The following is a 72,089-nucleotide window of genomic DNA, read 5'->3' on the forward strand; positions in this document are numbered from 1 at the left end:
GTCCCTCTTAGCTATGAGGGCCATAGAATTGGTACCAAATTTAGAAATAGGGCAAGGTTTTTATTCAAGACTTTTCCTGGTTCCCAGGAAGGAAAATTCATGGAGACCAATCCTGGACCTTTCCGTACTAAACACCTTCCTAGATGTACCAAAATTCAAGATGCTCACTCTGCAGCAGCTGCTGCCTATGTTGGGCAAGAATGCTTAGATGGTGACTCTGGACTTAAAGGAAGCTTACCTGCATATTCCTATAAGGTGAGAGTGCAGAAGGTATCTGAGATTCAAAGCGGGCTTGAAGCATTACCAGTTCTCTGTGCTGCCCTTTGGCTTATCTACTGCACCCAGGGTCTTTACAAAGTGCCTGGCACCAGTAATGGTGTTTTGCAGACAGAAGGGGATTCAAATATACCCTTATCTGGATGACTGTCTTATTCAAGCGGACGACAAAGACACTACTTCAGCATCTAGCTTTTGTGCAGCATCTTCTACAGTACCTCGGATTCACAGTGAATCTAAAGAAGTCAAATCTGGTGCCCACACAACAAATTACTTTCCTGGGTGCTCTTCTGAGTATTACAACCCAAATGGCTTCCTTGACAACAGACAAAAAAGTGCAACCGGCTTCTTCTTTCCAACACCTGGCTTCAATGAAACAGCTGACTGCAAGAAAGGCTCTGCAGGTTTTAGGTTACATGGCTTCCTGCATTCTCCTAATACCATATGCAAGACTGCATATGAGGAAACTACAGTGGTACCTCAAGAGTGTGTGGTCTCAGCATTACCACAGTTTGGAAATAGTGATCATGATTTTGCCTTGTCTACAGCAAGAGTTTCTTTGGTGGGCCGAAGCCTGTCTCCAGAACAAGGGGAGGCCTTTTTGTCCTCCACCAACCAACCAAGTTCTGACAATGGATGCCTCAGATTATACCTGGGGAGCCCACATGCATGGAAGATGTCTTCAGGGTGTTTAGACAAAGGAGAAAATTCACTTGCACATAAATTTGAAGGAGATGCTCACTGTACAGAATGCTCTAATAGCCTTCAGGGACTTTCTTCTACCAGGGCAATTGTTGATAAAGGCAGACAACACTACAGTGATGTGGTACGTAAACAAGCAGGGGGGCTCTCACTCTTACCCCCTGTGCAGGTTAGCCATGGCTCTGTGGTACACTGTACTGACCTCCAGAGTCCACTTACAGGCACAATTCCTGCCAGGAAAAGACAACACTCTGGCAGACACATTGAACAGGACACTTTCGGATCCACACGAATGGATGTTGGATGTTCGGATATTCAGGATAATAGTACAGGCATGGGGTTGTCTGGACATAGATCTTTTTGCATCCCCTCAGAATCATCAACTTCCAACATTCTGCACCAGGACCTACCGCAAACTAGCATGGCAAGTGGATGCCCTCTCATTCAGTTGGAAACACCTCTCAGTATATGCTTTTTCCCCTTTTCCTCTTCTACCTCGGGTACTTCTGAAGATAAAACAAGACAGACCACAAATGATTTTACTGGCTCCCAATTGGCCTGGACAATTCTGGTATTCCACTCTGATGAACCTAGCTCAGGAGCCTCCCTGGATTCTGCCTCAAATCCCTCATCTGTCTCAACAGGATGGCCGGATCCTGCACAGTCATGTCAGAACTTTGAATCTAGCTGCCTGGCGGATCCAGGGTCTGTAAACACCTCTACTCTTTCCAAACAGGTAATGGATGTAATCTTTGAAGCTAGATGGCCCAGCACTAGGAAATCTTATGCAGGTAAATGGAAAAGATTTTGCTCCTGGAATCAAGTCCAAGGTGGTGATTCTACTGTTCTGAACATTCCTCTGATTTTAAAGTATCTGGCAGAGTTGTTACATACGGGCCTATCTTTTTCATATATTAAGCTTCATGCTTCTGCTATTTCTGCACATTACAATACACATCCTCCGATTTTTTCTCATCCATTACTTAAACAATTTCTTTGAGGGGCTAAGATTGTTCAGCCTCCTATGAGAGCACCTGTTCCCACTTGGGATCTTAACTATGTTTTGGAAAAATTAACCTTGTCTCCTTTTAAACCTGCAGTTTCCACAGATTTAAAATTGTTGTCTTGGAAAACTGCTTTTCTTTTAGCTATAACCTCTGCTAGAAGAATTTCGGAATTGCAAGCACTCATGGCTGTGGAACCCTTCTTTATTTTTCATCAGGACAGGGTATCCCTAAGGACTAATCCCATCTTTATGCCTAAGGTGGTTTCGGCAGTGGCCTTGAATCAGACTATTCATTTGCCTACTTTTTATGCTAATCCTCAAAGTGAGGAAGAAAGTCTTTTGCACTCTTTGGACATGCACAGGCAGCTTCGTTTTTACCCGGACAGGACCAAGATATTCAGGAAATCTGATCAATTGTTTGTCGCTTATGCTCCTACTGTTCTAGGAAAAGCAATCACTAAGCAAACTATTTCTAAGTGGATTGCCCACTGCATCAAGCTCTGTTACTCTTTTCATGGCAATCCAGTTCCTGTTAATATTAGGACTCATTCTACCTGGGCTACTGCTACTTCAGCAGCCTTTCTTTGTGGGGTTCCTACCAAGGATATTTTAGAGGCTGCTACTTGGAGTTCTGTGCATACTTTTTCTAAGCATTACAACTTCCCTCTTTATTCTAAATCTAGGGCCAGTTTTGCTTCTGCGGTTTTGCAAGGTTTGTGGCCGCTCCTGTTTCTCCTCCAGCCACCCTTTCTTAGCTTTGGGACTCAACACTACAGTCATGACTGCAACAGTGAACCACGAAGGACATAGTACAGTTGTGTACTCTTACCATAAATGTAGATGTTCGAGTGTGTTCACTGTTGCAGTCTGAGTTACCCTCCCTCCTACCCCCTCTTTTGTTTTTTCTTTGAGTATTGTCTGTTATGAGGTATTTTGGCTGCTGAGGTTTTGGACACCTGACATCTGGGGCAAGAAAAACTGGGGTAATGGTGTCAGCTGAGGTCTTTATACTTCCTGGCGCATTGACATCAGGATAAAAGCGACCTCAGCTGACGCCCAATCCAGACTTTGGAATTCTGGCCGATCAAGAGCTGCTGCTAGCAGGAAGAACCCTACAGTCATGACTGCAACAGTGAACAAACTCGAGCATCTACATTTATGGTAAGAGTACACAACTGTACTTTTCTCTGGTCACTGTGAGAGAGGGAGATTTGAGCAGCCTATCTGTCCCTGGAGGAGTGGTTTCAGCCCAGAAATTAGTAGTTTATTGGCCATTTTGGGCTAATTTCTCTTTCATTTCCCTGCTATAAAACCCACATTTGCAAGGTTTCTGTGCAAGTATACAGCTCAGCAAGCTTCTGCCTGGTGTCCTGTAGAGTTCTACTGCAGCAGAGAGACAAAAGAGAGACTTTGGATTGATTAAGTATCATTTTTCTGCATTTTTTGCTGCCTTTAGCTAATTCTGCCTAAAATGCTGATTTTCTAGAGTTTCTGTGATTTAAAAAGCTTGTTGCAGCTACATATTCTACTTATTTTACTGCCTGCACTTTAACAGTCATTTTTGTGTTTAAGTTACCTGTTTAACTGTTGTAGGTTACACACTCAAGTGTGATAGCCATTTCTGTGCATTTAAAGTGTTTTTTTGATTGTATCTGCTTTATTTTCAGAAAAAAAAAAAATATATATATATATATATATATATATATATATATATATATATATATATATATATATATATACACACACACTTGTTTTCCCGCCTTTCTAAGCTAGTATAGTTCAGTTTTCAGGTTAGTGCTGAATTCAGGGCTGTGTTGCAAGTTTCTGTGTTTGCCCATACCTTACTTGGATAGAAAGAATTTTATCTGTTCACTGTGAGAGAGGGAGCTTTAAGCAGCCTATCTGTCTCTGGAGGAGTGGCTTCAGCCCAGAAATTAGTAGTTTATTGGCCATTTTGGGCTAATTTCTATCTCTTTCATTCCCCTACTATAAATCCCACATTTGCAAGGTTTTTGTGCTAGTATACAGATCATCAAGCTCCTGTCTGGTGCCCTGCAGAGTTCTACAGCAGCAGAGAGACAAAAGAGAGACTTTGGATTGATTAAGTATAATTTTTCTGCATTTTCTTGCTGCCTTTAGCTAATTCCACCTAAAATGCTGATTTTCTAGAGTTTCTGTGATTTAAAAAGCTTGTTTTAGCTACATATTGTACTTATTTTACTGCCTGCACTTTAACAAAGTCATTTTTGTGTTTAAATTACCTGTTTAACTGTTGTAGGCTACACACTCAAGTGTGATAGCAATTTATGTGCATTAAAGTGTTAATTTGATTGTATCTGCTTTATTTTCTGAGAAAAAAAAAATATTTGTTTTCCCACCTTTCTAAGCTAGTATAGTCCAGTTTGCAGGTTAGTGCTGAATTCAGGGCTGTATTACAAGTTTCTGTGTTTGTCCATACCTTACTTGGATAGAAGGAAGTTTCTCTGTTTACTGTGAGAGAGGGAGCTTTGAGCAGCCTATGTGTCCCTGGAGGAGTGGTTTCAGCCCAGACATTAGTAGTTTATTGGCCATTTTGGGCTAATTTCTATCTCTTTCATTTCCCTGCTATAAAACCAGCATTTGCATGGTTTTGCGCACCGGGCAGCACTGGTTAGCTAGGGTATAACTATTCCTGGCTCAACAAAGTCTACTCTTCAATTTTTCCTTTGGAACTAGACCAAATTTCAACTTAAGCACTCGAACCATTCACTTCGCATACCGGCACATACTCAAAACTCATAGCAAGCACTAATAAACCTTAGCACTAGACTCCCCCCTATACTGTAGAGAAGGACAAGTCTCTCTATTTGACCTTACCAGCCAATCAGTAAAACAGTTCAGTGTACCTATCCAGGCATGTCCAAAGGGCAGATTCAGGTATACTCTCTGGTCCAACTAGTGAATCTGGGCATTTTGAGGCAATGTTACAATTGCCTCATGTACACAGACAACTCTCTCCTCCTTCCACCAAACACTAATACATGCGAGAGATGCAGTTATACAGCCAAACTGGAGGCTAAGCTCTCTCAAGCCAACACTGGACCAGGCAGTCAAGAGGAGAAGGGAATTACTTGCATCACACCACCAGTCTTACATAGACCTATAAAACCATCACTGGCAAAAAACACACATAAATACACAAAAACATACTTGGAGGCTCTAAATAAAAATCTGCAGAAACAACAGAGACCTCCAAAGCAGACATCCAAGCAACCTCCACACCCCCAACACAAACCATGAAATGCATACTTCACAAAACCAGTGTGCCACACAATCACAGCCCTTAAGGCAAAATAACATACCCAACACATCAGTAATACGTGACTCTATAGTCAGGCACACTGACATTCCTCTCACTAGGCTGAACAAGGAGAAGGTTACTGTTAGCTGCCTGTCAGGTGTCAGGATCTGCCACATAACACAAGCACTCAGGTCACTCCAGAACAAGTACAAATATGACACTGTCATTGTCCATGTTGGTGTGAATGACCTGAGCTGTACCTCCCTGGACTACATGAAAAGAGACATGGAGGAGCTCTCTGATCATGTAGCCCAGGCCGGTATGACCCTGACCCTGAGTAGCATCCTTCCTCACCAAGAATGATACCATGGTATAGAGAAAAAATTATCAATTTCAACAATTGGCTAAGCTTCTGGTGTCATTCAAAGGGGATCTTGTGTCTGACAGTCTGGGATGACATGCTCAACAAGCCATGCTGCTTCGCTAGAGATGGCTTGCACCTGTCACCCTTAGACTTTTGAATACTGGCCAAGGCTCTTGCCACCCCCATAGTGCCTTTTTAGGCAAGGTTAAAAAGACAAACCCACTGCCATAAATAGCACAAGTAACAAAAAACTGAGGGTAATGCTACTCAGTGCCAGAAGTCTAAACCTCAAGATGCACGCACTCGAGGCACTCCTCAGTATGGAGAATATATATGTGCAGTAACAGAAACCTGGTTTAAGGCTCCAGAGAGCACCCCAGCACTACCAGGCTACAACTCATACCATACATTTCGGCCACAAAACCCGGACCAAAATACAAAAGGTGGGGGAGTATCCATATTCATCAAGGATACCAACACCTCCAGATTAGTGGCACAGCACGATGCTTCAGAGATCATCCACGTGCAGCTAACAATGGGCAAAACTGCTATTCAAATTATAACTTGCTACAGATCACACACCATGTCCCAGGACCCCCACTCCGCATTCCTGGAAACACTGGGAAACATAAAGGTCCTACCAAGCACCCTGATATTGGGTGATTTCAATTACCCAAACATTAACTGGGAAAACTACTCAAGTACAAACTCCCTTGCCCAGCATTTCCTAGAATTTATAAACTCAAATGCCCTGGTTCAACTGGTCAACACCCCCACCAGAGGTGACAAAATATTGGACCTGGTCATCACCAACATGAGTGACCGGTGTTCCACACCGGAGGTCAACACCTTGCTGGTTTGATCTGACCATAAACTAATCACTTCACTTTGGATATCCACATTCCGCCACCACCCCTGGTCAAAGAAACCACTGTGAAAAACTTTTCAAAAGCAAACTTCACGTTACTTAAGACCGAGGTGGGAAGTTTGAAAGCCCCCATGCTAAAGGATAATGCTGTCCAAGCTGCAAAATCCTTTACTAATGCACTTTACAGGCACCTATAAGAATGCATGGATCATGCTATCCCAAACAAAACCAAGACTCACTCCTCCAAGAAAAGGAAACCAGCCTGGTAGACCCCTGCCATAAACAAGCTATACAATAGAAGGAGGAAATTAGTACAGAAAGGAGTAAAATCCCAAGAAGGGAAGACATCCCTGATCAGTATCAGCAAGAAACTACGTTCCCTCATAAAATCATCCAAGGCTAGCTTCGAAAGAAAAATTGCCATGGACTCCAAAGATAACCACAAGGCATTCTTTAGCTATGTCAAGAATCTAAGTGGCAATTCTCAGATCTGCTCGGAGTTAGTGCAGAATGGCACAAAATACAGTGAACTGACCAATATAGCCAACATCCTGGCAGACAGGTTCAGTGCAAACTTCACCCCCCTCTCACCCCCAAAAGGGCCCATAACTATACCAGAAGAATGTAGTGCCCCTGAATCACAGACACTCAGGTTAAAACAGCCCTCTCCAAAGCCAAAATACAGCATCAATGGGACCAGAAGGTGTCCCGGGCTGTGTCCTACATGAGCTCAAAGATAAACTAACCTTTCACCTAAACACACTGCTTAAACTCAGCCTCTCCACAGGCTACATGCCTACAGAGTGGAGCACAGCAACGGTTATTCCAGTCCACAAAGGTGGAGCCACAATGGACCCCGGTAACTATCACCCTATAAGCCTGACTAGCTTGGCCTGCAAAGCTATGGAGTGCATCATCATGGATCTCATTAACAGAGACATTGGAAACCTCCAAACACTGGACCCTACCCAGTTCGGCTTTGTTAAGGGCAGACCATGCCTCCTAAACCTGGACAACTTATTTGAGACAGTTACCAAGGCTATAGACAAGGGGAAGGTGGTCCACACAGCCTACCTAGACCTTGCAAAGGCCTTCAACACCATTCCACACTCAGGTATTATAGACAAGCTCACCAGCCTGAACATAAACCCCTACATCATGATATGGGTTGCCAACTGGCTCACGGACAGAACCCACATGTTAAGAGTTGCTAGGTCTGACTCTAAACCGGCTACAAGTGGCGTTCCCCAGGGCTCAGTGCTAGGACCCCTCCTGTTCGGCATATACTTCTCAGAGGTACAGGCAAGCACAGGAGGACTGCGGCTGACCAAGTTCGTAGACGACTGCAAACTAGCAGCTATAACTGACTCTCCGGCTGACACAGACATCCTACAAAAGGGTCTCACTGAGACAGATATCTGTTGTCAAAACCATGGCCTTAAGCTAAATGCCAAAAAGTGCATAGTCATCCCCATTTGGAAAAAACAAAGTACCCACAAACTACCACATAGGTGGTAGCCCCTTAAATATGGAAGACGTAATAAGGAATCTGGGGACCCAAGTAGATAGTAACCTCTCCTTTAATAATCACATTGCCAAAGTGGTTAGAAAATCCTTCTATGTGGCCCACCTAATCACAAAAGGGTTTGCATTCAGATCGAAAGAGGTCATTGGGCCCTCTGTGCATCACTCATCAGACCCATCATAGAGTACAATTTGGGATGTACCTTACAAGACACCTGCAACAACTGGAAAGAAAACAGAAGTACCTCACCAAGAGGATCACTGGCCTCAAGCAGATGCCCTATGCAGCTCGACTGAAGAAACTCTAGCTGTACTCGGTTGCATACCGCCTACTCAGAGGTGATCTCTGCCTGACAAACAAGGCCATGTCCAACCCAGAATTGATGGACATGCTCCACCAAAAGAAAACCATATCCCCTCGAATCATACGCTCCATGGATCTAAACCTAACCACAACAATAAATAGGATGTGTTGGAGGGATAGATTCCTGTCCCAGAGACTTTCCATGCTCTGGAACAAGATTCTAATCTACATTAGGCAGAGCTCCTCGCTAACCTTCTTCAAGAGAAACCTTGACAAGAAGATGGGAAACAGAAAGTTTACCCCAGGGATCACTTCAATGGTTCTGCTGGACAGAGGCACAGGGAACTAATCTAAGGGGTGGTGAAAGCCAACACATTCTGGCTAGGCTTATAAATGCATTTGGGCAGATAGCCTAGTACCTACCTATGAACCTATGAACCTATGATACGACTGTACACACATCCCATAAACTTCCCATCTCTCCATGGACAGTAGTCAGGTACACACCTATGACCACCTGCAGTGATGCACCCCAGTACTGACAAATGTGTATGCGTGCATTGCTGAGGAAATCAGTGTCTGTGTGTTAGTATACCTGTAGTTGGGAATACCCTGAGGCCCATCACACCCACCGTAACACCCATTGCCATAGTCAGATGTGGCTGCTGCTGTACTGGACATTACATGTATCTTGCAATGCTCCTCTCCCTACAGGATACCTGAGCCATGCAGTACCAGCACAACACTGTTATACAAATGGGTTGATAGGCATGGGATACACACTGAGTTATGGCAAGTGTGTGAATGTATGCATGTGTGTATATATGTAGGGTACAGCATTCTGAGGCTACATACTCCTACTACAATATGCATTGCCACACAGTATTAGGGATAGTGATGTTGCTGCCCATAGGAGAGGCATGACAATGCATCACCCTACTATGCCTGTGGCATGTGCATTAGATGCATATCCCTGTAGTAGCACTCTTGGGATGGACAAGGGGTTGAATTGCAGTCCTGGTCAATGTGTGATGGTGGGTATGTCAGAGTGTCATCATGGATTCTAGTGCGTACAATATCCACAGTGGGGTGTGGGTGCTGGGTATACTGTTATTACACCATGGTACCCCTGGTACATGTCCCATGTACCACTGTTTGGTGACCACTATCAACATCAACCATACAGGTAATTGATAACACTATCCAGCCCAGTTATGCATGTGCTGTGTGTATCCTACGTGTAACACATTGGACACACTGACAAGTTAGTTAGCAGTGATAGGCCCAGGTCTCCTGGATGTGTGTCTGCCTATTATGTGTTTGTTAATGTGTATATGATGGTATGTCACACTATGTATTTTCCATATACAATCATTACATCCACCATTTCCATACTGTACATGCCTGGGTATGTTCTGCATGTAACATATAACTGGAACACACCTCATCCTAAATGCTGTGTGGTGTGTGCAATTAAAGCCACACACATCAGTAGCACTACATACCTTGGTAGGGTCTAGTCCCAGTGTTGTCAAGTAAGTGTGTGTGTGTGTGTGTGTATGTGGAGGGATTTACTTCAGGTTCCTGAATATACATGCCCCAGGGATCATCTGTCCATGTGGCATAGGCAGTAACTGTTATACAGACCTGTGACATGTGTTCAACTGTACCCAGGATATAGCACAGCCATGGTGTTACCACAGTGCCATACCCCTTGTGAGATATGACAGCAGACCATCCTCCTGCTGACACATGTACAACTACAACACAAACGGATAACATTATGGAGACCACAATCACTCAGTGTTATTAGCAGCTATAATGCATCATGACTGGACAGCTACACTACCTGACATGTAAGCATTAAACATTACTGCTAACAACATGTTACACAACAGTACATTGGTACACTGTAGTACAGTCACTGTGTGCATCAGAACCATATTAGCCTGTCCCTGCATCAATGTTATGGATGATAGGGATGTGGCACAGGTATCAACATATGCACAGGGTGTGTTGCTGGTTTGCTAGAGACCTAGGGTGGGCCATACATTTGACACCATGTGTGTGAGTGATAGGTGTAAGTTTCTGATATGGGCATGGTGATGTGGTGTGTGTAGGTATGTGGTTGCCCTAGGTGTGTTTGTATAGTGTGTGTGTATGCATACAGTTCTGCCATGTGGCTGCCCAATACAGGTGTTTCTTGGACAGCTGCAGACCATACCTAGCAGGGTATGCAGTTTATCTCCTCCAGCCATGGACAAGTGGACTGTGCCTGCTAGGGGTTCCATGGGCATGTCCAGGTAGAGTCCTCAATATGCTCCTCTCCCCTGATAATGACATATGTCCGCTGGAACCAGATCCCTCCTGGGACTGGCCAGGGGCACGTGCATGTAGCCTGCTGTGGTGTGGTGTGGACAGCGTCCCCCTTGCAGTTCTGGGGCTGGTACTGCCACTAAAAGAGTGGCTTGGTGTCCTTGCACATCCATGTTGACCGCCAGATGTTTATGTTGCTTGCCTACATCCATGCAGCCATCCCCTCACTCCCACCACATGCTCTAGCACAGACAACTCATGGTCGATGAAGCCCACCATCTCACCCAATCGTCTATCCATGACCTCTGCACAATCACAGAAGGCACCTGCAAGATCATGGATGCTACCACTTACAGATGAAAAAGCAGTCCTCTGCAGCCTCAGACCCTGTCTGGTGTACAGTTCCATACATGCCTGTGCCCTCATGACAGCCTGAAACATGTGTCTGGTGGTACTAGATGTGGCACTTTTACCAGGGGCATGATGACCAGTGGCCCTCCCAAGAGCACCGTTGTACATCTGCCTATATTGTACACTGCTGGACATCTGGCTATGCCTGCTATGTCCAGACACAGCAGCCATAGATACCATGGTATCCAGTGCACTGCCACCAACTGCTAACTGTCCCTCTGCTATGGCCACTGGTGATGGGGTATCTATAGGTATGATGATGGGGTTGATAAAAGGCGGATGTGAAACGTTGGTGCAGTTTCAGCCTCTGAAAACTCCGCCTGTGTTTCAGCACACCTATCATCATTTTCAGTGTCTGCATGGACACCAACATCAGATTGCATGCAGGTGGGACCCTGACCTACCTTGCCACCTGTTAGGGGAAAACAAGAAACACACTTTAAGACCTGTGCGGCATTGCTTAACAGTACACACATATGCACACACATACAGACACATATATGCTCACACACACACACACACACACACACACACACACACACACACACACACACACACACATGCACACACACACTGACATTCCACCATAATACCTACCTGTCCCTAAGTTTACAGACTGCCCCAAGTTTTTTCACGTATGTTCCACATCCTGCATCACACTTGGAAATATGCACTCATTAATACTAATCATTAACGTATCATTCTTCTAATTGCATAGACAACTAATCACAAATCATGACCTGTTACTTCATTACCTTTTTGACTTGATTGGATTAGGTTTTGCAAGGACTCACTGCTGTCATCCAGTGTTCACCCTGGGTATGTCCGTACATTGTGGGCATGGCCCCCATATGTTAGGGGCTACTACGGTCACTCAATAATGTCATGCACTGCAGTGTCATACATAACTATTGCTCAGTAGATGCAAGATCTGTTGCTCAATCAACTTATTATGTGGACAACAATAATATATGGCTACATTACCTGGTGTTGTCTAGTAATTCCCCAATGCATCTGTAGTGCTGCATACATGGGTAGTTTTTCACCTTTCTGCTGATTGCAATTTTAACAGTATACCTGGTGTCTAGTTTCCCTCCCAATGCATGTTCCATGCTACAGACCTTATTATACTATTAACTGTCCTGAGATTACATATCAGACAAGTATAACTGCTGTTTCATGTGTCAGTCCATGTCCATGTAACGCACAATTCCAAAGGGAAGTACTGACGTATGAACAACCCCACAATCACACATGTGCATACATGGACACCCACACAAACACACACACATGCACATACATCCTACATGCATCAACACCCCTCCACTCCAGCAGATTGCACTTACAGACAAAATAACCCCCAACACACACCTACAGATGAGGTTGCACAGAGTACACACAGACCTCCCATTACTCATCTGTCAACATGCATAACATATAGTACTTAGCAGCATGCAGTGCAGCTATAGTCAATCCATGCTAGCAACAGTATACATGTGTGTGATGCATGGGCTGTGTTAGTAGATGATACCCCTTCCCCTGGAAAACACTGCACCCATGTACACATAATTGCTGTCCACCTGTTCTGCACCCTGCCATGTACTGTGCACCATACCTCACAGGTGTACACTCCATTGCTGAATGTGTATTACTGTGTCAGTTATGTCTGCTGTAATGCTCAGAGCCCCTATGCTTTTGTCCGATGCATACCTGGGATGATATGTGGACAGATGTAATTTGTGAATGCCTGATGTCTGATTTACAGATATCATTAGTAGTGCATGTATGACCAATACGATACTCTTACACTGACAACCATCAAACCTTATCATGGCTATGGGGAGTGTACACACCCACACCCTTATTGATATGATGCCCTCTTCCTTGATATGCTATGGTACAACATTACTGCATATGTTAACATTACATGAGCCTGATATGTTACATACGTCCTGTACAATCAAATGCAGTGTCTAACAAATTAGTTAGTTGTTATGATGTTGACTGAGATGCATACATTTCCTGGGTCCATGTGTGTGCATGCTCTTATCATGACGGTTTGTTGCATCTACTGTTATGTGTGCTACAGTAGTCACTATTCCTGGCAGGGGTATACTAGCATGGGCCATCTGCATTTGCCATTATATGGTCAGTCTGCCCTACACATGCCTACCAACTCTGCATGATTGCAAGGTCAACTCATGTTAACATCCCTTGGAGTTCACACACTGCCGTCACTATTCCTGTGGAGTCAGGGTTACATCTGCCACAGTTCCTTACCCTGATTGTGTGCAGATACAGCCATTCATAGCATCCTGTGGATCCCTGCTGCAGTGCACTGATATATCATGATGACACCCCCTCCCACCTTCAGCCTTGTTTCAGATGCTTGACAACTATGGCCTACACATGTGTGTCAGTTTGCAGTGTCCCAAACACTGAACACCATGTGTAACAGCCTAGCCCAGCTAATGAATGGCAAACATACAGGTGTACACTGGCACCGGCATGGTACAGATGAGGATGGTGGGCCTGAGGTGGGGTGAGGTGTTGGTTGTCCAGCACATGTATCTTACGTTATACTGTCTGTAGGTTTCCAATGTGGTCATAGTACACCAGTACACATTGCAATGCATGACTTTTGGGGACCTCTTCTGTTATGCATACACTACCTGTAGAGAGGTCTGGCTGATGTTTCCTGTGGTACAATTGTCACATCTAATTACCCTAACCCATAGGCCACACATTTGCAGAGTCCAGGCAATTGCTGACATGGGTACTGCACAGCCAGTACTTGCTAAACATTCCTGCATCCCCCAGTGCTGTGGCATGTTACTAGGCAGCCCACATGACCAGTTTGCTACATGTGACATCATCTGTCTTGGATGGCCATCTGTTTATTTCCTACATCATTCCTGTCCCATACATCCTTGCCACATAAATGACTGTTTGCACTGCTTGCCATGGTATATGCAATAGTGAGGTATGGCTACATGACCAGCTCATGGGTGCTACCTGTTGGGTATGGGGCCCTGCCATGTCATGTAAGATGTGTGCAAGCCACAGCTGCCTCTGTTGCAGGTAAGTGTGCACATTTGATGGCGAAATGTATTGGACAGCAGACCAATACTTGGTGTGACATTGGGGACATGTACTTGCTGGAAGGTACATTTCCATGACAAATGCATGCAGTCAGTACCTCAACAGTGGTTCCACTATATTTTATCTGGAGTGTGTGCATACATATGCTTCCAGTGTTTGTGAAGGCATGTATTCCCCGTATTTGCTGCCCTTACATATGATTCCAGATTACACACTCATTGCTCATGTTGGGACCACATTGCAGGTTTTAAGGGTTGTGGACCGCAGTATTATGATATGCCATACTGTAGATCTGTAACAGTTGCCATTGTAATACTGGTATATACACTGTTGTAGCACTGTATAAGGGTGATGTTTCATACATGCCTCTATTGTAGGCCATTTGTCCCACCATTATGTTCATCTCTGTGGACACATTTTGCAATGACAGGATGTTAGTTATATTGCAGGAGTCTGACATACCCTTCAGATACAATCATCATAGTCACCACTGTGATGCAGTGCAGTTATCAGCAATAATACGTGAACATGTATGACATGCATTTTGAGTAGGTGTGTTAAATGTGTGCATGGAATATACCATAGCCATAACATGACCGGTGTATTGGCAAGCCTGAACAAAAAACATACTCACCAGCTACAGGCTGCTGCCTTGGTGGTATACCAGAGGGACCTACATAAGTGTGTGAGAGATGTGATGTCAGTAACCACAGCTCCGGCATTGGTACAGGGTGGGTGCAGCATTACAGTGCATCAACAGTACAAATCCACAATACTACAGGTTATGCACATCTGTTTATTACTACTACACAGCAATAGACTATATATATGTCATCTCACATATACATGATCTACCTGTACAGATGTGGATGGATACACAACAGAGGTCTACTGATATGCCCTGTGGCCTTACCTGCATGCTCCTCTGCCAGTGTGTGGGTAGCACCCACCTCCCCTATGCTCTCCTCTAGTTGTGTGTGTGGGTGGGCAGGTGCCATGAGGCTGGCAAGGAGCTGCTCAACACATGTGAGGGGGGTGGATGGCATGACCCCCCTGTTGCAAAGTTATCTCCCGAGACTGTAGCAGCATGCCGATGGGCATTGCGAAGTAGGTCACTGCAATGATGCCTGAGCTGCTCATAACTGCGGTTATGTTGGCTGACATCATTGACCCTGTGGACAAGATATTTCCATAGGGAAGTCCACTCTTGCTGCTCATGTGCTGTTCTGCTGAACAACACCTGGTAGTGCTGTACCAGGTGTGTGATGATGACCTCATTTTCATCCGCCGAATAGACAGGGACTCTGCCATGCGACATCTTGCCTGAAAGACATAAAGATGGAAATAGGTCTGGGCAACTGATACAGCAAGGTTACCATAGTTCTTAATACCCATCTCTGTCTCACCCCCACCATATCTGCAACAATAATCTGATCATACAACTCAGTAGGTATGGCTACAGCATACCTACTATTGAGACATATATCGTATTGTACCACACTTTGTGCTATGTGTTTGTAGCCATGTTCCTTGTGGGGACACTATCAATGCTGGCCTATTACAAACAATGTCACCAGCATGCCATTGTAAGGGCCACTATAGTTCCATATATGCATGTGGTCTGTTTGCTATGTGATTGCTGCACATCTGTTGTTATGTGTTATTGGGAATATCTATGCATGTTGTTGGACATGATCAGGGAATGTGTGGACTATTACTACCCACCTATGTTCTATAACAGTGACACAATAGCATGTTTAGGAAACAGTTGCCAGCAGAACCACCTCTCCCACCCCATCTGGCTATGTTACCAGGCAACATCACATGTGGGACCCACCCTGGGGCCTCCTCAACCACTGGTCCTGCACTACCTTCAGGTGGAACCACCTCAGGGGATGGTGTCACCCCCATCTGGGGACACATACAGAAATGATCCAGTCACCCGAGGTCAGGTCCAGAGTCTGGTGCATAGGGAGCTCCAAGGAGACCTGGGGATGTGCTGCAGCACCTTGAGGCCCTCAGTACACACTCATAGGGTTCACATGCTCCCCTGCTCATCCTCCAGCCCAGGCACCTTCAGGGCCATGAAACTGATGTTGTGACTGGCAAAGGGTGGGGGCCTTGTTCCCATTGTTTCCATATGGGGACTAATGGGGGTTCCATGTGGTGGATGGCACTCACCATCCAGGGTGTTTACCCACCACATGTTTCATATACCGACCCCTGTAAGCTGTCTTCACTATCTACCAACCCAACCCACCTCCACAGATATACCTGCTATCCTTCCCCAAATTCCCAATCCCACCTTCACAAACAAGGGGAATATGGTCCCAAAAAGAGGTTCACACATGACATAACCATCCATGTTACACACACTTACTGCTGTATATATATATATATATATATATATATATATATATATATATATATATATATATATGTGTGTGTGTGTGTGTGTGTGTGTGTGTGTGTGTGTGTGTGTGTGTGTCCAATCCACCTACAGCATGTCTTTGGGATGTTGGAAGAAACCGAAGCACCCAGAGGAAACCCACGTGACCACATGCAGACTCTGCACAGAAGGCACCCCAGCCGGGAATCGAACGGGAGAACCTCTTGCAGTGAGGTGGCAATGCTAACCACTGCACCACCGTGGCCACCCTCTCATAAAAACATTCAGTAAAATATATATATATTTTATTTATTACAGTGGACTGGATTATTAGACTAAAGGCTAATATGACAAGTGGTTTAAATGAAAACATTTCTATTAAACCCACTTTGATAAATAGACCACTTAGGAAATAAATAAATACAATATGTATATTTTACTGAATGTTTTTATGAAATGCCCTTTTAAATGTTAATTTGTATTTAGTGGAGAAGCATGCTGAAATGATAGTTTGTATTTAAATAGTTTGAATGAGTTTTATGCATTGTCTGATGAAGTGGCCTTTTGGCTGCGAAAGCGCTCACCTTTTACTGAATAAATTTTAATGCTTGGATTTGCTGTTGTCCGGAGCCTCCTTTGTCTGTTTGTTGCTGTTTTATATGTATATATATATATATATATATATATATATATATATATAGAGAGAGAGAGAGAGAGAGAGTAACGTCAGACATCAGGTCCACACTCTCTAACTCTACTTCCTGCACAGCTGCACTGCTCTGCCTTGCTACAACACAGACAGGTGCCACATATGGACACAGCCTAACATTAGGGGGTATATATAGGGACAGATTACAGGTAAGCCTATTACACACCTATGACATTTTTGCATGTTACATTACATGTTAACCTGAGTGTCCTGCAAGTGGTGGGTTCTGGAACCCACGTGTCCATCATAATGGCATTACTTCCACCACCAGCTATTGGCCACAGTAATATACATGTTTTCCATTTCACAACACACACAATGATGGCTTACATCTTGACAGTCAGTGCTGCTCTGCACAGTTGACGGGTATGGCCCACTACCCACAGGGACAGACACTATTGTCCATAGCAATTGTTCAGCTGGACATCATTACAACAACAGCTGATGGTACATATAAATCATTCCACATCATCTATCCCATTATTATTGACCACATACTACAGTCAGTTACATGCATATATACTTCACATACCTGTTGTGGGAATGAAGTCTGTTCTGCATAGTTTGTTGGATTTTTTTTTTTTTTTTTTTTGTGCTGTTTTTTTTTTTTTTTTGCTTTGCCTTTGGCTTTGCCTTTAGCTTTCTTTCACTGTCTCTCTCTCTCTCTCTCTCTCTCTCTGTCTATCTTGTTCTCTCTCCAGTAAATGGATTGAGCTGCTTTGAATAGATTGCAGCTTGAATTTAGGAGGTGATGCACATGATCAAATGATGGCCTCTGCACCAATCAGTGTCCTCCACTTGCTATCTGCATGCAGCATGCTGTGTAGTACTTCCAATTACCACTGTCATGGCAACCCAGTACTATAAATCCCTACACAATGTGGGCGTGGTCCATTTACCTTTCCTGTATGGTGGACATCCTTCCTGTGTGTGAGCAGCAGTGTTACAGACAGTAGGTAGCAATATGTCCTACAAGAGGACTTGCAGACTCAGGCCAGCTACGTATTTGGATAAGGTTCCAGAACTACAGACAGAGCGTGAGTAGAGTTGTTATATGCATTGTATAGCACCAGTGTTACAAGGTTTGTGCGTACATACTAATTTAACATGGAATGCAGTCTGTCTGCATAGCTCTCAACAGTGGGCCTCTCCACATGATGGCCAGAGGTGTGCCTGTTATGTTTTGTCTGTCCACCACACAAGTCATGTGCCAGCTATATCACTGGCAGTGTGTGTGTGTGTGTGTGTGTGTGTGTGTGTGTGTGTGTGTGTGTGTGTGTGTGTGTGTGTGTGTGTGTGTGTGTGTGTGTTGAGTGCTATAAATACATGGCTACATCCATTTGTGTTTCTGACTTCATATTCCAGACTAATGGTATGTTGCAGGCTATCCTGTAACACCAGCAACTTACTCAGTGTATGACAACACTATTTTATATATGGGCCTGTGTTCCGGCCTCTGTCCTCCACCTACATACTAGGCTTTATCCACATGACATGCAGTAAGGGGTTGTTATGTAGTTGCCTGTGATTATGTCATGCTGCCATTCCTGCCATCATTCCATTGCTGTTGTGGCCCCCACACATATTGTGGGGTAGGGTCCATATATGTGGGCATCAGCTGCACAAAACATGTGTGCCTTTCTGCAGTCCAGAGGTCAGTGTATGTAACAGTGTTATACGCCCCTGTAAGTCAACCTATGATGGGTATGCACCATAAATAACCTGGGCTGTTACAATGTGTGAGGGATAGAAGTAAACTGCTTTAAGGTATATGGCTGTACATTACCATACATTTCACCTTGGGAACATTGCTGGCCTACTGCTTACTGCCATACAGACTGTTCTGTTTGTCACTGTGATTGTGATATTTTCAGTTATGCATTGTTATGTAACAGATACATCCCATTGTGTCAACTTAAGTCATTTCCCTCTAGGGATTTGAGTACAGAGTGTAGTTAGAGGCTGCTGGACTATACATATGCATTACTTACTGATGATTGATTGTTATACTGCGGCCCAGTCTGTCTTTACTATTGTACTACTTAAAGGCCTTGGCCTGGACAGCAACATATGTTATGCTTTTGGATTACTGTATTAAAAGATCTGCTTGAGAGTTGCATGGATCTATTTGTATGTATTTCAAAGTCTAAACAGCTATATGACATGGCATATACAACTGTAATAGTACACAAAGCAAACTTTTTTATGTATGCAAACCTGTGTGTGGTGTCATATCCTTTGACTTCTTTGTGGGTACATATTTCAGGCAACAATGGTCTTTTGTATGGGTGACTCAAACACTGTCCATTTGATAAGGTGGCAACTGTAGGAATACTAGCTGTTCAGTATGGTGTGCACCCTCTTAATATGTATTTTCCTATACATATCTCTGTGTGTGTATGTGTAGTTACACATATATCTATATATATGTGTGTGTGTGTGTGTGTGTGTGTGTGTGTGTGTGTGTGTGTGTATATATATATATATATATATATATCCACACAAACCACACACCATACACAACACGAAACACACATAACCGCAACACCCACTAACACAAACACCAAAAAACACAAAACCACATACCACACAACCAACTACAAAAAATAAAAACAAACCACACACACACACCACAAACCAGCACAACAACACAAACACACACCCCACACAACACAAACCACACACCCAACCCACACACACAACAAACACCTACACACTCCCGCCTACCTAACCCTAAACGGCCCCCCCTAACCCTCCCCTAACCCTAACTCACTTAAACCCACCCCCTAACGCACCCCCTCCACCCCCCCTAGCCCCCGCCCCCGCCCTATCGCCACTTAACCCTCCTAACCTCCCTCCCTAACCCCTCCCTAACCCCCCCCCTACCCCCCCCCTAACCGCCCCCCCCGCCCTCTAACCCCACTCCCACCCCACACACAATCCACCATCCTCACACTCACCGACCGCGAGCGTCCGTCACATTACGCCATACTCACGCCTTTCCCCCACCCATGGGCATCGGCGCGGGTGTTGTTGGTGTCACGTCGTGTCAGGTCTCTTCTGCATTGTCGCATGGCTGGCCGCAAGGTCGGTCTTCTTCTTCGTTCTGAGCTCCTCAATGGTTCTTTGTCGGTCTTCTGCGCTGTCGACGAAGTCAGGTAGAACCATATTTATATATATATATATATATATATATATATATATATATATATATATATATATATAGATATCTATATGCATATATGTGTGTGTGTATTTGCATCTTTGGAATGTTTATTGCTTCCACATTGTACATTCTTTATGGTAGCCAGACTGTACTGCATGATATATTATTGATACCATCCTGACATTATATAGGTTGGATGGATTACTGTTAACATCTTGTGCCCATGTTGTGTCGGGTCCAGGTTATGGGACTTGCAACAGTTGGTATTGTATTGCAGGGCAGATCTTTTCACTGTGGGGGAGGGGGTGATATCAATACTTACAAGACATATTTAGCTTGGGGTCTTCACCCCATTAGTGGTTCCTTGGTCATATATGTATTTGTTATGTTCTCTTTTATTTCTATAGATATATATCTGTATATATAAAATCCTGACCCCCCAAGCTGACCCTAACACCACAGGGCTAACAATAGCAAAGCCAATATATATATATATATATATATATATATATATATATATATATATATATATATATATATCTGCTTATATATATATATATATATATATATATATATATATATATATATATAGACATATTGTTGAGTTGTACAATGACAACTTTGTTTTCATTGACATTTTCCAATTATGTATCAGTTATATGACATGAAATACTACCTACATGTCAGAGATTAGCACACTGATATGCCAGGGGGACAGGGTGACCGCCAGCATATATGGGCCAATTAACTGGACATTCTGGACAATTCTGTACACTTGTGGGAGATGATTTTGTTTACAGCTTACTACCACTCCCAGGTTTCAAACCATGGCTGTGTCTGCTAAAAATAAAACAATGTCCATCACAGTTGAGTGTGCTATATAGATATTGCTGTGTATCCCTTCTCTGATTTATGTCTATAAGTCTCCTGTGGTTTTACAATCTGACCTTGTAATTACAACACTCTTATACAGGATTTCATAGACAGTTTTATTATGTAGCACAGTGTGGGTGACAGTGATGAGTAATACCTTATTATTCAGAGCAACTGCAACACTAACAATGTCATACAATACCAGAGTAAACAGTACCAGTCCAGGATTTCAATCTTTTATTTCTAGGCACAGTTTTGTATCTGACAGACCTGTAGGAGCAATGTTTGTTAGCACTACTTGAATGTTGCCACACATATTACCAGATTCCAGATTAGTATTATGCACATACACCTCACTCTGTTACTGCACACACTCTCGTCACAGCTTCACTACATGGGGGTGGTGATGGGACATACTTGGCTTATTACTCTCATAACATTTTGGGGATTTGCTCGAGTGACAGGTTTGCTCTTATAGATGTCTGACAATCAGTTGTATTAAATTATTTGCTTCCTAAACGTCTGGGATCATCCCACTGATTTGTCAGGGCGACAGGGTGACAGGCAGCGGATATGGGTCAATTAACTGGACATTCTGGACATATCTGTACAGTTGTGGGGTACGATTCTGCATACAGCTTACTACCACTCCCAGGATTTGAATCATGGCTGTGTCTGCCAAAAATACAACAGTTCACATCTCAGTTGAGTGTGCTATTTGGATTATGTTGTCTATCTTTTTACTGTTTTCTGTCTGAGTCTCTCTGAGTTGTACAGTATGAGCTCTTGTGATTACAACAGTCATATACAGACATTCCTACACATTTTATTTATGTAGCACAGTGTGGGTAACAGTGCTTAATACAACAATACTATTAAGAGATTGCAACTCTACATTACCATATGATACCAGAGTAAACACATGCAGTCCAGCAGTTAGGACTTTATTGTCAGGCTGTTATCCTTTTATTTATATACAACATATATGAGACTCTTCCTGCCATATTCTCTGGTGTATGCAGTACATGTCTTAAACAATACAGGTTTTATACAGGCAATTAACTTACTAATACTTTTAGATTTATTTCCTATGACAGTACATTCAAGGGTATTAGTAACCTTCCTCATGAAGCAACAGCTGAAATCTACAGAAATGGGTTTCCTGGTTTGCAGCCCATTTATCTGCCACTGTCAAAGACATAAGAGGAATATTTAGCCATACCTATCCATAATATACATGAGCTGGACATTATTAAACAGGTAGTGGACTGATACACATGGCTGGGACATCCCCCGTCCTTCTAGCCTCTTGGATCCACTGATCCAAGAGATTCCTCTTTCTTCGCTTCAGGTCTGCATAGTGATGCCTGACCTGCTCACCAGTTTGAGGTATGCCAGTGACACTGATGAGGTCATGGGCAAGATGGTCCCAGGCTTCCACATTATATTAGGACACCTGGTACTGGCCCTGCAGCAGTCTCTGGACATGGTCTTTAATAAGGAGTCCTGCCATGACTTTGGATTCCTGGATGCTCCAGCACTGTGTCTGAAATCACACTCCCCCTCCCATACTAGTCATAGTGCCTACAGGAGGAAGCTGCAACCATTTATGAGATGTATTCCCACCTGTTGGGTTTAAATAGTGATGATTTCCTGCACTTTGCCATGATTGGACGTTTTTGAAAATGCTAAGTTATGGGTAAACCTGCTTACCTAAGGTTGGCATTGCTTAAAAGGGTATACCAATGGGCAACCTGATTTAGCTGGCCTACACATTGCTTACATCTAGTAAGCTGGGCTGTGCAATGCTCAGCGTTGCTTAATTTTTAATTTGAATACTATTTGCTGTTTAGCATTGATTTATTATTCATTATGTTATATATGTGTTGGTATCCATGATTCATGTGTATGTACACTGTATGGGGTCCTTTTTTTATTAGGGGATTTCAACACTTTATTACAATGACACCTCACATCTGGACTTAATGCAGTACTCCAGTTCACATATTTATGTTATATAGTAGGTTATAAAACATAAAACTGTATACAGATTCCTTTCATATGTTAAGTTTGATTTTCCTATAGTGAAGATCGGTTTGGTGATACCTCAAATAAGCTAATTTTTTTATCAAACAGATACTATTTAACCTTAGGTGCTCAGGTTTGCCCATTGCTTAGCTACGTATATTGCAGCTTACATGGCACACTGCTGTGATGGCTTAGTGCTTAATTACTGTGACTATAGGGTGCAGGATGCTGGGTTCAAGACCTGCAAGAGCTGTTTATTTTGTTTCTGGCCAGATTAGCGACTGTTGTATACAGAGTGATTAAGGCACTTTTAAGCAATTGTAAGTGGGTTTGCATGGGATTGCGCAAAGGTAAGCAATGCTAACCTCCGGTTAAATATGCTTACAGAGAGTTAACTTCAGTATTGATTAACCTGTATGCACATTGCTTATCTCTGTGCAAACAGACTTAAACTTGTTTACTACTACTTAAATATGTTTACTCCCACTTACTATTGCTTAATAGTGCTTACTTCTGCTTACTAAATTAGATAGAAATGCAAAATGGTTCTTGGGAAGGTGGTGGATTTGGACAATATGGATTTATCATTCATTACACATTGTACCTTTGATTTATATCCCTGATTCATGTCCACATATACTGTATGGGGCACTTGTGTTTATCTGTGGATTTTACAAAATTATGACAATGACACCTCACATCTGCATTCAATGCAGTATGCCATTTCACAAATATATGTTATTTAGTAGGTTATGAAACAAAAAATATTGTTCATAAAGTGATTAGACATGGAAAATGCAATATACTGGAGTGAAACTCGAACCAGGAATGACTGCTCGCAAGTCAAATGCTCTGCCCACTACACTATTGCAGTAATGCTTCATTTGCATATATCTTGATATTTATCCTCTTGTGCCATTTAAACTGCAGTATATGTAGCTAAGCAATGGGCAAACATGAGCACCTAAGGTTAAATTGTATCTGTTTGATAAAAAAAAATAGCTTGTTTATATTTTATATTTTAGCTATTGCTCTTATAAACTTGGGGGATGTTGCTGGGGGTATGCAAACACCGATGAGTAGTCTCGCTCATTCTTATTGCTAAACTGCTGTTCTTGATTGCAGGGGCATGCATATTCTGAGAGCTGTTCTCTCAGACATGCCCCCTGCACTTGTACATGCTCCATGTCTATTTAGGAGGTCAGGCAGTGCACCTTCATTAATATGCATGGTGCTCTGCCATGCTGCTCCTAAATGACCACTTACGTGCAGGACTAAGCTAGTTCTGCATGGAAGAATAGTGAATCTGTGGTTATGTGTACACAATCTGTATTCAGAAACATCCCAACCACATTTTTGTCCCTTCCATTTACTCAGAAACATTAAACTATGTTTACATGCTGTCTGCACTTAGTGGTAACCATTATAAATCCCCCTCAATATTTAAGGCTGCAAGAAAATCAATAAGAAAACTAATATTAGGTGGAAGATGATGCGAGTTATTCTTGTGTCTGTATACGCAGAATGGTGTACACTTAGTGTACACTTACTGTAGACATTAATAAATTCCAGGGTGTCACTTTTTAATACACAGAAATACAAAACAAGGAATCCAGAAATCTATTGCAGAACATTAACTCTTCCATCTGTACTAGATTATCAGTACACTCTATGTTTCCTAAAAATGTTGCTAAAAAATCTTGAAAAACCATCACCTACATTTTCATTTTATGTCTTAAAAAGGAATATTTCCTCCTTCTTGTTAGAATACAGCTTTTTCCCTCCTACAAGTTTACTCCCGCAAGGATTTAGAATATTACAGAGCTATCTTTAACCTCTGCCATCCAGCAAAAATCTTTGAAAAGCTAATTTATAAACAAACATTCAAACACATTACAGCTATGTCCAACCATCTGACAGTCAGCAAGGCTTTTAGTATGCTTTAACATCACTACAGCCCTGCTCACTGTCACCAGTAGTAATCTGCTCCAACATTCATAATGGGTTCATAAGTGCAGCACTATTCACCAGAAACTTTGGAATTGTCAATCACAGTTTACTGCTATACTAACTAATAAGACTAAACTTCAGAGATAATACAATAGTTTAAAAGTTACTTAACAGAACCTTTCAATGGTTTTGTCATAACCATTAATCTGACAAAGGAACCACCAGTACTGGTGCACTACAAGTCTCAGTTCTTGGATCCCTTCTGTTTTCCCTATTTATAAATGACCTTACCGAAGATCTTCCAAGACTTAAGGTTACACAATCCCTGGGATTCGTTAACACTCATGTAGGCTTTGTGTGAAGCCTACACAATTATAGTGCAATAGCACAATGACCAGCAGTGCTCATTGAATGTGCATGCTGCTCATCAAGCTTACATGTTTCCAAGTACTGTTTTACAACCAGCAACAGTATTGGTGGCCATGAAATGGTGCTGGAGGCATGAGCACATAATGCAAACAAAAATAACTTGCCTGTAGGCAAATACACGCATGCATGGACAGTTTATATGAAGTAATGGCAAGTGACTTAAACACTTAGATACAAGAGACCTGAAACCTTTATAATCTATACAAAATACAATGGAACAGTGCAAGGATAATTACGAGGGAAGGGTAAATGGAAAAAATATACTCACTGATACATGTCTTAAAAATGGGTCTATATTATAACATTAAAGTCTAAAAACTTTGAATGTTATAATATCAAACCCATTCAATCGAAACATCAGAAAACCGAAGAGTCAGAATAGTGAATTTTTCCACAGGGAAAAAATTTGCTGTTCCGACAAACATACAAACAACTCAAGCACACCAAAATAAATAATCCACACACATGCACTTCACGAAACCCTACACTAAACCAGACATACACCACTAGCTACCAACTTAACTTAACCCAACCCTAACCCTAAGGTCCCTAACTATTGCACACTCACCTTACCCACTCCCTAATCCTAACTCACCTACCCCACCCTAATCCTCACGTCCACACAATCGCACATTTACCTGACCCGCGCCCTAACACTAACTCACCTAACCCATGCCCAATTGCACACTCACCTTCATTCGCACACTTACCTTAACCTGGTTCATAAACTTCACTCCACAGTTAAGGAAATAGCAAAGCTGCAGAAACAGCCCACTGAATACTTTCCCTATGAAAGTATTCGGTGTTCTGCAGCTTCGCTATTTCAAGCGTTTGCTCTACTGGGTTGGATATTATAACATTCAAAGTTTTTAGACTTTGATGTTATAATATAGACCCCTTAAAAACATGTGTTTTATATACATGTGCATCATAAACTATACTATAATAGCAATGAAAATACACAAGTGACAAATGACAACACAAATCTGATGATACTGCAGTACTTCAAGGTCTCCATTTGTAAAGGGAGCACATCTAATACAGGATTATATTGGGCATCTTCACAAGACATTACAATGAACACAGCCATAACAGCATGTAAACAACACAAGCACGTATATTATTTGCATTAATAATACATAAATAAATAAAAACTGAGAATAATAATGTCATGCAGTGTTGTATGTGTAATGTCAATACATTTGAGAATGTCGGGTGTATATTACGTTATCAAACTTTTAAAAGTTCGAACGTCATATGGTCGACACCATATCATCGAACTTTTAAAAGTCTGAATGTTTCAATGGAGACCTCTGTACAGTGTAGAATGGGAAGATTTCCCTTTCTTGCAATGTAGTGCAATCTCTGAATTGGTATATTTAAAGAGCAGGGGATGTGGGGGATGTGGGGGATGCAGGGGGGGTTGCCCCCTGTTTAAAATGGTCAGGTAGTTTTTTTCTGCTGTTTATTTCTTTTTTTAGCTTTTCAATCTTTTAAAAGTTTGATACTATAGCTTCAACCATATGATGTTTGAACTTTTAAAAGTTTGATAATGTAATATACACCTGAGAATGTCACCCTTGAATGGAATTGAACAGCAAGCTATGTAAGCCCACTGACTACAAATAAGTTCATGAATCATATACACCAGAGAGGAACTCCTAACATAGCTGCAGGACTCCACTTATGCAAAGTCATTACATATCATATGATTTTGTTGTAATCTGTATGAAATAAAAGGGCTGGGGGTGGATTCTCCCACTATAATTGTACACATTATAACACCTGTGTATGTCATTGATGCATAACATCAGAAGAACTTATAATACTTGCAATTAACAAATGTAGGTTTTGAACAACTATGTAAAAACAGAAGCTATATGATACTGGAAAGAATGAATGTGCCATGGTGCCACTGGTGCAACAAGTGTGAGATAGTTTTGTCTTTGAAGCCATAACATCCTTTTATTGGAGCAGGAGAGATGTGTGCCTGTTATTTCTTTAAAATAGTGTTGCTATATGTATGCATGCTTCCCACACAACTTTGCCTGTTGCTAGGTATACCTAGACACACAAGATGAATAAGACAGTCATCACTGTGATGGGACAATGGCAATCATGCACAATGCATGGCTTATCATGGATTCAAACACATGCCTTAATAAGTCAAAAGCACTCAGAACATAGTCTCATGTTCTCCTACCAAGTAGATGCCTTAGCAGTTCTCCTGGGAAAGACAAATGCCATCCATGGTATTATCATTATCATAGAAAGCATTTCTGTGTGAAAAAAGAATAGAAATCACTGTAACAGAAATTTCGATCCAGACATGTACACAATAGATAGCTGGTTGACAAAATTGTTACCTACCTGCACATTCACAGACATAGTGACACGAATGAGTTGAAGGAGTAATGACTGGATTTGAACAGACTTTCTATGACCACAAAGTACAGAACACTTTTGAAATCGTACACACCATGCAAGATTTTATTTTACATTTGTGGCAGTGAACATTTGAATGTATGACATCACAATTCTTCCAATGTTGATGTCCTAAAAATGTAGGAAGCTGGTTGAAGTCTTCAGTAACACTACACAGCCACAGACATTACCACCCTTCTCTACACAGCATGGCAGACAAACACCCACAGACAGTAGTCCATCATTTCTGGATTCAAACCTCATCCATCTGAACTTGTACAGTAAAGAGCACATTATCAATAGCCAGTGTCACAGGATAACTTATACAAGTAGTTCGCTTTTTTTATAGTGTAATGTAAGGATTGTGTTTAAATTATTTCATAGGAGTAATGCAGTTCTACAGGGTAATATGCTGCCAAGGAAAATATGTCACCTATGTGGAACTCTACATAATGGATGTTGTTAGGCACAATTGTGCATGAGAGTACACACACTCTGACATTATTAACTCAGTGTTGGATTTAAGCCCTTAATGCTGGGAGTTAGACACTGGTTAGATTGAGTATTACCATCTGGGAGAAAAAAAGAAAAACATTTTAAATTTTGCTGACTAACAATAACTGCCACATGAGAATATATTTCTTAAGTTGGTAATTAGAGGTACAGTAATGTAAGACTGAATGTAAAACTAATGAAGAGATGTCTGTATCTCTGTGACTTTAGAAAGGCAGTGTTTGTGTTTGTAAATACATTTCAGATGCATGCAGTTGCATAAACCGAGTAAGACATAGTGAGCTAGGTTCCATAGATACTTTATAACACATACTGTCATAAACATATACTTCTGAGATGTGAGACAATAATAATTACAATAAAAATACTGTGCATCAGACGTAAGCATGTGCATTCTACTTTAAATGTCATCAGTGTTACATTTTACATAATTTACACACATTATATTGGGCTTCTATAGCCCTGACAGCAAGAGGTTCTCCAGTTCAATATTTGACTAGGGTGCCTTCTGTGCAGAGTCTGTACATCCTCCCTGTGGTTGAATAGGTTTCCTTTGGGTGCACTGGTTTCCTCCCACATTCCAAAGACATGCTTCAGGTGGGTTGGACACTCTAATTTGGCCCTAAGTGTGAGCATGTGCATGTGCGTTCCTTCTGTGGAAGGTTAGGCACTGGGCTGGCAACTTGACACCTTAAATCTCCACTGCCAATCAGTCTGCGGACCATTGTTCCACTGAGATGACCCCTAACAGGAAAAGTCAAAAGGAGAAAAAGAAGAAACTATTAGGCTTCTACAGCAAGCAGTTATGAAACAGTTCTTGCAATAAACAGTTAGGATAATAAGGTGCATTTACTGTGACATTCCTGAGCAAAATGTTGTGACAAGACCCCCTCCGTAAAGGGATCTGTCAACTGGATTAAAAAAAAAATCACTTGTCCTTGCTTTTTAAGATCACTGCACTTAGATCCTGTGCCACAGGGAACATTACTGGACAGGTTGAATGTGCTAGCTAGATTGCTGAAAGCCTTGCACTCTTGTCAGATTGTTTTTACTACAGAAGTCAGCCTAAATAAATTTTTTCACTGTTCTCCTTAGAGAGAAAGCCATATTTATGCAGTGCCTAGCAGAGTGAAAATACAAAAGGCATTAGAAAAAAAAATGACTGAGAAAAAGCTGACAGTGAAACAAAGTCAATCAGTGGGTATACCTAGCAGTGACTAGAGCAATGAGTGCATTAAAGTGACATATCAGTCCTTCTCACATCTCCTTGCAACATCAGAAATATAATGTGTGGCACACATTATTAGACTTGTAGTTAGTGGCAAATAATCTCATAGTGCACAGACAACAACTCACATGCTGTTAGCAATACTGAAAATAGATGAGATTTACAAAACAACATGCCAGTAAAAAAAATGTATGTAAATATATATTTAGACTCCCCACCCTAAAAATTATAAATGAACTGAATTCAAACCATGCATCACCTGTCTTATTTCTCTCAATTCACTTCACTTATACTTTATGCCACAGAGATAATTATCTGAATGATGCAGTTAAATCATACGTACTGTCCAGAGTACTGATGTCCATACACAGCTGCTAGACTTGTTTGCATTACAGAAGGCAACCTAAATTAAATTTCCAACTTTTTCCTTAGGTTGTAAAATGTCATTGTATACTGCCAAGCAGAAAGCAAATGCAAAAGACATTAGAAAAAAAAATAATCACAGAGACAAACAACTGAAAGGAAAACTTAACTCAAGCATAGGTTATACCTAACAATAACTAGAAAAAGAAGTGCATTACAGTGTAAGTTTCATTTTTCTCACATCTCTGTGACCCATCAACAATTTAATTTTTGGCATAAGTTATCACAACTGTGGTTAATGCCAAATAAAGTGAAAGTGGAACAGACAACAGCTCACTTGTTGTTAGCAATACTGGAAATAGTTTTTTTTATACAATAGCACAATGATATAACAAAATGCATGCAAATATATATATATATATATTCAGATACCTTCTATAAAAAAATCAGCTAACCCAATTTGAACCCTGCATCAGCTGTTTTTTTTCTTTAAGTTCACTGCACTTGCACTGAGTACCATAGTGAAAGTTACTTGGCAAGTGCATTTTCTTCACTGAATAGTATCCAGTGTGCTGATAGCTGTCCACTGCCACGAGGCTTGTTTGTGCTACAGAATAGGTTCATAGGAGATTACAGTTTCAATTTTTTTCCTTATGAAGTAAACTGGAATTCAGTACTAGGGACCACTGCCAGTCCAGAGTGGGCAACACCAAATGGTGTGCAAATGATGCAGAGAAAAAAAGTACTAAAAATAGAGAAAAAACATTATGAAATTAGTAGTTAAAATGTATAATTTTGAAATATAATCAACTTGGTTGTGCTTTAATGTGATTATATGCTCATTAATCATCATTATGTTATCACAGACACAGCAATGTCTGGATTAGAACCCCAGGGCATTTGCAAGACACAGTTTAGCTTATCACTATGTGTTGCACACATTATACAGTGAAGATAAAAATGAGTTTACCTAAACTAAATATGTAACATAGTATCATCTGATATTACAGGAGCAACAGAAAAACATCCTGATCTTTGTTCTTTGTAATTCATAGTTATATGTGTGTGAATAGCTGTGAAACTCACAATAAGGCAGCTAATCTTCCGCACATAATATAAAACAAAACATTTGAATGCTGCATATCTCGGTTACTCTTTATTTTGTGAACACCATTTAAAGATCTATGCTTATATAACAAGACTACTATGTGATTTGACTTGCAGTTGATATATGTTTCAATGAGTAATCTACTTCCTTAGAACTTCAGACACAATTATATTGACAGACAGAAACAGTTGTCATAAACAGTTTATGTCAATATTAGGAATGTTCTTCTTCCAAGTCGGTCAATGGTAGTCACATAATTTCTTGTCAATATCTTCTCCCTGACACAGCCTGATTGATACTGCAAGTTAGAGTAATAATTTTTACTTGCAAGCATTTAGAAGACAACACTTTTCAGTCTTCATCCTTGTAGACGTAGGAAATGTGCATGCAGTCGTGTTGGTCCTTATACTATGTTTACATTCTCTGGATTTAGTGCAGATTTTGGAATTCATGAATGTTGATACACTCACACCTCATTTGCATATTTACAGTGCTCACCGGGCTGAATCTGTACTATATCAATGTAATCATATAGGCAAGGACATCTGTATCATGGTAGGGGAGACTGACTATGCACAGAGATGCATGCTGCAAATTGTTTGAAAAATATGATTCTAGTATTATAACTAACTTGGCAAAAAGGTATTTTTTTTTTATTTTACAAAATGCTGTGTTTCAACTTAGTCATGGATTACATTTCACAATACACCCATAGATTATTGTATGCATTGTTTGCCCATTGCTGATGGCAAAGAGACGTATATCAGTTATTTGTTACAATAAAAAAGTTGGTGAAGCATGCAGCATGACATTAAGGAAATTTTTCTATGACCACCTGACAAATTATTACAGAAGAGTATTGGAGGTTATATTTACTTGTCTGTACTAATATGTAGCTTTAATATTTTACTTATTTTGTATGTTGATGGTTCTGACGTGGAAAAGAACAACAGTGGATATACTGCATAACTTTCAAGTAGGCAATACAATTCAAAAATTGACAGTCATTTCTTTGGAGTTAGGCTTGCCTTTATGTATCCCCCCCCCCCACCACCACCACCCTGAACCAATGATGATGACTGTGCACTTGCCTTTGCACCTTTTAATGTAATTATTGTTTTATATATATATATATATATATATATATGTGTGTGTGTGTGTGTGTGTGTGTGTGTGTGTGTGCGGGGGGGGGGGAGTAAAATGCTTGATGCATATTATTGTGAAAAGTCCATAGGTGGATACTGCAGATATCACAGTCATGCAGTATTGCTGACATTACTTAACACAGGACAGATATCTCATCTTAGGGACACATAACTACTTGTATATGAAACTAAGAAGCATTTTTTTTCTTTTTCCAAACAGGTTCCACACTTACCTTGTGCCTCAGATGAGGGTGGAAGAGGTTGCATATTTACCGTACTGTTTCTCTGTCTACCTGTTTTGCTGTACATTTTCTGTGTCATGCAGTCCATACTAAGTGGAACACGGTATAAAATTCATTTTTCTTCTTCTTGGCAGAGGTCTAGCAACAACAATACCCACAACTTCAATTAAAGCTTACTGCACATATAACTTTGTAATGGCAGCAGCAAATGCAAGCATGTTTTTTTTTCTAAGTGTAATTGTGGCTATAATCCAAACACTTTAGGATTTCAGAGCAAATGGCTACACTGAGTGTAGATAATTGCTTTATAGCTTCATAAATAGCTTTAGCATGTAGGATTGGTTAATTAGCATGCAGTTCAGTGACATATATGTTCATTAGCTTATTCCACCTTTTACCTTTGTTTGTCAGCTTTATACTAAGTGTAGAGCTGTTTAATGAATAAGAAATAGTGCACTATAACATGCATGGTTACTGCGCCACCTACACAAAAGCTGCATTAAGTGTAGCTGTTAATGAATCCAGGGCTATACATCCTGACTTCCTGTGACAAAAAAAGTTGTTAATCCTAAAAACAAAACAAAAAAAAATGTGATGTTACTTGCATCGCAACCAAAATGTTCTCATTTACCAAAAATAAAAATAAAGATATCCATAGGTTCATAAGTTCATAGGTAGATACTAGGCTATCTGCCCTAGGGCATTTATAAGCCTAACCAGAGTGTATTTGGCTTCCGTCTCCCTATTAGATTAGCCTACTGTGCCTCTGTAAAGTAGGTCACAGAAGGTACCCTTTTAAGATTAGTTTACTGTGCCTCTGTCTAGCAGGGACACAGCATAGATCCCAGGGGTGAATTTGCAATTTCCCATCACGCATCCAGATTTCACTTGAAGAGGGTCAGCGAGGGGCTATGTCTAACATGAATTGGGATTCTATTCCAGAGTGAGGGGAGCCTCTGGGAAATGAATCTGTCCCTCCAGCATGCCCTATTTATTTTTGTGCTGAGGCTTAAGTCCCTGGAGCATGTAGCTCTAAGGGACTTGGACTTTTTGAGGTGGAGCATGTCCATTAATTCTGGGTTTGACATGGCTTTGTACATGAGGCATAGATCGCCTCTGAGTAGGCGGTAAGCAACTGAGTAGAGCTGGAGTTTCTTTAGTCGAGCTGCATAGGACATCTGTTTGTAGCCCATGATCCTCTTGGTGAGGTACTTTTAGTGTCTCTCCAGTTGCTGCAGGTGTTGGGTAAGGTACATTCCAAAAGGGGCATTGTATTCAATTATGGGCCTGATGAGTGATGAGTAGAGGGGCACAATGACCTCTCTTGATCTAGATGCGAACCCTTTCATGATAAGGTAGGCTATATAGAAGGTCTGTCTAACCACTTTGGCAATGTGATTATCAAAGGAGAGATTACTATCTACATTGTTCCCCAAATCTCTAATTACTTCTTCCATACTTAATGGATTACCACCTATGTGGTAATTTGTGGGCACCTTGTTTTTCCCAAAGGGGATGACTATGCACTTTTTAGCATTTAGCTTGAGGCCGTGGTTCTGGCACCAAGCATCCATCTCTGTGAGACCCTTTTGGAGGATGCTTGTGTCAGCTGGAGATTTGATTATGGCCCCCAGTTTGCAGTCTTCTGTGAACTTTGTCAGCCATAATACCCCCGTGTTAGCTTGAACCTCAGAGAAGTATATACCGAACAAGAGAGGTCCCAGAACTGAGCCCTGTGGGATGCCACTTGTAACTGGTTTGGATTCGGACATGGCACCTGCAATTCTGACCATGTGGGTTCTATCTCTGGGCCAGTTTACAATCCATCTTGTGATATAGGGGTTGATATTTAAGCTGATAAGCTTATTTATGATGCCCGAGTAGGGTATTGTGTCGAAGGCTTTTGCGAGGTCCAGGTAGGCTGTGTGGACTACCTTGCCCTCATCTATGGCTTTGGTAACTGTTTCAAAGAAATCAACTAGATTTAACAGGCAAGATCTGCCCTTAACAAAGCCGAATTTGGTAGGGTCCAGAGTCTGGAGGCTCCCAATGTCTTTGTTTATGAGTTCCATGATAATACGCTCCATAGCTTTACAGACCAGACTAGTCAGGCTTATGGGGTGATAGTTCCTGGGGTCCGTTGTGGCACCACCTTTGTGGAGTGTGACCACTGTAACTGTACACCATTCTTTGGGTACATATCCTGTAGTAAGGCTAAGTTTGAACAGCGACTTAATGTGAGGGTTCAGTTCTTCTTGGAGCTCATGTAAGACACAGCCTGGGACACCGTCCGGTCCCATAGATGCTGTGTTTTTTGATTTGGAGAGGGCAGCTTTCAACTGTGCATCTGTGATGTCAGGGAGGTTACATTCAGTTGGGATAGGCATTTGCTCCTTTGGGGGGGGGGGGGAGAAGTTTGCACTGAATCTGTCTGCCAGGATGTTGGCTATGTCTGTAGGTTTGGTATATTTTGTACTGTTATGCAACAATTCAGAGCATATCTGGGAGTTTCCACCCATATTCCTAACATAACTAAAGAAGGCCTTGTCATTAACTTTAGTGTCTAGGGCAATTTTTCTTTCGAAACTGGCCTTTGATGATTTTATGAGGGATCGAAGTATCTTGCTAATACTGACCAGAGATGCCTTCCCTTTTTGGGATTTTGCTCTGTCATGTAGTAGCTTCCTCCTTCTGTTGTATAGCTTATTTATGGCCAGGGTCCACCAGACCAGTCTCCTGTTTTTGGAGGAGTGAGTCTTGGTTTTATTTGGGATAGCACGATCCATGCATTCCTGCAGGTGGTCATAGAATGCATTTGTAAAGGATTCTGTGGATTTGGCTGTATTATCCTCTGGCCCGGAGGCTTTGAAGGATTCCACCTCAGTCTTGAGATGTACAAAGTTGGCTTTTGAGAAATTCTTTACAGTGATTTCCTTGGCTGGGGGTGGGGACGGGATATGGATGTCCAGGGAAATTTGTTTATGGTCTGATCTTACCAATGAGGGGTTTACCTCTGGTGTGGAACATAGGGTCCCCATGTTGGTGATGACCAGGTCCAATATGTTGTTCCCTCTTGTGGGAGTGGTGACCAGTTGTTCCATCACGTTAGATTTATAAATTCAAGGAACCGTTGGGAGAGGGTGTTTGGGCTTGAGAAGTTTTCCCAGTCAATGTTTGGGTAGTTGAAGTCACCCAATAACATAGTGTTTGGAGAGACCTTCATATTCTCCAGTGTTCTCAGGAATGCCAAGTGGGGTTCCGTAATAGGGAGGGTGTTCTGTAGCAGGCTACAAACTGAAAGGCAGTTTTGCCCACTGTTAGTTGCACAAGGATGGTTTCCAGTGCTTCATGCAGTGCCACTAACCTGGAGGTGTAGGTATCTTTGATGAATATAGATACTCCCCCTCCTTTTGTGCTTCAGTCCGAGTTTTGGGGCCGAAACGCATGGTATGAGTTATAACCTGGTAGTGCTGGGGTGCTCTCAGGAGCCTTGAACCAGGTTTCTGTTACTGCACAGACATCGATTTTCTCCATACTGTGGAGAGCCTCGAGTGCGTGCATCTTGAGGTTTAGACTTCTGGCATTGAGTAGCATTACCTTTAGTTTTTTTATCCTTGGGTTGTCTATGGAGGTGGGTTTGTCCTTTGAGCCTTGTCTAAAAAAGGCACTATGGGGGTGGCAAGAGCCTTGTCCAGTATATGAAAGCCTAAGGGTGACAGGTGCAAGCCATCCCTAGCGAAGCAACGTGGCTTGTCGAGCATGTCATCCCAGGCTGACAGACACTGTATCCCCTTTGAATGACACCAATACTTTAGCCAATTGTTGAAACTGATCATTTACAAAGCTGAATCAAAGTGGTGCGATTGCTCATATGAGTGAATTGTAACCATGAAAATGAAAACAGCGACAGTTTTAAATGTTTGAAAATCAGCAAACTGAAAAGCAGATTCACTGATTTTCAAACATTAATGTCGAAAAATAAATCTAACAAGTTGCTGTGCCCCCCCCCCCACTTTAATATTCTAACTCCAGGATCACACTACAGTGGGGAAAGGGACCATTTTCCAATCCCCACTATAGTGCAATCTGCCCCAAAATGTTGAATGTGCAATGAGTGAATGTCACTGTGTATTCGCTCATTGCACATTTGAACCTTTTTCTATTTGGCGTTTGCAAATTTTGCAAACTGCCTTTCGGACAATTGCTGTTCGCCCATGTGCAATACACACACATGAAAGTAAGCCATCCAGAACAGTATCATTCTCAGTATTAATAAATATAAATACTTAGGTCTCACCATAGACCCCTCACTTACATTCTCTAAACAGATATCATCACAAGTTATGTATCATCCAAAGTAAACCTTTACTACAAAATATTACACCTCCTGTCACCCATAGCTAGAGCAGCTATTGAGAAAAATATATGGATACCAAAACTTGAATGTGCTTTACTAATAATTACCCTCAATTTATCATGCAGCTCCTAAAGAATACAAATCACCAAGTTCACAATTTACAGATCTGTCCATTAAACCAGTCCCCATACTCACCACTGCCAACTAATGAAGGCTGTCCAATGGCATTCATTCAGACACAGGGCTACATGTCTCTTCTTCTGCTTACTGTTTCAGATCCTAAAGACAGGTTACTGTCCTCTTCTAAGAACATAACTCCAAATAAGTGAACAAATGGACTTCCGCAGTGATAGTCATATCAATAGGTTAACCTGCATATGACCCCCACTTGAAACTGTAGCCGGTGAACACTCTTTTTTCCACCTGGGACCTGTCATGGGGAATAATCTGCTACTTTAAATAAAAGCAGTGGAGTCAATGAGTTAATACAAAAAAGCATTAAAAAACTCACTTTTGCAATGAGTCTATGTGCAAATATTTTGGGGACAATGATTGAATACAAAAGAGGAATAGACCTTAGAATAACCTTCTTGAATGACTCACCTACTATACACAATGTATACAAGTATGGCTGTTCCATTGTATAGTGTGTATAAAGGCATGTTTTATATATCTACTGTAAATGCTATATACTAATGTGTGCTATTCTACTCTATATAACATATAAATGTGTGCTTATCTTTTCTCCTATTGTGGTAACTATCTCTATATACTGAAAGTTATGTATTACACTCCTTATACTTTACATTTTAATTGTTACATTGTTATTTAATTCTGCCCACTTTTGTATGCTTCACTGCACTTGAGTCATGTCTGAAAACTGTCCATGGACCAATCCACTTACCTGGTTAACAAAAGTAAGTAAATAAATAGCTACATGAGTAAATAATATGAACTAAAAAGGATAATTTCTTCCAAACCTTTACTAATAACACTGTATTATGTTAAAGGGATAATCATATCTACCAATGTGTCAGATGTAGAACAATGGGTAGTGCTATCCCAAGTCATTCAAGATGTGTTTATGTGTGCTATCTTAACAGGAAGCAGAGCAATTCAGAAAGGAGATACTTAGGAATTGAAAAACAGTGGCTAGTGGTAAAGTGGGTCTTGACATACCTCCCATTAGGCAGGCGGCTCAGTTTGCAGTTTTGCAGTAGTTAAGCAGGAAAATTGATGGACATATGTACATTTTTTTTCATCAGGCACATTTCCACCAACCCTTTAAATTTACTTGATATACTACCTAACCAGTAAGAAATTCTGTTGGGTAGACATTGACCAAGGAAATTATTTCTATGCTGAGATAAGCAAGTAAACATTTTTAACAAAGTTAATCCAAGTCAGCCCAAGGTAAAAAAAAATAAAAATAAACCTATAAAATTTATCTTTGTGAATATTCAGTTAAAGCAGTATTCCATTATATGCTAATGGAATATCATATTAACATTACCATGATTACTGAGGTCTGATTAACATGAGATAACTGTGAACCCATATTTACTAGTTATAAAGCATATATCTACAAAGTAAAGACTGGTCAGGCAGTTGACACAGAGGATTAAAGCACTGTTAAGGAGGTTTCCTCTGGTCCAAGGTTTGATTCCTTCAGCCTTCACAGCCCAGTTATGTGATTTTTGAGCAAGTCACTTAACCAGACAATGCTACTAGTCTGAGTCTGAAAGTGGTCTACAGAGATCAGTGCTCTACACTGGTCAACAAATACAAATAAAATAAATAAGTCTGTCTTCATGGGGGAATGTTGTGGTCTTGTGACATAAAGATAATGAGGTTCATGCTACTGAGAATAATAAAAACAGTATTGATTCTACATTTTGAACTTGACCATAGAGTTTTTAAATTTGCCAGCTATAAACAATTTCAAAACGCAATCCAAATGTTTCTTTTGAGTAAACAACAAATTGTATTTTTTTCTGTAAATGGGTTACCTGGTATCATCATGGGTGACATTAACATGCATAGGATAAACTGGCAGTAGTGATTATACAAATAATTGTATGTAGACACTTACAAGACATTTTCAAGAAAGTGTGTACAAGAAAATTATACTTATACCAATGAAGCCAAAAAAACAACATTTGCAATTTCTGTATTTTTGACCAAATAAAGTCTTTTTATTATGACATTCTTTCTCTGATGGATAATTATGCCCTCCCCACAGTGCCTACAAATGTAATTTGTTTTAAGAGATCCTGTTAAGTTGTTGGGGAAAATAAAGCAACGTATAGAATGTTAATTAAAAATGGTTCTCTAAAACTTTAGATGATGTTCTTTATAATTCATTTTTAAGGAGAAAAACTTCAACGTTATGTAGGAATTCTTTAAGAAAATGTTTCCTCAACTCCTCAGTAAGGAAGAACCTTGAAGCATCTGATAAAAGTCATTCCAGTAGAACACTAGTTAGGAAAAGAAACTGGTTATTCAAAAATGGAAACATTACAAAAATAGTATTATTGATTAAGGAAATTGGTAGCCTTGACAAAATAATTAGAAGTAATGAGAAAAACAATAAATAGCACTGTGAGAAGATTCTTGTTGATGTCATAAAGGACATCAACATTTCCTTTTTATTACAATAGAGAAGCCAAGAAGAAAAACAACAGTCCATAACCTTCATTGCAATTTATAATGTAGTCACTGACAGGAAAGAAAGAAAGAAAGAAAGAAAGAAAGAAAGAAAAATTGTACATTTATTCTCTAGTTTGTCAAGGTCTGTCATTATTCACAGGAAGTAAGTTAAAAGTGTGTGCATTGTTTAAAAAATATATACTAATTTGTTAAGAAACCTTAGCTATGCAAAAACAATGGAGTCTGATGGTATTCCTAACAAAGATCTTGGGATTTTGAAGGAAAAAATAGAGTTACCAATGAAGCTCATATTTTAGTACAGCCCTAACTGTGTTCAAATTCATAAAATGTGTAAATTTGTCATAGTGAATCCACTTTATACAGATAAGTGCACTCCAGGTTGTGCTTAGAATTATAGCTCTATCAACCTCTTTCCAATTCCAGTAAAATTACCAATAGAATTGTTGCTAGAGGAACTGGAGATCTAGCAAAGAAGAGTATCTATCAATACACAGAGGAAGGCAATGGATCAATAACTATCTGCAATGTCTTTTTTTACAGAAATGTTTTAAATAATATGCAGGTGAACTTGCAGGTAGACATATTAGGTAAAGATGTACAAAGCATATTGTTTTTTGTTTATGATTTTTTATTGAGTTTCATACATAAGGTAATAAAGCAAATCAATTGAATGATGTCAGGAGGTAACAAGCTAAAAGCCTATATCTGGAGAAATGTCACCTTATTCTTTCTAAATGCCATAAGCAGCTTTTCTTGTATACCCTGGAAAACTGTTGCCAGCATTCACTAGGATATGAGTAAAGGGGCACTGTCCAGGTTTAGGTATTGGACTTTTATGCCATTAATAGCATGACAGACATTGGCTTGGGGGGTTGAGGTTTGGGGAAAAGCTGTAGACTACTAGCTCTCTTCAGGTTAAATAATCTAGGTACCCTTTGCTGTCTGTTTCTCAAAATCACTCCAAAAATTAAGAAGAAAGGAACACCCCCAAACGATGTGTTCACAGTCTGGAGAGCTGTCTGTCCTTAGACAACACCAGCATTGTGGGAAATCTGCACCATTGGAAGAACTTAAGTTTGGAGTCAAAAACAAATGATGCAGACATTTCCATGCAAAATCCTTCCACTTTCAGGATAAGTGAAGCTTATGAGGGCCCTGTAGGTTATTGTTTAGTTGGGAAACTTTTAGCTACATCTCCCTGATTTGTAGATTTGACTTATGCGCAGTCAGGGTTGGGTTGAAATTTAATTCCATAAACATCTCATAAATGAAAGCAGCACCTGGGTTCCTTCCCTCTTATACGGTTAACAAAAGGGAATGGTTGTGGTGCTAGTGAAGAAAAGAAGACAACAACAAGTCAATCTGATAAAAGAATACATTTGTAGCTGGAAGGTGGTATGCAACAATTATGTCAGAGACTTAAGTCCATTATGACTGCAGAACTGAAGTGTGAGACATAAACCCTTTTCATAGCGTGTCAGGATAGTAAAAGAGTATATTAAGTGGGTAAACATGGGAAAAGCAAAGTAGGGAAAGGCTCGTGAATTAGGAGTATTGATTTTATCAGCCTTTCACAGAGGGTAAATAAACTTCTAAATATGGTATTTAAACACTGAGATTTCCCTAGAATTGGGAGATGACAAAAATACCCTACACTGAGATAATGATTAACCTGCATTGTGATGTTAAAAGACTAAAATGATTGAGGAACTATGTCAAGGTCTACTGCCTATGTCATTAATGTCATCCAGTTCAGGGGCTACAGTTTAGCGTAGAGATCAATAGAATACAGTAGGTGAAGAAGCCCACCGTGCTAACAGGAGACTTAATAGGTGTAGGCCTCAGCCTAATTTCAAGGCATGATAAGGATTCACTCTACTTGTAGGGTAGTAGGGGATCCATAACCCTTTTTTGACCATTTTGTCCCATTTCTTTAGCAGGGAGGAGAGGTGGCAGATTTGCAGGTTTTGCATAAAACATAAAAGCTTGGAGTAAGGAATCATTTAGATTAAGTACAAGTTTATCTCAAATGAAATGCTCCAGCTTCTCCATTCAGTTAAGAAACCTTGTGATATCTGCTGCATGTGGTCCACATGCAGATTTCTCATCTCCATGGGACTAGATATGAAGAAGATCCTAAGTTAACAGAATGTACAGCTTCAGATTAAACAGAAAGCATTTTTAATCTCTGTGAGCTATGGGTATTTAGCTCATTAATACTGATTTAGTGGCATTTAATCTGTAACCAAGGGGATCTTGCCAGCTGTGGAGAAATTTCCATCAGGATGCCATGGAGGTACCTAAATCATCCAGAAAAAGGAGATCATCTGCAAAAAAAGCCATACCTTCCTTTGTAGAGAACCTATGTCTGATGGACTGATCCAACTCCAGGGCCTGCCTAAAAGCTATAAGAAGCAGTTTAACAGTCAAAATAAAAAGCAAAGGGACCAAGCAGAAATTCACCTCACTCCTTTCAAAATATGAAGGGTTTAAGATAAATGAGATCCTAATTTTGCATCAGTAGTCACATTCTGATATACATTCAATATACCCTCTATAAAACTGTCTGGAAATTGGAATTTATCTCAGACACAAAATTGCTAGGGTTGTCTGACATTGTGAAATGCTTTCTCTGTGTCTACTGAAAGTAAGGCCTTTGGAGAGGAATGTCAGTTATCCTTCTGTAACCACTGGGCAGTTCTTAATATATAAAGAGATTGGGTACATTATGATAAAGCCTACCTGTTCCTGTTTGCAACCGTGGATGGACATAAGTTTTATATGTGACCTAGAGTAAATGGGGATTATAACAGGATTGCTGATGAGAATATAAAAAGTCCTGAGTAATTTCCTCAAGAACATTTGAGAAATCAGATCTTGCATAATACCTATATATTCTCCATGAGTTGGGTGGAGAACATGTGAACACCAGGAGTTGACATAACAGTGCCTCTTAATTAGAGTACGGACAGGGAACTATCTGGAAACCAAGGGTGAATAATAATAACTCTGCATTAATATAGACTCTATCAGTCCTACTTTATGTTCCAAAGTGGGGAAAGGGATGAGTAAACTGTGGCTGAGAATGATTGGTTGCTGCTCCCAGGTCAGGCAACAGCATTTTAAATGCCCATATCTTCATATATTTTTGGCATATGATGAGGTACGGGGCTGTTGGCATGCAAAAATATCAACTGGATCTGTGATGCAATCAAAATCCCTCATAAGAACCAAGGAACCCATACTATTGCCTGTATAAACCCCAGTAATCTCCTTGCAGCTGGTGTTCTCCTGGCAGTGTTAAAATAAGCTGAAACAGATATGAATCGTGGGAGTACTACTATTACTTCTATGGCTGAATAGAATGGCCACCCCCCACTTACCCTGTGCTTCTCCAATAAATGGACCAAACTAAATATTAACACAAACCCATTTGAGCAAAGCTTTAAAAGTTAGTTATGGGAAAGGTGGGTTTCATGCAATCCAAAAAACAAATTGCAAGGCTAAAAGAATGACTCCATAAATTAAAAACAAACAAATTTATTCTGCATATGTATGAGCGCTTTCATTTTAACTTCAGTAAAACTTCTTCAGATACATAGATGCCCTCATAAACCACATTTAAATAGTCAATGATCATATGATCTAGTCAAAATGCATCATATGACTTCACTCATAAAACCAAATATCATGTGACCACATTCATAAAGAAGTAATGCAACTCACATTAGCAATCCACTTACTTAACTTAAAACATACTTTCCAACTGATATAAAACAATTGTTTTATTTTTTTACATATAGACTACTTGCCATTTAATCTAAGCCTAATAAAATTAAAAAAAATAATAATTCTTAAAATACTGCCTCTGACTGAATCATGAATAGAACATGTACACATCTAATATTACCTGTGAAAGCTATTTCATCATTTCCACCATTATTTTTTATCTAATTCACTGGGTTGACCGTGGTCTACTTTGTTAGAAAATCAGGAATTATTTTGGCAGGTGAAATTAAATTCAAATAAATGGCCAGGTTTGAATGATAGCATAACTATAGCCCCCCTTTTAAATTTAAAAGCTTTGGTTAGATAGAAAATGTGGTGAAAATGATAAAATCAGCTGGCAATGGTTCCATCTGATGATTTCATACATAATTTTCGCTTATGCCACCCTGTGAAAAACATATAACCACATAGGCATAAGGGCTGCATCTGGCCTTTTTGAAGTTACAAACAAATCAATAATGAGGTCCACTGCTGTTGGCTTCACTCATTTGAGATCAGGTGAACAAATAGCCAGGTCAGCCGTTGAACATGTCCTTTTGACTGTAGCTGATATTCAGTCCATGGTTTTCAAAATAAGGACACTTCCCTTGCCTTTGTGATGTAGCATGGCTTTATTCAAGTCAGTAAAACATTAGGCATCTTGGAGAAAATCTTTTAAACTTACACAGTACATAATAGTGGATTTTTTTTCACTTTTCTCTGAAAACATACCAAATGAAAATCATTGTATAGAGTAGCCACTGTCAAACCATATTTTCTTCCCTTAATACAAAGTATTTCTTTTTAACAAGAAACAACCTTTATTAAATTATCACTTATGACATAGGCTATCATACATTTATAAAAATGAAAACAAATTGACATATTTTTAATTGCAAATTGTATATCACATAATGTATCCAGTCATTGTCAGTCAAACATTACATAGCTCATTCAAATCCTGCCTTCTTTTAAACTTCATTCCTCCTCTGCATTTATTGTTCCCACAGTTCCCATTTTTTCTGTGTAATTTGTTCCTACCATTTTCTAAAGATTATATTTCCAGCATACGTCCAGCTGTCCAGATTTTTGCAAAATGCCCATATTTTTGTCTCATTTTTTTGTCTATTTTTCATAAAATTGAGATTTCCTGGCAAACTGTTGGCAAATCATTAAGGATTAAAGTCAGAATATAATGCAGGACATCAGAGATTCAGGCTTCATACCTTTCAGTAAATTTATGTGAATTTAAAACTAAAACCTGTTATTGTATCAGCTTTCTAAGTTTATAAGAGCAATATTTAAATATTTGTCCCTGTTTTTGGCTTTGTCCCCCCATTATTTATGGTTTTGTCCAGATTTTTTGTTCGAAGAGATTGAGAGGTATGATTGCCAGTTGTTTTATCTCTGTTACTATATTCATTACTTCTAGTACAGTTGGTTTAGATTTTGATTTCCATTTTCTAGTAATTGCCTTATGGCAGCCAAATCGAAAGCATATTGTTAAACAAGTTATCAGCAATTCAGAAAGTCTACCAAATAAGCAATGGCAAAGAAAATATGAAAATCATTGAGGTTCATGAATTATGGTCATATGTAAAGACTCTGCCTCTGTTTATTTATTTTGTATCTGATCAGATTTCCCCCAATTTCTTTTTTACTCTGTATTGATGATTTAAAAAATGGATTGTGCACATTCAATAAACCCTACATGAGCCACTAAAGTCATGTGCTTGTTGTGGCACGATATGCATACAATAGCGCACCATGTTGTATTCAGTAAACAGCTCTGCATGGTGTATAGAGCCACACAAACATGGTAAACTCCATGGCATACTAATTACAGCATACACAGCTAAATTGTATGCTAATCAACCAATCCAAGATGGAGAAGCTATTCAACAAGCTATAAATTAATCATGTAGATTCAGTGCTGTTATTTTTCTGAGAATTCCAAAACTTTTTGGAATACAGCCACAGAAAGGAGTCTACACAGAAAGACTGTAGGGGGTTCTGTTACTTTAATTCATGTGTATGTGTAACAGGATGACGTCTATGCTGCTGCTGCTAATAGACCAAGGCCAAGAAGGAGAAACATTTTTAGACCCCATTTAACTTATCCCAATCTGTATTAGGTAGAAATTACAGAGCACTACAGGGTAGATAGAGACACACTACAGGAACTCTGCAATCTCTGTTGTCCTCCACTCAGGCGAAGGGCAAACAGAGGGGAACAAATACTGGTGGAGACAAAGGTATGTGGAGCACTTCGAATTTTAGCTACAGGAACCTTTCGGAGACCAACAGGGGATATGCTTGGGGTGTCACAGGCATCAGCCTCCAGGGCCACAAATAAGCAGGAGTTCTACCTGGTAGCACATGACCCCATAGTACTGTGTGTCATAGAATGTACACATATAAAAACCAAAGCAACCCCCCCCCCCCCCGTGGAACAGGGACGGGTCTACATAAATAGAAATGATTCTATTCTATGAACTGCCAAACTGTGTGTAACGCTAAGGGAATCACCTTGAATGTGTGTGTGCTGGCAATCCAGACAGCTACCACAGATCACATATCTGGCACATCTCCCATCTCTATCAGATATTCCTCAGATGTTCACAACGGGGTGATATCCCACAGAGTAATTTACTAGGGGATTCAGGTTATGTACTGGAACTGTGGCTGATGATACCCATCAGAAATGTACACACACCCACTGACATACATCATAATGAGGCACCTGCTCAAACAAAAAACATCATAGAGTATGTGTTTGGGCTGCTGAAGTCATGGTTCTGGTGCCTAGATACATCTGGGAGATCCCTGCAGTACAATCCACATGCATGCACTGAAATATTTACCATCAGTGCCATGCTTCACAACATCATCCTGAGAAAACAGCTTCAGCAGGCTCAACAAAGGGAATGGGGTACACATCCCACCACTACTGGCAAGGTCACCACAGCCACATGCAGGTAAGTAGTCTGAGGGGGTACTAGCAACTGCTGTGGGTGTAAGCAGATGTAGGCATGGTTAGTATGCCCTCACATTGGCTAAGAGGCAATGCATAACACACTCGTCACCATCTAAAGGGCTAACACCTTCATCCTACGCACATACATACGGTAACACTGATGCCAGGTAATGGTTGCAACTTTTACCTACCCATGTATTGTATCTGTACTCCTAGCATCAGAGTCAGCCCTGAATTAAAACTGTAGCAATTGCCAGATTTACAAGGTAAGTGCTGAACCTGGAATAGAACAAAAAAAATGTGCACTGATACAAATGAATGGCATAGCTTGAATACTGTTACTCAGTAATGTAAGTAAGTAAAATGTGGTCGATTTTTACAGCAATGATGTCAACACATCACAGCAGTGATGTATGTGAATACCTGTGCCCTCTATCAAGTAAGTAATAGGCCTCAGGCATTAAAGATTCATACATTCATGCCTCTTAAAAGTAGTGATGGTCACCGAATGTCCTCAGTTTGGCCTCATAGTTTTGTACTGACAAATCATTAAACAGAGAAGTTAGAAATTAATGAAACACATTTCAGTTTCAGACTTTATATCCCTAAGAAAAATCTTAAAAATATTGATGCAAAACTGTTTGATTCTATCAGCTGTTTCTAACTTTGTAAGACCAAAATATTTAAAATATCTCCCTATTGTTCAGGCTTTGTCCCAGTTTGTTATGGATTGGTCTACTTTTTTGCTGTAAGAGTGTAGGAGGCATGTATAGATTACAAAATCCTGTAAGAAAGCAGAAAAATTAGCAAAACAGGATAACAAGCACAGGTATTCTAAGCGCTAAGTCAACTATCCACTCTGAGCATTAGACACAAAGCTTATGTGCCCCTCGATCCAAAAGATAGAAACAAGGATATGGCACAGTTATCATCATTTGCACAGGTGCTGTGTGTATATGTGGAGGGTGGGGTGATTTAGGCAAGAAGTCTAGATAGACACAAAAGGTAAGTGAGTGCATGTGAGTAAGAAACAGAAACAGGCAGACATTTGGATAAAGTATCAAATGGCCACTGAGACCGAATGAGCTTTAAGCCTCATGACTGAACCATGTAACTGTTGTGTGTGGGTCTGTATGGGTGTGAGAGTGCTTGCAAGAACACAGCCACTGTCTGTGCTTGCTCTACATCTTGGTATGTCAGACAGGTGTGAGCTGTGCATGGTAGAGGTGGCAGTTCATCGTTGTCTTACCCGACCATGAGAACTGGCTTTCCCAGGAGGTGCACTGGCATGTCCATGCCTAGATGCACTGCTACTATCTGAATTTGACTAATGTCTGCTGGACAAGGTCTCCTCATATGTACGCTGAGGACCAGAACCCCATGGTCTACCTCATCTGGGTGTGGACACCACAACCACTGATGCAGCAGTAGAAGTAGTGTCACTGTGTTAGTGTCATTGGGAATAATCACATCGGCTAACATCAGATGACGTAGCTGACCTATGTCCATTGGATGCTGTCCAAATGTTCCATCACAGACATGGACAGTTCTAATGTGTCATTTATCCGATCCATTGAATTGGGAACACTGTGAAGTCAGTCACACATGATAGCCTGTGACACATCTAAAACCCTAAGCATTTCTTCAGAGGCCTTATTGGAATGTGCCTTTGCCTCCATGACAGCCCTAAACATATGCCAAGTGACATGAAAAGACACACCCATATCAGGTGGAGGCCCCTCTGAGTACCCCTAACAACCCTTCTGCATGGCACCTTGCCCACACTTTGGCTATGGCCAGAGTCAACAGACAATAAAGCAACAGTAACCACATCACCCTGATCGAGTGTCTCACCCTCCACCTGTCCAATATCTGAGGATGCACTAGCATATGTTGACGTAGGCCTACTGGCTGTGTCTGATGGAATTATGGGGGATGGCTGAATATCAACCTCAGTGTCAGGTTCAACCTTTGCTGCACCCACTGACTGAGCCTCTGTTTGGCCACCACTGTCAGGATCAACTGTAATAATAAGTAACAAACACATGGAAAAAATGAATAGCTACAACACTACAGTTCAATATATGCTAACAAACTAGCAGTGGTGCCATTATTACAGTCAGTAGAGCAATGCACTGACACCCACATCACATGGCTAAAATAAATATTTCTATGAACTGCTCATCAGTACTGAAATAAAAAATGTTTGGCTTGCCATGTGCAGATGACTCCCCATTTCCTAGGAAGGATGGTTCTGGAAAAAGATAAGCAAAAAATAAGGACACCATCATCACAATTAACAGTAACACGGGGGGGGGGGGAGTGAAAAAGGTTTGGCTTTTCATATGTACATTAACAATACATTTAACAGAATCTTGGATGACACGTCCACCCCAAGCCCATGTGTAATGAATCAGAATGTGTTGTTGACTGTATCAATCTTTATCACTGCCCCCCAACAATAATTGGTAAAACAAACCAAATATTGCTGTTAATATTTTACTATACAAGAAACATTTCACAATTCACAATAGTTAACCCTACCTGGAAGCTCCTCTTGCTACATAGTTGTCCTCTCTGAAAGATCAGCACCAACATCAATCACATGTTGTTGTGAACTTTCCACTGAGCTCTCTGGATCCCTGATAGTAGATAGTAACTCTTCATTTGGTGTCAGTGGTGGCTCTGTAGCAGCTCCACCCGTAGCCATCCATTCACAGGCCTCTGAAGTTGCTCTCCTCTGTACCATTGAAATCATGTCAATGGCCCTATGACACACCTGATCATACATGTTGCTGGAGCCCTGTGCAGAATTTGCATCATCCACTGTCTGCTGCCATATTTACATTCTTCCAGACATATCCCCATGTCCTCTCTCAAGCAGAAAGCCACCATGTCACGTAAAGGCTTGTACAATGACATAATTCTCAGGGTCATTGAAGGGAGGGTTGCAGGGATTGAGACACTTGGGTACCTTAGTACAAAGTGACGTAAAACAGAAAATAATGATAATATACATAAATAAAAGTCCTGCTTAGATATAGCACATAAGGAATTCGTTTTTTAATATTACCCACAGGAGAAAAAAATCAAATATATTCAAATATAAAAAAGGATTTATGCTGTCTTAACATATCACAGAGACAGAGCAAGGTTTGCTGCAGAACTAGGGGAGTAACAATAGCAAAGACATCCTCTGAACAAACATTTTTGTATATGGCATCACAGACATGGAACTTGGCTCCCAACCCCCAAAACAAGTGCATGACATTTTGCTACCAAACAAAGGAATTAGAACTTCCAGTGAACTGTTATATGAGCTATCAAATAAACTGTACCAAAACATGTGTACACATTTACCATAGAACATTCATTTTGATGTAATTGACATTCATCTGTACCTGTGGCCAGCACTCCCCTAGAGTGGTCTATTGGCTATCCTAGAAGGTTAACACCCCTGTGTCATTGATAATATAGGACATTTACATTTTACAGAAATAACAATAGAAGAGTGTAAAGAGAAACAGTTATAACATTAACACTTGTGTTGAACGTTAATAAGGCTGTCCATCTGTGAAAGTAACATGCCCTGACCAAAATGCCTATACCCATCAGTAAATTTCTATGAAGTGCATACAGATAAAAGTAGCATTTGCTAAGTCATATATAATATATATAAAATATGTTTCTAAGTGAAATCTGACCATATCCAGTATCTAACTGAAATATGCAATCATACCTTATCAAGTTCAGTAGTCTTCTGTGCAGATACAACTAAAGTAACAAGCAATCTTCAGCTGGGTTATCCACATAAACAAGTCTCCTCACCTTCAACTTCCATAGCTACACAGTTACTTTTTATAGTATAGATTCAGGGTTGTTAGCATGGTGAAGACGCAAATGAGGTGTGAACTCATTAGAATTGCTGAATCCCAAGTACTTGGTTCTGTGTTGCACATGTAAACATAGTGCAGACACTCCATTACTTGTTGAGAGGTGTCTCTGCTAATAGAAGTGCACATGTGAATGATTACTGTTAGGGAGAAGGAAAACACAACAGCAATTCAGACTCCCTTACTTCCAGTGGGTGTGTCAGCAAGATTACAGTTACTAAGTATAGATGATATAGTATCAATGTTTTAAAACTAAGCAGCACAGATTTCACAGTTTCTGTTAAGCAACATCTGACATCCACTGTATTGGCTGAAAACTGTATATCATTGCCATCTAATATTCTCTGACATTTTAAAGACAATGATACAAGTGTTTTACAGACTGCATGTCTCAGATTGCTGCTGAGATAACAGAAGATTGAACACCATCCAGAGATATGGCCGAGTTGCATTTCTCCAAACAATAGTCAGAAATGATTGTGTGCTCACTCATTGCAATACATCTGAACGTAATACATGTACAAACAAATCAGAAGTGTACAAGTGCCATATGCCTTGTTGATATTGTGGATGATTTTGGACTTTTGTGTGCACAATGATTTTCATTTTCTGCTGCAAAGCTATTTATGTGGCAAAGAGGGATAAGACACCCTTACAGTGTGTTTTGAAGGTTCATTGTTGTGAGAGTTCAAATCCAAACTTTTGCAAAAAAATCTTTCATGTGGACTAACATATGTTTTGTAGTGCTGTTTACTTTATATATTTCTTTTTTATATATATTTATTTTTAATGCCAGTATTTATGTGGTGTGCAGCTTGGTGCAAACACAGGAAACAGATAAACACAATAATGTACTTTTTTGATAATCAATACATCAACTAAATCTATGGAACACCTGTGTGTGTGTAGCACACCTATTAAACATGTTGATCCACACAGCATATACTATGTGTACCTCTGGGTTTAAGTCCACCGTTGTCTTCTAAAGATGACACTTAATAAACAATGATCACAAGGATAAAACAAAGTTGCTTATCTTGTTTGTGTGATGCATGTCATTGTGGAAACCTGGACTAATGGCCAACTCAGGAAGCAGACAGAACACCTGCAGACAGGACACAGACATTCTAAATTTCAATAAAGATGCATTGTTGTATATTTTTTTGCTTTCAATCTCAAAACACCACATAGTGATGCTGTGTGGCAAGTAGCAAGCTTCCCCAAAACCTGCAGGCCTAGAACACATTCAAAGAGGAAGGAAACAGTCAGCAGTTTCAAAACAGGTATATTCTGTCAATTATGTTGGGCACTGCGCAAACATGCTAAGTGGTGTTGCCTGTCAGTTAACACACAGAAGTTTATAATGAATAGGGAAATATTTAAACTGTTATTTTACTATTTCTGTGGCAGCAGGTGAAAGTGTAGAGCTACAATATAGAAGGTCCTTGGTTTTAATACAGGACGTTCGACATATTTTTGCTATTGCTACAGTTCAGTTTATATTAATGAATGGGAAAATATCCAAGTGTTATTTCAATATTGCTGTGGCAACAGTTGTAAGTGTAGGGCTGCCATACACATGTTCCTGAGTTTTAATACAGGAAATTCCAGGCATTTTTACTGTTACTCTATTTCACTTTATATTAAATATCTCTTATAACAATTTAAACATGACTATAAGTAACAATAACTATGTATAGCAGTGGAGCTCATATGAATTATATGTATGAGGGAAAATATACCCTTAATGTGTTTTGAAAGTTCCGATGAATGACTGAGGGTATACAGAGTGATATGTTTCTGTAAATATAATTGTGTTCTCTGGCCTTGGATGGTCTTCAGACTTCAACAATAGTCTTACACATAGGTAGGTATAAATCAGGACTTTGAAAGGTCATAAACATACATGGTTAACCCCTCACTCTGTCATGTGTATTTATATGTAAATAACGAGTATGTCTGAGAAGCACTTCTTCTGTGGCAAGGATAAAAATCACCGCTGTAGAAGAAAATGTTCTGTCTCTTATGCGTTATAAAAATTTATTTTATCAGTGGTAAATCCCTACCCCAAAATGTGTCAGGCCATAAAATTTATGCCCCAGTAGATATCTGCAAGTTAAATCACCTAACAATTCCATCAGCAAACAACCCTCAAACTAATACCAACTATCATATTAACAATCTCATTCCAAAAACTGCTTTTCCTTCTGTCACTTTTGCATTCTGCTTAACATCATGCAATTGCAGTTGGCATCATTGTTTGGTTTATGATTACATGCATTGACGGGAAAGCATTATTATCCAATGCTGTGTTTTTTTGGTTGGAGATGCCTGCTGTTAGAAGGGAGCTTGCCCAATTTAGGGCTCAAAGTTGAGGTGTTCAGCAGTCCAGAATCTTTATTGGACTCCTTGTAAAGAGCCACAGCCAAAGGCTTTTGCAGGAGTACTATATCAGCTCCCAGTTCAAATCTGAGGCTTGGAATAGTCTGACCAAGCCTGTAGCCAGCACAACTGGCATTCCACTCACTGGAGAATAGTGTAGGCATCACATTAATGACCTAAAAAAATGCAAGAAGGATACACTCAACCAGCAGCTGGATGAGTTCAGAACTAGCAACATCCCACTGTTGCATAAGTATGCTAGTAAAGAGAATTTATAATAGATAGAAATGCTAAATATAAGCAAGACTGGTATGCATAATGCTATTCTGTTATATTTTTCCTTTTGCAGCTAAAGCAGAAATCATTGTGAATAGGAAAGCCTATATTGATAATCTAGAGAGACTGAGGGAAGCAAAGGGAATTTATGCAGCACACAAGAAGTGTTATTGCAGCTTTCTAATTATTTTTTTTTATATACAGTTCAAGCAAAGTAAGCATTCATATCCTAACTGTAAAAGCAAGTATACAAGGTTCAGTCTGTAGCACAGACTAAATTTAGGAGTTAAGTGTAAGACTGTAGTCAGATGTTGTGGGTTCAAATACGACAGGTAATAAGTATAAAATAGTGAAATCCTTTAAAAATGTTACATAAATTAATTTCTACACAAGTGGCACAAATGCCCTGCTTTTAACTTTAATATGTATAATTTACCCAAGCATATGTGCAATATCTGCACATTGCAAGGATTACTTTGAGCCATCTGTAATTATAGTTTGTAGTTGTTAAAAAGTATACTTAAATATAAACTTTCAGATAAAATAGTTGTATTACTGTGATAATGCATTGTCTGTCACATATGATGTTACTGATTTTAATCTTTTTTTTCTCACCCCAACCCTTATCTCTCTTTTTTTCTATGTGTCCTCAAAATGTTTCCATGTCATGTGTTTGTAATAAATCACAAAATGCTTTATATTACAGGGAAGTAGGCCACCCTCAATGGCTCAGCCTGCCCATTCTCTACTGGCTCTGGCACCAACACCTAGCACATCTGTGAGCCAACTTGGCACAACTGCTTCTACTGTCCTTGCAATAACTTCCCTCTCAGATAGCACTACCCTAGCAGTTGGTACTGTGGTAACTTCTTGGATTACTGGCAAAGGTGGGAATTTTATCACCTGCCAGGAGATGCCAGGGTTGGTACACGCCTACACTAGATGGAGAGGCTGCTCTCCCTCATGGTTCATAGGAGGAGGAGACAACAAGCACTTCAGCAGCCAGCAGAGTAATGGAATAACGATGACTGTCCTTCGAGTGAGGACTAGAGTCTCACTGTCCCTGTGCTTAACAAGCATAGGCATCCATTGTCTCCTCCCTAACCCCAATTATGTTGTCCCCCAAACTTTTGTGTCCCTCACTATCCCTATGTCTTGTCTTGTTTGTCCTGTTTGTTTCCATCTGCTTCTGCACTTACCCTACTTATCTGACCCAAATTCCCTTACCTAGGTCTATATCACTTAATCAAAATATGTATTCTTCAAATACATATTCGTTAAACACTAAACAACGAAAATCATTCCAGTGAACCTCAGTCTTTTTTCCAAGGTTAGGAACTACTTGCCCACTAATACTCTGCGACACACACCACACTAAATCAAACCCACTATGCAGGTGTTTTGCCACCCCCCATACTCCCTAAGTATATACTCCAACTCCGAGATCATACTACAGTGGAGAAAAGGACAAAGTTGTGGTAATGACCAAGTGCTCCCTAACCCTGAGAAAACATCTGAGGTTTGCTAAAATGATTTTGCTGCTTAGTGTTCGATGAATACATATTCGACAAATACATATTTTGATTGAATGATATAGACCCCCCTTACCCAACATTCCTCCCTTACTGAAGTAAAAAAAATGGCCACCTGTCCCATAGAAAAATATTGTCCCATACATAGCTCTCCACTTTGCACATGTGTTTTCTTGACACAGTTTATTTGGTCCATTTGGCTATACAACATGATTGCATTGTTTTCACTCCTCTTTGTTGAGATGACACTCCAAATTCAACTAATACTCTGTACCATATTGTTATGTTACACTGTTGAAGAAATTGATAGCTATGGTTCTTTCCTAAATGGTTCTATCCTACCTTCTTTCTGAACATTCCTATATTGGTTTTCCTTTATTCTTTCTTCTGCTTGCCCCTCATTTCGCCACTTTCACATCATCCTCATTTTAATACCTTTAATCTGGACAAAAATCACACACAACAAACACAGTAACACAAAAGCAATGCAGCCCTCACTTTTTGGCCTCTGTGTTTGCACAGAATTTGGCATCACACATCAATGCCAAGTGATGAACAGCTCTTCAGTGGTGCAGTTACCTTTGAGCATTACTATTTAAACACACTGCACCAAGGTAACACACAGTGAATGTATAATAAAGAATTATTTCATAGCATTTTTCACTGCTAATTTAAAACTATTACATACACTTGAATTTGAACCATATATTATCTGTGCTCCAAAGGAAATGTGTCAATGCATTTACACTTGCTGCAATAGAGTCAGCTAAGAAGCAGGTCTGTTTCATTCAATCAGTACTCAAAACTCCGATAACTATTTTTTATGCAGCCAGCTGTTACCCCCCCCCCCACCCATGCACTGTAATCTTGGTCTCTCAGTACTTGTTCACAAATATATCAACTATACGACTGAAATAAATAACAAATGCTTTCTTATATACTATGAACATCTTTATATTGGCAATACACATTCAGATTTTCCAATACTTATAGTATTGTGGGCACCTGTTTGCCTGTTTGCATACAGTTTGTAAAGATGTCTCTTAAAGTATACCTGCACATTGGTTACAAAACAGCAAATAGTATGCATTGCATACTTACCAATCCGGTAACATGCAGAACTTTAATATCTTGACAGTTGTACATGGCTATCCATTTCATGTAGGCCTCCCAACATATTCTCTCCAACATCAATTGCTGATGTCATACACTGTATATTGTCCCACAGGCTTGTAAAAGTCAGACTTGTGCCATGGTGCTTGCATAAAGTACTGAGCTTTTAACTGGTGTAATTAGGTCCAGGTTCTAATCTCTCTGAAGTCAACTGGTGTGTGTGTGTGTGTGTGTGTGTGTGTGTGTGTGTGTGTGTGTGTCTGTCTGTCTAGACAGTAGATCATAATTGAGTACACTGTTGTTACCACTCCAAACCCCTGAAAAACAATATTTTGACAGTTGCACATGCCTACAAATCCAGTTTATGCAGGCCTCCCAACATCTTCTCTCAAACATCCATTGCTGATGTCATCCACTAAAAATTGCTCTGCAACTTTGTAAAAGTCAGACCCATGCCATGGTGCTTGCATAAGATACCGAGTTCTCTAGTCAGTGCATTTAGTTAGGTAGGGATTCTAATGTCACTGCAGTCAACTAGGGTGTGTGTGTGTGTGTGTGTGTGTGTGTGTGTGTGTGTGTGTGTGTGTGTGTGTGTGTGTGTGTGTGTGTGTGGTGTCTGTCTGTCTAGTCAGAAGAGTATAACTGAGTTCTCTTCAGCTATTACCATTTTCTTCTTAAGATACTCTGTTGATGTCATCACTTATGAAGTGTTGTCTGACACTCTACAAGTCAGGCTTGTCCTGTGGTGCTTGCATTAAATGCAGAGGTTTGTTGTGAATGTAATTAGATAGGTTTTCATTCTGTTTGCACTGCAGTCAACTGGTGTATGTGTGTACATGTGCTTGTGCAGTTGCTTGAAATTAGAGAGAGCATTTTAGATCAGCATATCAGACACTGCCATTACTATTTTCCTTTCAAGAGGCTCTGCTGATGTCATCACTTACAAAATGCTGTGCAATGCTCTTCTAGTCAGAGTTGTGCTGTAGTGCTTACACTAAATACAGATGTCTCTACTCAGTATAGTTATATAGGAAGGGGTTCTCTTCTCACTGCAGTCAACTGGTGTGGGTCTGTGTGTGTGTGTGTGTGTGTGTGTGTGTGTGTGTGTGTGTGTGTGTGTGTGTGTGTGTGTGTGTGTGTGTGTGTGTATGTGTTTGTGCAGTAGCTTGACATTACAGAGAGGATTTCACACCAGCATGTCAGACACTACTATTACCATCTTCCTCTCAAAAGACTCTGCTGAAGTCATCAGCTATAGGTGTCTCTCAAACTCATTGTGTTAATGTCACAGGCTAGCTTAAGATCACTAGAGTAAGTTATTCTTGTCTTGTGCCATTAGATTTGTTGATGTGAAACATTTCTCTGAGGCCAAGGTCAGAGACTGGCTTGTAGACAGGCACAAGTCATCTCATCCTATACAATACAGAGGATAGTGACAGGGCTTTTAGTCTATCCACATGCATCATGGCATGGTTCATAGGCCCTTTATTTTTGTTAAGAAACTCCTGTGGTGTCTCCAACTGCTGCAGGTGTCTGGTGAGGTACATGCAAAAGGGAGCATGGTACTCTATTAATGTTCTGATGAGGTTCGAGTACAATGTTGCTATAATATCCTCACACCTGGATGTGATGGCCTGACTTATGAGGTGCACAACATAGAAGGCTTTCCTTACAACTGTAGAGTACTGGTGGTTGAAGTTCAGATTGCTATCTACCTGTGTTCCCAGGTCTTGAACCACTGGGTTTGAACTTGGGGGGGGGGGGGTATTTGTCATTTCTGTAATTACTGGGGAATTCCAGTTTGCAGAAGGTAAATATGACAGCTTTTTATTTTTCTTTGTATACCCTGTGGCTTTAGCACCAATCATGTATCTGTGTTAACACCTCCATAATATGTAAACATTGTTGGTGGGCTCAGTGATTGCACTCAATATGCAATAATCATCAAACTTTGTAAACCAAAGGCCATATACTTTAGTCTGGACTTACAAGAAATACATTACAAATAGTAAAGGGCCTAGCACAGATCCTTGTGGTACACCACTGGTGACGGTTCTACTGGTAGAGGTTGATTCATCAGCTTTTACAGTATGTGTTCTGTCAGTGAGCTAACTGGCTAGCCATTGACTTATCTAAGGATTGATCCCCAGCTGGGAGAGTTTCTCAATGATTCCTGAGTAGAGGATTGTGTCAAAACCTTTGGCCAGATCAACATAAGTGGTATGCACTGTCTGACCTTCATCTAGACCTTTGTTGACTTTGTCGAAGATGTCTACTATGTTTAATAAACATTATCTACCCTTAATGAAGCCAAATTGGATTTGGTCTACACTGTGAAGGTCTCCTATATCATTGTCGATAAGGTCTATGATCATTCTTCCCATGGTCTTGTGGATGAGACTGGTTAGACTTATAGGTCTATATTTTCCATGGTTGGTTGATGGCCCAGCTTTGTGCAAGGAGATTACTGCTATTGTTTTCTGATCTGCTGGAACCAAGCCATTTCTCAGGATATGGTGGCAGAAGATGGTAATTTGGTTCACTAGGTCCTGTTGTAGATTGGTTGCACACAGTACATATATAGCTGTTTGACAACCTTGATGGCATGGTTTACATTTGTGACAGTCTGGATTGTTCCTCTCCTAACACCTCCAGCAGATGTTACAGTGTCAGGATGGTGTACTTGATTACCCTCATAAATTGCTGACATTTCATAATAGTTGTACAAGTGTGTTAGTGCAGAAACATTAATGATCACTCACAATCACATATGTTATGTCATAGACATGGTATTGCTGGTGGTATTCTTCTGATATTGTCCATTATTGTGAGTGTTTCAGTTTACTGTTGTCCATGAACTTGTAACTATGTGTCCCACTTGGTGGAGACATCTGCTGACATTCCAGTCATATTCAGACAAAAACTATTATATATAACATCCCTGATAGATGTCCTCTGCATTGTACATGTCAGGATACTTGTATCACAAAGACATCTTTTCCATTGCTGTCACCATGTGTGACAGTCACATAATATACATTTACACTGTGCAGTCTGTATTGTATCAAGTGGCTATGTGATTAGTGTTCCTGCTACAACAGTCTTCACTTAAATGTCTGCCTATGTTGTACATTAAGATGTTTCACCTGTCTGTTTTCCCTGTATTCATTCCTACAATTCACCTATGTGTCCTTATTCAATACACACACTTCCTCTGATTGTTTATTGTGAATGACAGTCCATGTACCATTAAGGATCATTTACACAACTTTTGTACAGGATGTCCAAAATGGGATTCCACAATACTCTGTACTGTATACTCTGTCCTGTAATAAGTTTGGTACATTATTAACTCTGGTAATCATTGTGGCATTCTGCACAATTTTGCAGTCCTAGTTTGCCCATAGGTAGACATGTTGCCTTACATGGTTTCCTGCAGACAACACTGTTGCTAGCTATGAAACTGCACTTGTTTCTGTTTAAACTGTGCTGCATGAATATGTAATTACTGTCACTGCTCACAGTGTAAACACGTAAGCTCCATATAGGCTTTGTGCAAAGCTCACATGGAGTTTTATTGAATCCCCAGTGATATATTTTAAAGGCGCCAAAGATCGTTTAATGTTTCAAATTAATTTAGACACATTAAATAATTGGCCTGACTTAAAACAATATTCAGGAAAACAAATATAAGACCAAGTTAATTATATTTTTGGAAAACCAAGTTTGACAATAAGTATTTTATTTTAGATCATGATACTGAATATGTTGATATATATCATGACAACAGATTAAGCACAGTGTTGTAAAAATAGCAAGTTAATACGGTGTTATAAAATTTCTTAAAATCAAGGAGAAGAGACACATTAAAGATTAGATATTAAAAGTATCCTAAACTGGAATATGGTCTACAGGTTCTACTTTATCAAAGAAATGTCATCATAAATTAGAAAATAGTTGAACATATTACAGAGCTTAAGAATCTGAAATATGAACAGTTACTAAAACACATCTGATTATACCAGCGGTGGTGGTGCTGTGGTAGCGTTGTCGCCTCACAGTTAGACATTGCCCGTTAGATTCTCAGTTAGAGCGTCTTCTGTGTGGCGACATGTGTGAATGAGTGTTCCTTTGTTGAAGGTTGTGCATTAGGCCTGGCAAGCCAGCATGTAAAAATCTACTGCCAATCATTAGCGGACCGGAGTTCCGCTGTGGCGACCCCTAACCGGGAAAAGCCGAAAGACACAACAACAACAACTAAAACACATCTGATTATATTCTGTTAAATAGAGAGACTAAAAATGTGATCTTTTGATTGTAATTAAGGCATTTAAAGACAGAAATAGTGGGAATGCTTGTGCATTGTGTCACAGAAAAGAGAAAATTCCTTATAGGTTATTGTAAATGTGCTTTGGATGCAAACACATTTGTCCAGAAATGCCAGTGGAAGTTGGGTTGGGATTGGGAAAGGTGTCAGGGGGCAGAGAAGTTTAGAGTTAACTGTTGAAGGGTTGTGAGGTAGCCCAGAAGTGGAGGAGTTAATATTTAGGAGAAGGAGTTGGTGAAGAGGAAGTAAGATAATGGGAGGGAGGAGCTAGCTTAGTCTTAGGCCGTAGTAGTGGTGTGAGAAGTCACATTTTGGCACAAACTTGCTATTTGCAGGTAGCACGTTAAAGATAACTAGTAGGTATCATGGAGCAGGTAAGCCTCAGACAAAATACTGTCAGGAAGTTAGAGGAGCTGGTAATTTATGTATTTATTTATTTATTTTGCCATGGGGTCTGGTTATTATTTTATATAAATTTTGAAGGGAATTACCTTCTTTAACTTGGTCTAGGCAGTTTGAAATGTCTGTTTTACTGTATTTTCTATTGTTTTGCAGTAATTGTTGGCTGGGCTGATTTTGAATATGTGTTAGCCATTGGGTGGGAGAATCTTCTGTCTTGTTGTATCTTTGCAAGGTGGCTGCTGTCTTTTTTTTAGCCATGGCATCGCCATTTTTTTGATGGTGTCAGGTGGTTTGTCTTGGATTAATGGGGCCTGTCCATTATGGTTCTTGACATGTTGCTGTGTGAGCATGGTAGATGTGTAGGTGGTTGTGTTTTGTGAGGTTTACCCCAGTTTTAATTGGTAGTAGTGGAGCACTTGACATTGAATTTCACAGTATTCGTAACAGCACTGCTTCAGCTCTGCCTTGCAGTACAGTTAGTGGGGTAGCTGTCCATGCACTTAGAAGCAGCCACGAGTAACATTTGATGCAGCATATGCACAGTTATGGCTAGAGCTGAGTAACCATTAGTGTGTTGCGGTGATGTTGTTTTAGGCTGCGCATGAACTCGCAAATCTTCCATCTGCCAAATACTAGTATTGGATATACATGACACGGGAGCCCCTGGACCATCAAAAATCCTCAACTTGGCTGTAAAAGTAAGACAAAAATAAATTAAAAATTACATTCATGAATGGGCTATCTTTTATTGTGGAAAATAACCTCACTGAAATGTTAGCTCATACAGATAAAACCTCATTTGTTTATAATGGTTTGGGAGTTGGCATGATCGTTAAGGTGTTTATCTTACCAATACAAGGCACATGGGTTGATTCTCTCGTTTTATACTTTTGTTTAGAATAACTCTCAGGACCTCATCATTACTCTTGGGGATCTTTCATTTTCTCACTCAGCAAGTATTTTGAGTGCTATATTTTCGGGGGAAGGGCTACTTCTTCATAAATACACTGAAGTGAGGTCTTGGATTAATTCTATTAGCCCCAGGTAGATGTGGTTGGCACAACAGTACATTGAGACTTGTTTTATTAAAGTCATTTCATCCTTCTTTTTTTTTTTCAGCTGTGTACTGACATCAGGAAATACGTTAACTATGCGTGGACTGTTACTAGGTGGGGTGGGTTACGAGGTATGAGTTGGAATGTGAATAAAGGGGTAGAGGAGACATTATGGGTGAGTTAATGATTTGCCTTCAGGTGCGAGATGAATGGCTAGTGGCTAGTTAATGTGATTGTTTTATGGTTGCAATGCTTTCAAGGGCAAAGAATATTTTTTTGTTTTGTTTTCTTTACAACTAATGTTTCTCTTTCTTTTACAGATGGTATGACATTGAAGTCTGAAGCAGAGATGAGTGGCGATCGTGGCTCAAGCAGAAGAATTGTTTCAAGAAATGTCAGTCGATGAAGCCTCTACATCGAATACTTCCAGTACACCGGGGAGGAAAATACATCCTCAGGCAGTAAGGAAGGCTCCAGTTGCAACAGGGAAGAGAGCTCAGAAGTCAGCAGTCAATGTTACTGGGGATGCTATGACCAGTGGACCCAATTCAGATATGGTGACAGGTAATAACATTGCATCACAATTAGATAGTGGCAATGCAGAAGGGTCAAGTCCTGAAATCAGGAACTGTGGGAGGGGGAGTGTAGACCAAGCATTTTAATCTGCTGAGGTTGCAAGTATCTTGGGGAGTCCAGGGTTGGTCTCAGACAGGTGAGATGAATCGCAGTGTGATCTAAGTTTTGAGTGTGGGATGCAGCCAGGAGACTGGCTAGCTATGCAGACTCTGTTGAGCACTGAATAGGGTGTTTTCATGACCCCACATATTCCTATGTCCATTAAATACAAGTTCTGGAAGTGTGAGCATGTTAATGTATTTGAGTTAATTGATGTGGAGAGTGTGCAGCATTTGGTGGAATCCAAAATGGCAAATAACAAGGGTCTTTTGGCTGCTTTAGTGGCATTAGGGTAGATGAGGGTTAGAAAGATTAGAGCTAGGATGTGGAAGAACTGGGTACTTGGGTTTATGTATTATATGGGGGGGTTGGTTGGAGAAAGATAGCTCATAAGTATTACAGCTTTTGGCTTATTTTCTCACAATTCAGGAGGCTCAACACTTATGGGCAGGGTATGAGTGTATGTGGTATGATCAGTGGTTTCATAAGCAGAAAGCTGTGGATCAGCTGTTGAGATGGGAAGTGAGGCAACATGATCTCTGGCTTGTCACAATGATGGATAATTTTGGAGGTTTCACATGGGGGGTAAGCTGGGGGGGAACAGGGGCAGTGTGTTGGGTGTTTAATGCAGGGCAGTGCACATGGGTGTCATGCAGATTCATCTATACTTGTTCAGTTTGTGCTGTTGGGCACTCAGCTCATTGTGGAAATCAGAAAGGGACTTTGAGGTACAGGGTTTCCTTGTTGAAGGACACTGGGTCCTTCTACACCTTGGTACAAGGTCCATGGGGATTTAGAGGATGGAGCATTTTGCATGGCCAGCGAGGTGGTATGTCCTTTCAAGGTCAAAAGGGTAAACTGGATTTTCCTTTCACTGTTAAGACTCACTTCTGGATTTAGAAGTGGTAAATTAATTGATTTTGGGGGTTTCTATTAAGTTGGGGGTTTGGGGGATGGCTTAGTCTGTAAGAATTTATGTTCAGTAAAGGGGAATGCTCTGGTATTGCAAGGCTTGGTTGAGAAAGTGTTGCTTCCAGTCAGGCGATTGGGCCCATTAGAGTACCCTCCCTTCATCAATTTAAAGGTGATGCCATTGTGGTTGATGCCTAAGAAGGGTCCAGGGGAATTTCAGTGGTTTCCCCATTTCTCTTTTCCAGAAGGAGAATTTGTCAATATTTTTTATCTGCAGGGATGATTTAAAGGGTAAGTACACCTCCTTGGATGATGCAGTGACAATAATTAAAGGGTTTATGGATCTATGGTTAGTAAAGGTTGACATTGAATCTGAGTTTTACTTGCTGCTCATGCGGGAAGCAAATGGTCATTGTCGGGCAGGTTTGTGGATGATAAATTCTATTTTGACATGGCCATGGATTGTTGGTGGCTTTTGCCAGTTTTGAGAAGTTTAACTCGGTGCTGCATTGAGCATGCCAGCAAAGGGTAGGTTCCTGAAGGCTGTGCATTACATGGACAATTTCCTGCTAGTGGGCAAAGGTCTTAAGGGGACTGCAGAAGGTAAGAAGGCATTCCTGGAAATGCATAAAGAGTTGGGTGTTCCCCTGGTGAAGCAGAAGTTGGAAGGCCCTGCCAAGGCATTATGTTTCTTGGGTTTGATGGTGGATGTGGGACAGGAATTGTTTTGTCTTCCATTAGAGAAGATGGAGTGGTTGAAAGAGAAGATCATGTGGGTGATGTCTAGGGACAAAGTGCAGATCACCGATGCTATGGAGCTGTTGGGGCTGTTGAACTTCATTTGTTGATTAATTAGTCCTAGTCGTACCTTTTGTAATTTGGTAGCATTTCTTTTGAAAGGGGGAAGAAGCAAGCATTATTGGGTATGGGTTTGCAAGCTTATGAGGGCAGATTTGGATTTCTGGTTATCCTTCTTGGACCATTTCAATGGTATTTCATTTTGGCAGGAAGATTGGGTCAATCAAGGTTAATTACAGTTCTTTACAGATGCTGCAGGGGGAATAAGAATGGCAGAGTACTTTGACAGGGAATGGCTTGCATCTAATTGACTGTAGGATTTAGGATTAGGAGAATGAGTGGAAGAAGGATGTGGCCTTTCTGGAACTCATGTCTATTTGAGCAGCTTCAGTGGTTTGCCCAGATCATTTGTGTGGCAGAAAGGTTTTTTTTTTATTTCAGAGAATTTGGTAGTGGTGAGGGTGTTAAAGTCAAAAACATCCAAACCCAGGTTACTTTTGTTACCTTTACATAAACTGATATTGCAAAGTTTGTTGATAAATTTTTCTTTTCAGGTGTAGACTTGGTGTTAGGAATGTGATTGCTGACAGCCTTTCTCGCTTTCATTTTCACAGGTTTCAGCAACTGGCACCAGGGGCACAAGGTGCACTGGATGTGTGGCTGGAGGAGTTGTGGTGAACTGTGTTTAGTGATGGTATGGCTGATTCAGCAATCATGTACAGAATTGACGAGGATGGCCTATGCATGTGTATTAGTGGAGCTTGATAAGTTTGTATTACAGCTGCCCAAGGAGGACAGAGTTTGGTTGGTCATGTTATTGTTGCAGTACTTATCTCAGGCTTGGAAGAAGGGGAGGACACTTCAGTCAGTTAGGGTAGATTTGATTGACATTAGCATATTTGCATGAGCAGCTGACATGCAGGATTTGATGAAGTTGTGCATGATAGCTCAGATGTTGAAGGGCTAGGGTCAGATCAATGGTAGGAAGGTTGATAGGTGTTTGCTAATGTCAAGGCAGGCCCTGCTGGTATTGCTGATAGTCTTGCAGCTATTGACAGGGAATTCAGTAGATTATACCCTGTGGTTTACTTTATCCCTGTGGGTGTATAGTGGACCATTCAGGATAAATGAGCTTCTGGTTAGTTGGTGTAGCAGGATGAGGTTATATATTTCTTCATCAGTGGAGATGTGGATGTGCCACTCAAAAGCTGTTCAGGAGGGCAAGGGTATGCATATTATTTTGCAAGCATGGAGGGACAAGTCTATGTGTCTGGGGAGGTTACATTTATCAAACTGTGGGGGCCAGCAGGATTTGTTTTTTTGTTCACGGGGTGGACAAATGATAGGGGACAATCAGTTTTTGTGTTTGATAAAGAATGCATTTCAATGTGTATATTTTCAGGTTCATAAGTTCATAGATTAGTGCTAGGGTAACTGCCCTTGTGGGCCATTTTAAACCTAGCAAATTTCCCCATGTAAGAATAAAACCTTGCACCTTGTGCCTACAAGGTAATTCTTAACCATTATACCAACCTCCCACCAAATGCTTATTTTTCGTTCTATGTATTCAGACCCTGCACTTACTGCTCATGAGACTGTAACTCTACCCATTTGGCTGCATGGATATTTTCTTTGCATTCTTTTTGTACTGACAGAAAAACAGATTTGGCAAGGGAAGGCAGGTCAGTTGAGGTGAAAAAACAGAGCAGGGTGTTGGTCAAGTGGGGATTTTCTGTCTTACATTAGATAATTACAGTTGTCTGCTGTGTTTAACCTTTTTGGGGGTGGGGTAAAAAGTGATCATATTGGGTCATTCCTTGTTTATTGGGCTGTGAAGTGGGCCATGATTAGGTCCGTTGGAAGAGAGCTGGGGCTGCGGCGATATGGGTGAAGAGTGTTTGGCATGATATTAGAGGGGATATATGTCTTCAGATTGGGATCCCATGTATTCTAGTGGTTCATTTAGTGAGAAATGATTTTATTCCAAAATGGGAGTTAATATTTAAGGTATTGAGGGACTTGGCAAGTTTAAGTAGTAGGTTTGATTCAATTATTATCATGTGGTCAGAAATTGTACCACTTCTGGGGTGGAGGAATGTGGCAAATTTCATGGGTATTAAGTGTGCATTGTGCTTTGAAACTTCAGGGTTTTGAGGCACTTGAGGCATTTGGGTATTTGGGATATTTAGCATAGGGACTTTGATGATCGGGATCCAGTGTGTTTTTTTAAGGAAAGAGTACACTTGAGTGAGTTGGGTTTGTGTGCACTTGCCATTGTTTTTGGAAAGTTTGGTGGACGCATTGTAGTATTTTTGAGGGGAGATAGCCTGGGTAAGGCTGGTAGACAGAGAGAGGAGCTGGGATGTACTCTTCTGTTTCCCCTCTGGTGTTATAATTGGAGGTTACAAGGTAGATGGGTGGTTCTTGAAGTGAGCGGTGTCACGCTGCTTCTGGTGTGGGGTTTGAGTAAATAAATGGTTGGGTAATGCTGCTAACATTGTGAGAGGATGGAACGGAGGTGAGTGGGATATGCTGACTACTGTAATTATTTATGCTTTAAGTATGTATTATGTTTCTGTGTTTAATAAATTTTGTGATTAATAAATTCTAGGTTTAATAAATTCTATGATTAATAATTGTTGTTAATAATTTGAGTAATAAAGATTGTCTTATGGCAAGACTGTGCATTTGGTTTCTTTGGGGGATCTGGACAAATGCAGCTTGGGTACAAACTTATTTGTCCAGAGTCACCAGTAGCAGTTAGGTTGGCATGGGGGAACAGAGAAATTTAAAGTTAAATGTTATAGGGTTTTGAAGTACGCCGGGAGTGGAAGGATTAATATTTAGAAGAAGAGATGGGTGGACAGGAAGTGAGATAATGGGAGGGAGGAGTTAACTTAGTCTTAGGCAGTAGTAGTGGGGTAGGAAGTCACATTTTGGCATGAATTTGTTGCCGGTCCTCCCAAACTTTCTTTGGTCAGCTGTATGTTAAAGGTACATATGTGTGTGGGTGATCAGGCAAAGAAGAGGGGCTGGGATGTCCCTCTGCTGTTCCCCCTCTAGTGTCATGTTTGAAGTTTACAAGGTAGTTGATTGTTTCTTGAAGTGAGCAGTGTCACACTACTTCTGGTGTACGATTTGCAAGCAGTTGGGTAACGCTGCTTACGTTGTGAAGTGACAGGGTTTACGAGATATGCTGGCTACTGTAATTTGTTATGATTGAAGTAAATATTATATTTCCATAGTAAATAAATTCTAGTCTTAATAAACTCTGATTAACAAATTCTGTAATTAATAATTGTTATTAAGAATGTGATTAATAAAGGTAACTTTATACTAAGACGGTGCATATGGTTTCTTTGGAGAGATTTGAAGAAATGATGAATAAAATGAATAAAGCCACCACTTGGTTGTTAGCATGGATGATAACCTTGTGGAACACTTTACTAAGTCATATCAAAACATATGGAAATTTACAGGCTTCTAAGAAGGAAAAGATGATTATTCTGAGAATAAATCTTGTCATTGGTAGGTAGGTAAAAATGAGGTTTCTTGTCAACCCTCTAATGCAATTTAATGTCTTGTAATAAAACGCCAGTGTCACGAAACCTCAAGGTAAGTTGTGAACACATTCAGCAAATGCTAGGCTACTTTGCTAGGCTTACCTGAGCATGTTTCACTATAAAGTAGCTCATTTCTGAAAACTAAGTACAGCAAGTAAGTGTTAACAAGGTCAGTTCAGACATGCAACAGTTTTTTTTTAGAAAGGGAGGTTTTGAACAGGAACGGAAGCTAGGAGCTGTTATTCTAGAATGACACGTGTACAGGGTTTTGAGCATAATAGTGTATATATTTATAACATGGACAAGTGTAAAAAAACAGTTGCATACTTAATACTATATCTAAGCAAGAAGAGTCTCTGCATGTATTTTGATTTTTTTTTTATTCTAGAATTGTAAAATGAGAATAAATGTTTATTTTTAATAATCATAGGCAAGTAGAATGCCAAATTTAATTAGCTGAATTTTGGTTTGCATATTGGTTTACTAAATACTTTTAGTTTTGAAACTTTGAGAAAAGACTTGCATGTAATGCCAAGAGTTACCTAAAAAGTTCTTATGCTTCGTATAGTACAGAAGACAGCTGTAAACAATGAATTTGGGGATAAACAACAACATGTGTTAATGCCAACACGTGTCTGCAATGAAGAAAATAAACGTGTTTCTGTGCTTCTTATGGAAAATATTTAATTTGGTACCATAAGAAAGTAAGTGTATTTTGCTTTTAAAAAATTGTTTTCATAAGATACCAGCAGGATACAATTGCTTTTCTTTACATTTTCTTTCAATGTGCCATGAAAAAAATATTTGTCCTACTGTGAAATTGTCAGAACTCTTCATAAATTAATGCTTTTTCTGACAGTGCAATTCATTTTATTAATATTCTGGTAATACAATGAAAGCTGGAGAAAGCAGTGTTTATTTGTTTACTCAATATTTTAAGTCTGACTGCAGGCATCTTTCAGCAAAACCTGTAAGTCATATATACTTTATTTTATGAGACTGTTTTTTGCAATTACTTCTATATTCAAGGAGTCAGTAATGTGCAGTTTTTTTTTCTTTGTCAGAGATTTTAACAAGCATCCATCAGAATGACAAGAACTAAACACACAGTACAGCTAAGGATACATATGACATACCATTTTTGTTCTTTAGACAATGAGTTACAGAAAACAGCATGTAATCATAAACATGTAATAGTAAAATGTGAAGGCAAATTTATAATAAATGCAGATATTTTCTAAGCAGAAGAGTTTGTCATAGTACTTACTGATGTGTATCACGATAACAGCACTTAAAACCAACCTAATAGCTACATTTCCGGAAAGGCAAACATTTTAATAAGCAGTTTATCATTGTAAAGATAAGTCAAAGTGTTAATATTTTATGGAATTTTTAGTATAACAGTAACAAGAGAAAATGCAATTTCCCGTCGATCAGCACGAAAACTATATCTCAAAAATAATGAACATTCCACAATAAATGCATAAACTTGTGAACAGTGGATCACAGAAGTTCATTTATCTGATTTTGTTGGGCAGTGCAATGCAGGAAGCAAGCCATCCATACCTCTTGATACTTAATATAATTATCAACTTTACATGGGAAAATAAAATACGTACATTTTTGTATTTCTCATTCTTCTTTCAGATTTAGAGGAATGTGTCATTTCTGAATTTCTGAAATACAAGGTGGCATTCATAGTCTGGAGTTTGACATTTGTGTAGCAGTTAGCCATGAACAGTGCCACTACATCTGTATTCAAATACAGTAAGTACAGGTTATTCACACTAAGGAAATGAGAAGGTGTTTTAAGGATCGCACTCACTTACTGCAAAAGTGAAAAGTTCTGAAGTTAGTCCTCAATTATATGTGAGGGACTACATGAAGACCTTAAGCTTTGTATGATTTTGAAGATACTCAGAAAATGAGGATGAACATGGCTATGCACAGTCATGCATGAAAGATTTGAGCAATCAACATTGCAGCTTTTATATTAAGATTTAAAAAAATGAAGAGGTTTAATATTTTATGTGAGTGTATTCTTATACAGCTACCCTAATGATTGCTTTATAGAATGGAAAGGGGAGATAAAAAACAAAACTAAAAAAGGGACTGTACTATGTCTCGGTTGAAAGATACACCCCATCTTAAATATTTTTATATAAGAGAAAAGTTTGGGTGAGAAGTACGTAAGAGGGTGTAAAAGAGAGGATAAGGAAAGGAAGGGGCATGTGAAGAGGAGTCCAGCCTAACAGGAATCCCCAGTCAACATGACCTTAAATGTTTCTACTGCCTGATATTGCTGCAGTGAAGGACTCCATTGTTGAGGGGGCAGAGTCTTGTGGTAGTACAGTATTCACAACCAACCAGGGAAGCAACTCTTCTACCTGATGAACAGAAACCTGGACTAGCTGAAGACATCTGTCCACTACCTGCTCCACTATTTCCTCAACCAAGTCTCAAAGCCCATGGTCAGTGAGGCTTCCCAGGCTTCCACATGCTAGGGTGCCTACAGGACTGATTCCGCCACCCCAACTCAGTAAGAACATCCTGGAAAAGGCATATGGTTGACATTCCCTGACCTGGGAAGTATACAGCTGGGCTGTTCCAAAAGATTCATAACCTGTGAAAAAATGAACAGAAATGGTAGAGAAAGAAAATAAAAAATGAACAAGAAATGTTTAATTAAAATAAGCAAAAGAGACAAAAGGGGAGGAAGAGACAAAGAAGAAATACTGATGATAAATTCACACATAATGTTATACATTATTCTAGCCTTTATTAGCAGTAAATTTTATTTTTATTAAATCTGTATCCACCAAAAACAAAATGTCTGGAAATGTCTTATGCATAAATGGGAAGAATCAATGTATTTCTATCAAGTCTTGGTGGGTTTTATATAAGCAGTCTACTGACACTACAATGATGTGCTAGTTTAACACATGAAATGGCAATGCTTTTGAAATTTTTGTCTGATATGGATTTGGCTACAATACAGTAATAGCATCTTTGCATATAAATATTCTTACAGTTATATAAAGTAACAAAGTCATTGCAAAGCAAAAATATATATATATATATTTACATGATAAGGGTTTTCATAAATACCAGTACCCTCAGTCTCCTTTTATTGGGAAGAGATTTATTCTATTTACTCTTTGGCTATAGAGAAGACTCTTAACAGCATGATGGTTTACCTGTCTCTGATGTTTTCCTTAATATTTCTGATATGACAACTAGCACTACTCTACAAGCTAAGAGTGTAATACTGTACAAAGAATTCCTTTAATACAAGTGGAAATAATAGGAGTTCATCTTCCTTCAAATGCTTACACTTTTATGTGTGTGCACAACTTTTCTGTTTGGGGAATGGATGTCCTGACATGTACTTAAAGTAATTTAAAAAACATATAATGTATAATGCTTCTCTTCTGACAATATTAACATAGGCATCAAATGTTATGTTACTGTGACTGTATCTCAAAGAATGTCTCTTTTTCTGGTAATACTGTGGATTAGTTATTCAATCATGACAAGCAATAATTTGAATTTCAAAGTTCTTATTGTAGTCTGAATGTTCACACTTTTGCTTTTTGACTCATATATTCACCTTGTACTGTCATTTGTGATATTGCTTGATTGATCTTGGAGGCATAGCTGTCAAATGGCTCTAGTTTTGCAGAATGTCCTGTATTTTGGTTGTTTTGATCTGTTTAATGTAAGACTGTGATTTTCTAATAAGATATAAACAGATAAATACAACTGCAGCTACCAAAAGTCAGACTCAAACACAACCAATAAAGATCAAAACAAAGAACAGTCCAACTACCACAGTACAAAGCATGCACTTTAATAAAAACAAATAGAAAACAAACATAATACAGATAGGTGCTTTCAGGTAAAAAACATTCTTCAGATCTATAAAAAACATACATTGTTCCCTCCTATTTAAACACAGTCATGACCAATCAGTAGCAGGAACTAATTAAAACAATTAAAACAATTTAAATATGCATTCAGTATGTGCTGCCATTTCATTGGTCAAAAAATATTAAAAGCCAATCTGAAATAGTCTCTGTCACTTTGTAGCCAACAGGAATAATAGCACACATAAAATGTACATGCCCTAATGAAATATTGCATAACCAATCAGAAAGGTAAGCAGCATCCATCCTTTCAGTGCCCAAAGTCAGTCTGCATTCATTCATAATATCCTTGCAAGTATGTTGCACTCTTAGTCCAATATTCAACCAAGGGATATTTGTAAGCCAATCCAGGTCATTCTCTATGCTCAAATAACCAGTGAGAGAAGTGGCATATGTGGAATCTTTTAGGTCATAAAAGAGTATAATTTGCCAATCAAAATTGGAATGTCTATCCCTGTCCATTGTGGGCAAGGTAAAATACATATTTCATCAGACAATTATTCTTGAATGTCTTTCTGAAAACAGTCTTTAATGCTCATGGTTGTTTAAGAACACAGCATAATTTGCACTTATTTAGAACAAAATCCAATCATAAATCTCTTTCTATGGCCAAGACCAGTCCAAAGGACGTGGTAGACCAGCAATGATTTTACTTATGGTACATCATTTACTGGCTACTTGAGACTAAAACATCCAGGCTGTCTTGGAGATTGTAACTTTTTTTAATGGCCACAAAGGAACAC

This window comes from Protopterus annectens, chromosome 2.part2, assembly GCF_019279795.1.
Source record: "Protopterus annectens isolate FY-2018-M chromosome 2.part2, PAN1.0, whole genome shotgun sequence".
Taxonomy (NCBI): domain Eukaryota; kingdom Metazoa; phylum Chordata; order Ceratodontiformes; family Protopteridae; genus Protopterus; species Protopterus annectens.